The sequence below is a fragment of the Monodelphis domestica genome, chromosome 7, assembly GCF_027887165.1.
Source record: "Monodelphis domestica isolate mMonDom1 chromosome 7, mMonDom1.pri, whole genome shotgun sequence".
Lineage (NCBI taxonomy): Eukaryota > Metazoa > Chordata > Mammalia > Didelphimorphia > Didelphidae > Monodelphis > Monodelphis domestica.
In genome coordinates this window covers 74,165,956-74,238,044 of record NC_077233.1, presented here as the reverse complement: position 1 = coordinate 74,238,044, position 72,089 = coordinate 74,165,956, and positions in this window count along the sequence as shown.

Below are 72,089 nucleotides of genomic sequence, written 5' to 3'. Positions count from 1 at the left end.
CTGGACACATTCCAGGATGATGGATGCATGCACACAGCTCCCCTTGCCAAGGTCTTGTTAAGGTATTTCTGAGAATTTTCTTTGTTATTTTACTTATATCATGATTATTGATTATTAATTTTCATACATAATTATTTAAGCAGTTAGTAATGGTGATTATTTCTAACAATTTTTCAGTAAAAGTTTGATTATCTAAGAGGATTACATGCAGAAACTATACTGTTATACAGAACCATAAACTGGTGAATATAAACTAAAGTTGTTTTATTAGAATAACATTTATAGTAATTATTGCATGGCATTTTCAGCACTAACATTTTATGATTCTTTGCGTTTTCCTTGTAAAATAAAAAAAAATTGTTTAATTGGTGTCAGGTATTGTGATTCTAGGAATACACATTTAAAAAGTGAAAGAGTAAATACCTCCTGCCTTTAGGGAGTTTATAGTCTAAGAGAGGAAGATTACATGTAAAGAAAAGTGGTGCCTAGGAAAGAGAATTTAGTCTGGGAATCAGATGTTAATCTGATTCATAGAGCAGCCAACTCTCAATCCCCTTCAAAAATGGATAGTATTATTAGATTATTCTGCCAAAATGTGGAGATAAAAATGTATAGGGGGTAGAGAGTTGGGGAGCCAGATAATGAGATATCTTGGGAGGATGAGAAACAATCTTTGATATGAAATATGTGAAGGATAATTTGTGCTTGGGACCTCTAGATATAAGTGAGGTGAGTTCATATTCACTTTAAGAAACACTCATTAGGACTGAAAATTCCTAGAGAAAGTTTGCCCTTTAAGAACATATTTATGCATAAAGTTTTTGTTAGAAAACATTTTTCCTTGCATTAGTAGATACCTTATAGCAAGAGTATCTTTTTATTATCAGATATTTGCTTTCAGCAGGAGGATGGAGTCATGGACCATGGGGATTCATGACAAGGTGAACAGATGAGCGGAATCTGCTAGGAAAATCAGTAGAGAGAGAAGTGTCATAGTTAAAATTCCCTCACATCAAGGAGAATGTATAAGAACCTTTTAAAAAATGGTAAAATTGAAATTCATGACCTAGTAACACTATAGGGCTGAAAGGTAGTATTTTTACCTATAATGGTATCAAAAGTATACAGATCACTGATTTTTTTTTTATTTCACTAAATGAAAGCACTGTAATGATCAGTCTGATGAAGGCTTTGAAAGCTTAAGCTTATAAACACAAAAGAAAATTCCTGGTCATTGTCTTCTCATTAGTTTCTGTAACATTTTTCAGAACTTGGTATCATAATACAGATATGACAAAGAAAAAAGAAGTGGAATTCTTTGCAGGAATTATGTTGTGATGTTTTAATCCCCCCCACCCCACCCCCTGTGGTCTCTGCTATAATATTCCATAAGCTAAGGAATCACTAGGAAAAGTTCATGAATACACACTTATTTTAAGCAAGGATTTCTATTAATCATTGGATGGATTGCATGATTTGTAGGGTTTCTTAGGCTTCATAGCTAGATAAAATATTTTTAAATTACTCTTTTCTATTTACTTTATTTAGAATACTTATGCCCTTATGCATTACTATATATATATATATGTGTATATATATATATATATATAATATACAGAGATATATTTTATATATCATGTTTTTAGTAGGGATATATATATGTATATATATATATATTACTGATATGCAAAACAAATACCTAATTAACAGGAACATCAACATTTGCCACCTCAGGGAAAAAATGAGATAATTACCATTTCAACAATGAAATTCATGATAATGTTGGTGATCAACTAAGTAACTCATTTACATAGTGCTTTACAGGATACAGAGGAGGAAGTGCATGAATTTTTTAGGATTACTCTACAGTAGAAGAAACTTAAAATCAGAGAACATCCCAAGTTTTTATGATTAACAAAAAAAAAATGGGTAAAGGTTTGAACTCATGTTTTCTGGATCCTTTCCCAGTACTTTCTCCATTATTCCTTGACATTTAGAACTTAAATGGATTGGAATTGATGTAATTAGCTTTTATCAGCACTTTTTTCCAGATTTCTATAAGAGGCTAATACAAGAGTGTCTATCCTATTGTTAAGAGTATCCATAATTTACTAAAATGGATTTCAAATCCATAAGCAAATAAAATCCCTCATTTGGAACTTTATTTCTAACAAAATATAAAGCCTGAATTAGACAGCTATTGTTTATGTCTGTCCATGAAATTCTGAGACATAAGAGGTGTTCCTTTTATATTTAAAACTATTAGAAATAATTGGATTAATATTTAAACCCAAAATAATGTTGGTATGGTATGGTTTTTCTTTACTATTTTCAAGAGACACACTGAAAAAGAAATGGATATTCATTCATTCATTTTGAAAAAATTTATTAACTCAGTATCTCAGAGTTGGGAAGGAATCCCAGAGGCCATCTAGTCCAAGTCATTCTTATGAAAAATTTCCTTGTGCAACCTATTAGACAAGTGTCCTTCTAACCTTTACATGAAGACCTCCAGCAAAAGTGTACCCAGTGCCTTGTAAATCAATCCAAATAATTCTAGTTGTTTGGAAGTTTTGTTTTGTTTTGTTTTGCTTTGCTTTTCCTTCTCATTATACCTATATTAATTTCTTCCCAGTGTCCATTTATTGCTCCTAATTCAGTGTTTCAGGATCAACTAGAATAAGTGAAATCTTTTTTATGTGATGACATTTCAAATACTCACCTGCCAGTTATCATATCTCTCAACTTGGTCTTTACATCCCAGGGTTCAGTATTGCTAATTTTTTCAACTGAGCATATAACATGAACTCTCACAGTTTTGCCGTCCACTTTGACCATTCTCTAAGATCTTTCCATTTTGTGAATAAACTGCCTAAAACGAGGTTTCAAATAAGTATAGTAAAGTGGAATCATCATATCCCTAATCCTAGATGTACTGCCTCTATTTTTGAAAATAAAGATAATATTAGCTATTTTGTCTACTTTATAACTCTGTTGATTAATATTAATCTTACAATCTCCTAAAATTTCTGGGAGTTTTTGTACAAATGTTGAATGCATTGTGCCCCCTCTCCATTTTTACATATAAAAATTCTTTTTGTAACCCTTACCTTTTATCAGAATGGGTACTAAATATTACTTCTAAAGCAGATATATGCTAAGGACTAGGCAATTAGGATTAAGTGATTTACCAGGATCACATAGCTAAGAATTGACTGATGACAGTTACAAACCTAGGATCTATTTTCTACTGTCCTGGCTATATATCCACAGTATTACTCAGATGTTCCTAAAGCTTATTTAAAAAAAATACAAATATTGAGGGAGTAATATGGCTCATTGGAAAAGTGTCTGTCCTGGTGTCAGGAAGACTTTCTTTAGAATCTGGCTTCAGGCTCTTCCTTGATGTGTGACCCTGGACAATTCACTCAATCCTAATTGCCTAATTCTTCCTTCTTCCTCTTCTGCCTTGATATTTGTATTTATTCTGGCAGAAGCTGAGGTTGGTTTTTTTTTAATAAAGTAAAAAATAAGACTTTAGATTCATTGCCATAGTCTTTCTGAATTAAGATTAGTACTTTAACCTGCCAAGAAATAATCCCAGCTCTCATTCATGCTGTTAGATATCTTGTTCAGTTATGTTTCATCTACATATATGATTTGCACATTTGATTTGAGAATCAAGAGTTTATAGATTTAGGAGTAGAAAGCCCCTAAGAAGACCTGAATACAGTTCTGTTTCTTCCTATATGAGGAAATGGAGTCCCAGGGAGACTAAGTAAACTGTCCAACAAGAAAACAATTCAGAAGTGGGAGAGGAATGTAAGTCCTCTGATCTGGCAGTACTCTGCATGAAACTAAGAGGACTCAGATTCATAGAACCAAGCAAGATAAGTAAGATATTCCTTTGGAAACATCCTTTTAACTCTGTCACAAATGAAGCAATCACAACTCCAGAGAAATTATGATGAAATATATGGTCCCCCTCCAGGTAGAAAGGTGATGGAATCAATGCAGAATGAAAGATCTTGTTTTTCTTTTTTTGTATATAACTAATGCAGGAATTTGTCTTGCTTGACTATAAATTTTGCGACTGATTTTGTTTTATTAGGGTTTTTTTCTTAACAGGTTATTGTGGGAGAAGTAGGAGGATGAGAGTTTGGGATTTAAAATAAAATAAAATGGAAATGCAAAAAGAAAAAAAAAATGAAACTTCCTTGAACTAAGTTGAAATGTTTAAGGTCTAAAAATTTATGAATTTCTTAATCTAATTATACCATCATATAGCTTTATATATCTCCATTTTTTATAAAGATAAGAAGAGATCCTAGTGAACCTTTTTAAAAAAAATCTAGTTCAAGCCTACATACATTATTTTCCTATTATTTAGTAAATCAGCCAAAAAAATTAAAAAACAAAACAAAACCCCTGGACCAGGTGATATACTAGTTCATTAAGAGAAAACCCATATTTTCTTATTATCTCCTTCATTGATTTGTATTCCAATTCTTTATTATTTTTCTTCTTTCCTTTGTAATTAAAAACTTTTATTCTTGGCATAAAAAATAGAAACAAAAAAAATTAGGCCCATTGACTTTTCAGTGCTGTCAAGTATCATCATGCAATCTCCCCTGAATTGAGACCTAAACTTATTCTTCCTTCCTTCCTTCCTTCCTTCCTTCCTTCCTTCCTTCCTTCCTTCCTTCCTTCCTTCCTTCCTTCCTTCCTTCCTTCCTTCCTTCCTTCCTTCCTTCCTTCCTTCCTTCCTTCCTTCCTTCCTTCCTTCCTTTCTTCCTTCCTTCCTTCCTTCTTTCCTTCCTTCCTTCCTTCCTTCCTTCCTTCCTTCCTTTCTTTCTTCCATCCTTCCTTCCTTCCTTTCTTTCTTCCTTTCTTCCTTCCTTCCTTCCTTTCTTCCTGTAATATTATTTATCTTAATTTGGGGGAGTACTGAAATTAAAATTTAAATGTATAATTGGGCTAATATAACCATTTTGGTGTTAACTTTGGAATTTATAATTTATATAATTTATATTATGAATAAAATTTAATAATATGAGTTCAGATAAGGTCTCATCCATTATTATATTTTAGATGTTAATGGACTGACTCCTTGCTAGCTTATCCCTTTCTTAAGTAATATTGCAGTCTTTTCCTGACCATAAAATGTCTTTATCAAACATCTACTGTGCTGAGATAATGCTACATCTTGAGCCAAAAGGAAAAGAGAATGATTCATGTCATTTAGAAGAAATGAAGTTAGGTGTTATCTCAGCAGGGATTATAACTCTGATGATTTCATTTAATCTTCTTGGTTACCAAAGTTTCAGTTGTCTATCTTCCCCTTTCCTGACCAAATAAGCTTTCTACTGAACCAATATCCTGTGTATTTCTTTCTTTTACTTAAGTTGCAGTCTGGATTGGGGGGAGGGAATTATTTGTCCTGTTTGTAAAATAGTCATACTATTTCCATTTTAAATCCAAGGAAGCTAGCACAAAGTAAGGAAGTGTCAAAGATAGGTCTGGAAATCAGATCATCTTACTATAAAAGCAACAATTTTACTTTGATTTTGCTATATGTGGAAAACATATGCTATATTACTGGAAAGGGCAAAATATCTCCATAACTTAATGAAAGTAATTGGCAAAAAAGAATATATATTTACCTGTATGTAACAAACTCAAATACTTTGTTCAAAATTGCCTTTGAATCAGTCCAATATGGTACAATAAAGAAGGGGAACAGAGAGACAGTAACCACATATTGAGGTCTGCCACTATAAGAAAAAAATATGGCAGGACTGGCCTATGCCAATAGGAATCAAAAGGAAGATGAATGTAGGATTTACAAAGGAAGTACAGTCTAGATGGTGAAAAAAATTCCTTTTTAAGGGAATAGATTCAGTTTTCTCTCTATAATAAATAAAACACCAAAGTTATTTTCTTAATGATAAATGAAATAGGAATTAGTTAATTTCTGCTTAATTCAATTTTCAAAAAGAATACTCTACTCAGATGTTGTAATTTGTCAATTACATTTTCAAAGTTAATAGTAGTTAGCATCCAAAAAGGATTCTGAAGTAGATTGAAGAAGTGTTCATATATGTATCATAAGTTGAAAAATATTATCATTGCTTTGTTCTTTTAGGGTTATTGAGAACTCATCAAGAGCAAAAAATATGAATACCAATTTTGCTAGTAGCAACACAAGAAAACACAAGAAAAAAATCCACCTTTGGAGGGACCATACATGTATTTTATACAATAAAATCATTATTATATGATACCTCTTAGGTCTCTATAAAAATCATCTCTATCACTGAAAAAATACATATCCAAGAAATTATCAGCAATTTGTAAAGTTCAGCCAGAAATTTGTTATAGGAAACAGAAATAAAATTCAATAACCTATGATTGGTTGCCCTTGTTTCCACCTTGGTAGATTTGAGAAAGGTCTTAAAAATTATATGACGTGACTCTCCAGTGTTGGTTATCAAATTATATCTTTTCTATTTACTTGTGAGGAATTTATACAATTCAACTGCTCAGTTTCAAAAAGTAATTTTTGGGGGGGACAAATGAGAAAATGGAAAATGAGAAAGAGGTCATTCATAGAATTATGCCATCTGCTATGCTCTCTCCTCCAATTATGCTAGATTGGCTTTGGTCGATTTAATATACATCCATTATTTTTTAGCTTTGGGTAGATTAAGTATGCATTTTCTTTCTAAACATTTTGCAAATGTAGAACCAGGCAATTATTTCTCACATTTTGTAAATACATGTAGTCTTTATAACTTCTATTTGCAAACAGAAAATGTGAGGTTGCATACAAAATTCTTTTTTGCCAGGGTTAGTATTTAAATTTGAACTATGCATTCTTTCTGACCTGATAATTTATGTACTCTTTCAATAGATGAAAACCATTTAGATTAATTAAATGAAGATAAATGGAATAAAATCTCTTTAATTCACTATAACATAATGCCTTTACTAAAATATGTGAAGGATCAATAGATTTCACAAGTATGGGAGAAGTCTCACTATGAGTACTCCATTCACCAATGGATATTGTTGAGACACACAAAGGTTAAATACTTTACTTAAGATAATGTTGGAAAAAAGTCACATTTGAGTGTCCATTTTTCTGACTCTACACCCAACATTTCACATGCCTCAATGTTCCTATTATACTTTTTAAAGTTACATTTGCTTCAAACATAATGCTATCCTGAACAATTTTGTCAACAAAACTTCTGCTTTTTTATTTATTCCCCAATTAATTAAAAAAACCCTTGGGATATGGAAAGAAATGATTTATATTTCTTTGACAGAAAACATGATTTTTAGAGGCTTTGCACATGTATGTGCAAAGTAGGTATGTGGAGATTAGCAGGTCTGTATAACATTCTCCTGAGAGGGCTGATTGGTTCAAGCTACAAAATAAAATATTGTGCTTATAATGGAACAACATTTGATGATCATATTAATATATAGCTGGCATCTGCAAAGTCTGATGTAGACAAAAAGGATAGAGTCTTTATTCTTAGTTTTTATGTAAAAAACATATTTTGTAATATAAGAACTAAATAGCAATGACAAGTAAGGAGCTAATTTGTGCCATTGCCATTGAAGAAGGGAAGCTTCTTTAAAACATGGAGATTGTTAGGGAAGCATTTTCAAAATATTGTGATTAATTTAATTTGTCTACATGAATAGGCTGAAGTTACAGCCAATTAAGACCCAATTCTTTAGCCTGGGGCTTAAGTCTAAAGAATCATTTAGACAGAAACTAATGAAATTATCCTTATCTGAATGCTCTAAAGGAGATAGGGAAGCAAATGTCAATTTCACTATTTCTACACAGGACAACAAGCTACAATACTCAACCCATAATCAAAGGAAACATTTAAAATAATCTGTGCAGCCTAATTAAAAGTTCAATTATAGAAACTTCAAGAATCTTCACTGATGAACTTTAATTTTTTTAATAAATGGAATTGTGCTATGTCAAAAGTATTATAAATATTAACCTTTTCAATGTCAATCCATTTAGTTTTTAAGTGTTTCACAAATAGTAATTCTCAATTCAGGGCTCTTTTCAAAAAGACTTGAAGTAGATGAGGATCTGCATACCATAAGACAAGCTATCAAAAACCTTTGGAGTAAAACCCTCTTTGGGTTTATTCAAAGAAAGAACCAAAACTCATTCCCAGTGTGGTACATACAAGAGTTCAGTCTGCTATGCAAGCAGAGTGTTATCATGGATGTTTGGACATTCTTCAAGCCATGACACAACAACTCCCATGTGAAAGATCCTAAAGATCATTTCCTTAATGTCTTTCTTTATATTTCTACTCATAAAACCAGATGACTGAATGATAAACAAGGAGATTTGCAACTGGCTTTAAAAAATAGCAGGTTATAAGGCAGAGAGACATTGTCCTTGAAATCCAAAAGCACAGGTGCAGATAACAACTCATCTTGGTTTCTACAATTCTAAAAGCAGGAAAATGATACCTGCACTAATTACCTTAAAAGATTTTTATAGGATTAATCACTTTTTAATCATTAAATCTCAATATTAATCTGAATCATTATTTTTATTTTTTCTGAAAATTCATTTGAGGGCTTTTTATCATGAACCACACACACACACACACACACACACACACACACACACACATATATATCTCAACATGGTACAAAGGAAAGATTATCAAAATCATAGTCACAGGACCTATATTGTAATCCCAGTCCTTTTGTTCTATGTGAACATGTTAATATAATTTTTCATCTCTGGACTTTGGTGTTATTATTTGTAAAATGAAAGAGTTGAGCTAGAAGAATTCTAAGGTCCCTCCCATGTCTTTATCTAAGACCTGAAGGTCCCATGAACCTAATAGCCTTCTTGCATTTTTTAAAAAACCTAATCACTGATAGAAGTCACGGAAAAAAATTTAGGGTAATAGCAGAAGTAGAGTATAAGAGGACTTTATAACAGTCAAAAGCCAAAAGAAGATTAAACAGAAGTTTGATTCATGAGGGACCAAACAAATATTTCATAAATCATGGCTTGTGGATTTGTAATAACTAGGAAATTTGTGGCTGTAATTCAGAACCATGACCTTGTCACCAAAAATTCTACAAATGAGGCTTAAGGAGTCCCAATTTACTTGTGAACATAGATTATATAAGGAAACACAAACCAAACATCACGTTAATAGGTTGTAAAAATGTATTTACCACAAGATGTTTAGCAATACCTGTTGCTACAATTAGGTATAAGAACTTGTTCACTTTCCTGGAGTGATAGATGCAAAATACATACAGTCCAAAATATCCTAGAGGGCATCAAAATTATCTAGTAGTAGTAGTCTCTCGGTAACTGAGGATGACGATTGTCTTTGTGCATTTTCATCTATGATAGATGAGTGTGCACAAAGACACTTGTGCATGAAGGAGATTTAAGTGGAAAAGTGGATGCACAGAGATAGTCCCGCTCTCTCGGCATTGGAAGCCTGGGTCCAGTGGCACGAAAAATCGTTACACCTGGAGACTTCCTCAGCTGCATTGGGTGGCCATGTCGTCCTTTGTGCTCCAACACGCCCTAAGCACTCTACAGTGCTTTGCTGCGTCGCCATCTCAGCCATTGAATCTTCTTGTTGGTTTCTTCCGCCTGTTCAGCCGAAGCAGTCTTCACATGCTGGGTGAGCAAAGCCCTGGTTCATCATGGGTCTACGACCCGCTGGCTACTCTCACAAGGTTTAGCCAGCCTGTCGAAGCCTTGCCCAGGGTGTGGCCGCTGCTGCATGCTAGCAGCTACTAGGAGCCACAAGTGAGAGCTGGGTGTCAGGTGGGAGACAGAGGCTGGAGAGCTGCCCTAGAAGGGCACGACAAGCCCTCCATAGCAGAGATACTAAATAAACTGTAAAATGGTATGTATTTAATAATTGTGCTTACTCACTGCTTATGCTTATAACATAAATTTACTTTTAATTATATTATTGTTATAGCTAAATTTTTTAGAACTATGTCATATAACTATTATGATAGTTAACATCCATGCTTTGTCCTTGTTTTTATTGGTAAGTGTTCTAATTTATCCCCATAATATATAATTATATCTCTTGATTTTAGATAAATATTACTTTCATGAAGGAAAGGATTCTTTAGGTCTTTGTTTTCTGGTGTTTATAACAGTAGTGGTATTGTATCTAATCATTTTTGTCATTCATTATCATATGATTTATATCATTCTTAATAAGGTCTAGGAGTATAGTGGCTAAAAATACTAAACTTATAATCAGGAATACTTGAGTTTAAATACTGCCTAATTCACTTCCAAGAAGTGTGACTTAAATCATTCAATCTCTTTCAGACTTAGTTTATTTACTTGTGAAATCAGGAATAAAAACACCTACTTCATAGAGTTTTGGCAAAGATAAAAAAAATGTTTTTCCACATTATATAAAAGTTTTTTATAAGTAATGTTGATAATTTAAATCTGCTATTTATTTGGTGAAACTGGCAATTTTATTTTGTTTTAATTTTACAAATATTTAATCTCATTTAGTTTGTCAATTCTGTCATATTTTGATTGGGAAAAGTTATTTCTAATAATTTATTTTCTTTTTTTTAAACTGTCTCATTTTGGCACCTGCTATTTTGTTTTATCTTAAAAAATAAAAGTATTTAGTGGTTATCTATCAAAAGCACCTAATTAATATATGAAATGAAAGTTTATTTTTCCTTGAATTTAAAAATATCTTTTAGGTTTTCTATTTGGTGTATTTTAAACTTATTTGTATTCTTCATTTTTTCTTGCTATTATTCATTTGTTAAACTGTACTATTTCTTTTTTGTGGATATAATGGCTTAGAGATGTAACATTTCTCTAACAATTTTTGTTACATTTCAAAATAATATGTTGTCTCATTTTTGTTACTATGTCTGATAAAATTATCTTTGTTTCTATAATTTGTTCTGTTTTTCTGAATTTGTTCACAAGGTTTCATCCCCTTAAATGTGGTTGATTTTTGTAAAGTCACTTAATTTAATTTAATTTAAATTCATTCATGCTCTTATTAAATAATTGTCAGAATTCAATATTATCTAAAAATATCCTCAAAAATTATATTCATATATCTTAATTTTTGTTATTATTGCTATTAGTCTCCTTGACTTCTTTAAAGGGGCCCATTATTCTCATTTCACAATTTTTCCCTAAAATTAACTTTTCATATACATTTATTTAAATATCTACATTTTATGCAATTTAAAAGTATTTACATTCTATGTCATTTTGCATATGTTAAAAATTAGATAAAATCATAATTTCAGTAGAATGTACTTCCTATTTTTATCCCTGTTAAGCCACTCTGTATTTTCTTTTGCTGTGTCTGATACTATAATTGCTATCATGAGCTTTTCTATTTTAGGCTAAGTGTGATAATCTTTCATCCAATGCCTTATTTTAACTAAATGTGATTTTTATGTGGTTTATTGTCAATGTTATATTACTGGTTTTTATGTTCTAATACATTCTGTAATCATCCATTTTATGACTATTATACATTCCCGTCCATCCTACGTTGTTATTCTTTTTCCTACTTTTTGTTCCCCTCTTCTCCCTATAGCATAAGGCTTTGATGGCAAACCTTTCAGAGATGGAATGCTGGGCTGGGACCCACCCCCACCCCTTCCCCCAGACCTAGTACCAGGCCCTCCCCCCAAGAAATCACATGCCATTCTTAATCCCACCAAATGCCCAGTGGATCTTGCCCCCACTTATACCACATAGGGGAAGGAGCAAGGACTCCCATTGGGGTGCTGAATAGAGGGGTGGGTAAAGTGAGGAATGTCCTCAGCATGTGAGAAATGTTCTCAGCAAGTGTAGAACAGTGGAGGAGAATATAGGGAAAAAAGAAAGAAAATGGTCTGAGACTTGGGGAAGACTCATGGTAAGTGGGCAGGACTGGATGATGATAAAGGAGACTTGGGAAATGGCCATGTTGATGAAGAATCCAGAATGAGTAGTGTCAGGAAAATATAGAGGTCAGAACCCATACAAGAGGAGAAGGTGGTCAATGGTATAATATGTCCTATAGAGGTCAATTAAGATGAGGATAAAGGATAAAGTATTAAATTTTTGTGACAAGATTGTTGGTATAACTTTGGAGTGGATAGTTTTAGTAAAGTGATGAAGATAGAAGACAGACTGCAGATGTATCATAAGAGACAGAGGAGAAAAATGGAAGTCAACATATTTCAATGGCTTTTGTAAGGTGAGACAAGGAAATCACTTTAAAAGACTGATATATATTAATTTAAGGTCGCCAAGGAATTCAGCTATGTAATTCCTAAATGAAACTCAAGTCAGTAGTCAACCTTTTATGGAGTTTTTAATTACAAACAGGAGGAAGAAAGGTATTAGAGAGACAGAGAAGGAGAGAGAGAGACAGAGAGAGAGAGAGACAGAGAGAGAGAGAGAGAGAGAGAGAGAGAGAGAGAGAGAGAGAGAGAGAGAGAGAGAGAGAGAGAGAAAGGGGAGAGAAGGGAATAGGGCTTAAATACCCCCTCTGTTTAGGCTGGGCCAAAAGGCCCAAGCCCTTAGATAGCTGAGGAAAAGAAAAGAGATCAGTTCCTATCACTCATGTGACCAAAATGGAGCAACAGTCTCAGGGGCCTCCACCTCCAGCTTCCTTCAGAGCAAGCTTCTCAGAGCACAACCTCTCAGAGCAAAAACTCTCCAACCTCCCTAGTTCTCAGACCCTGCTATCTTTAAGGAAACCATCTAAGTTCCCTCCCCTCAGTTCTCATATCTACCAATCACTGTTCATCAATATCCCTGTGCCAATGGAGGCTCTAGCTTAACCCAGGACCGCCCAGAGGTTTCTGGCTTTTGCACATGTCTGTTGAAGGTCATATTTTCAAATAATTAAATCTTGATCCTTTGCTGCAGCCCTTCCCAAATCCTGTTACTCTAAGTAGGGTAGAAATTGTATTTTCCAAGACCTGGTTCTGTCATTCCAAGTATCTCTATTGTATTAATTCTAAAATCAATCATGACTCAAAGAACTTCCTGTTCTATGCTTAAGCATAGGTCAAAGCCCTTTCCATTGTTCAGCAAAAGGTTTCTGTCCTAAAGTAATCTTAAGTAGGGAGGAGAAGGACCCTCCCATGCCAAAGGGGGGTTCACATTCCAATAGACTATCAGTAGGAAAATTTTCAAGTATGAAATTTCCCAATGGTGAAATTTCCAACATTTTTAAGTCTAAGAAATTTTAAGGTTTACAAAGGTATTTGACTGAAAAATAGAGGATATAGAATAATAACCAGTAAGGATGGTATAATCTATTGATTTTTTTAAGATAGGGAGACTTAGATATTTTGTACTCATCCAGGGAAAAAAGAGAAATTAGATAAGATAGGAGATAGCAGTGATTTCAATATGCTAGAGATGTCAAGAGAGACAGTATAAATCTGAGGTTTGTCCTTGGTGAAAAGTACTACCTTGTGCTCAGAGACTGGAATAAAAGAAGAAACAATGGAATTGCTAGGAATTATAAAAGGGTTTTGAGATCATGAAAGGAGAATAGAGTATTCATGATAGTTTGATTTTTGTTTCATAAATAACATGTGAGGAGCTTTGCAAAAAGGGGAATGGAGGGCATTCTGTGGTAACATAAAGAAAAAAGAGAATATTTGAAACAGACATGGTGATAACAAGAAAACTGACTCAATTGACAAAGAAGTAAATATATTACTTTGATCAGGGATCAATTAAAGCTAGCTTCTTTTGAGTTTTTAGCTATTCATCTCAACCACTCATATTTTTTTTTTTAAGGAAGACTGACCATTTGAGGGCAGACATTCTAGTACCTGAAATTCACTATGATATGGACAACTGACCTTTCATTATCATGTTTTAAGTGGGAAAGAATATATTGGTAGAAAGGTAAGGGAGTATTATTTTGTTGATTTTAAAGGTATGTGAAGATTAAATTTAACTCTCCCCTGATTGTGAAAATTAAATTAACTCCCCAGCCCATTTTTAGATTCAATCACCAAAGCTGTAAAAACCCCATTCACACTTGAGTGGGGGAGGTCTGTGACCCACGTATGCAGTAGTGGGTGATGAATCAGAATTAATCTGACTGTCCCTGTGCAGTCCTAAAGCAAAGCTTCAACTGTGACTGGTAGACTTAAAATTAGGGAAAGGCACAGGAAGTGACACAAAAGAAAAGGTCTTTAAAAGGGAGTGACAACTTCCTGAGTGCAATTCCACTTGGAGTTCTACTTGGAGTTGAACTTTCTGTGAAAGACAATTCCTCATTCTTTGGAGTTGTGAATGGAGAAGAATCTGATGAATGGACCTGAGACCCTGTTCCTGGTAAGACTGTTCTTAAATCTCTTCCTTTGGACTGTTATGTGGTGAGTGAAAGGGCTGACTCCTTTCCTGGATTTTCTGAAAAAAAAAAAACTAGCCTTGGAAGAGAACTACCTCTTGAGAGAGACTTCTCCATATCCTCAGCTTTGCAGCTAAGGACTAACTCTCCCTGCCCATGTTCAGCCAGGGACCAGGAGTAAATTATTTAGTGCTTAGGCTAGTTATCTTACCCTAACCACTCTCCGATTTTTTTTTTACTTCACATTTTCTATATTTTGTAAATAAATCTCTTTGGAATAAATTGAATTCCTGGTGACCCTATTTTAAATATAATCCAGTCCAAATTTTTTTTAAATATAATTATCCCTTTTTCCCCCCTTACAGGCACCTGTTTTTTTTTCCTTTAAAGATATCTTTATTTCACTTCTCTAATATAACGTGTCTGGGGCCTGCAAAGGTCAGAGGTTTTATGATTTCATCTGTGCTCTTTCTTATGTTCAGAATGAATAACTAAAATAACAATGTGCCTTAGTTAACAACATTTTTATGTTTAAAACTATTTTTATTTTATAATATTTTTATCTTTAAATGTTTGTATTGTTAATAAAATAAGAAATTCATGATAATTAAAAAACTAAATGGTGTTTTAAATTTTGGAATCATTTCACAAATATTGGCTCATTTAATGACCATATTGCTTTAAAAAATAAAACAATTATAAAAAGTATTACTAACCATAAAAAATGTTCAAAATCACTAATATGACAACTAAATAAATGCAAATTAAGTTTCAGCTCTCAAGCTTAAAATAACAAAGATGGGAAAAGATATTTAAAAATAGTTGTAAGAAGGAATGTAGTAAGATGCAATTTCCAAATGATGACTTGTAAAATAATGATTTTATCAGTTCTACATATAATTTGGAATTACAAAGGAAATACTTACTAACTTATTTATATCATTTGTCCCAAAGCTTCCACAACTGAGAGTATAATTCAAGGGGCTTTTTACACAGCATGAAAAGATACATAAATTCAAAAGTGTTCATATCAACATCATTTGTGATAATAATAATAATAAAAACTAGAAACAACATATGCATCTTGTAACTAATGAATGTCTGAACAAATTAGAGTATATGAATGAAACTGATAATTATTTTGCCATAAGTAATGAAAAATATGAGGGCTTTAGTGATATATTTTAAAACATTCATGAAGTTATACTGTGTTTGAGAGAAACAGAGTGCTAAAAACAGTATAAGTAATGCCTATGGTGATGTAATTAATTTTTATTATACACAAATGTCATGAAAATCAATTAGTCCTATAATACTCAAATAATGTTTGATTTAATGATGTTCTCCTTCTTGTGTATATGGATTCTGTGGGCCTTGAAAGTTAAATAATTTGTAAATATACTTATGCAGAAGAATTTTATCTTTACCTTCTGGCTGTCATTTAACAAGACTTGGGACACTGGGAAAGATTACTAAATTAAAATGGGCAAGATAAAATTATAACCTTTAAAAGGCTAAGGTCTTATAAGTGTTCTAATCATCTAGTAGTTAATTTGTTTCGGGGAGACAATTCAAAGAAAATGCTATGTCAAATAATTAACATAAATTGCTATTCATTATGTTTGTATTAAAATTGTACTTGTCTGTAAACTGATTTTTCATTGAATTAGTTGACTTTTTGTGATGCAAACATATATGGTCAAATTCCAAGTATAATTAATTTTCCAAGTTTTAGGCTCTTTTGCTATGTTTATTTCATTGACCTATTTTCTCTTCCAACATGCAACTTTTCTAAAATTAATTCATGTATATTCTAAAATATGAGGTATGCAATAGTATTTTTTTATTTAAAAAATAGGTAAACAATAGATGACCTAATTTTTACTTTAAAATACTTATTTTGTAGGCTTAATTAAGAGAGATGGAAATAATATTTAGGGATACATATATATGTACATAGTGGTTATGTTAAGTTATTGTGATCTTTGGTGTATATTGAGAAACCAAAATTATAGTTCTAATATTAAATATCTATTCATGGTGACCACCGAAGGATATAAATATGGAATTCTCATTAAGAAGACAGTCATGTTATATTTTAGGCCATGAAGGAGCCCAATTCCTTTACTTTTATCTCAACACTAATCTATTAGGACCATCATATTGAATAATGCCACAAAAAATTCAAAGAGAAGATTCCTTAAGGCATATCCAAAAGTCAAAACCATTAAAAGATTAGTCCTTATAGTGAAGCTATAAATAGGTCAGCTAAAAATACATGGAAAACTCTGGGCATCTCTATAAAAAGAGCAACCAAAAGTGTTGCTAGGGACTGGAGAAATACTTGGGAGCATAGAGACTACACAGAGCTGCAGAGACTACATAAACTATATATTCCTGAGAAGGAATATACCAATGGAGGTCAGGAATGTGGGATACTGGGACAAAAGTAACCACACCCTGTGCCAGGAAATCCTGAGGGATGAAAAGACCAACAAAATTTCTGAGTGGGAAGTACCAGGGACCATAAGTAGATGAACACAAATGAGAAACAAAAGATGACACAACTGTAAAAGGGGAAAGAAAAACCCTAGGTAGTATACAACCAATAAAACCCAGGGTTTTGATCATGAAGTCTCAGGGGAAGATATATACTATGAAGTGTCCTGAGTAAATTGTTCTAAAGAATAGGAGATTATACAGTATCATGACCAGGCAAAGTGGGCTCAGGAGCCCTGACCAGAGATTAAAGCTTGGGTACAGACACATGGAATAAAATCAAACAGAAGAGACCCAGGAAAGCAAGGTCAGGGAGGAAAAAAGATTACAACTGCATCCAAGATTATTAAGGTAGCAGAACTTGTCCCTTGTTTGAAGTGCTGATTTATGAAATAAAAATGAAAAAGAATAGATTCAAGAAACTATCATTTTTAAATTTTAACTAACTTTATTTTTTATTTTTTTGAAATTTCAATAACAAATTTCTATATTGATCTTCTGAAGTTATATAATCCAAATTGTCTCTCTGTCTCATTCCCTCACCCCTCCCAGAGCTGGCAAGCAATTAAATCTGGGTTACATATGTATTGTCATGCAAAACATATTTCCATATTATTCATTTTTGTAAGTGAATAATCTTATAAGACCCAAACCTAAAACTTATAACCAAAAAATCAAGTGATAAATCATATGCTTCCATCTTTGTTCTTACTCACACAGTTCTTTCTCTGGAAGTGGATAACATTCCTTTTCATAAGTCCTTCAGAATTGTTCTGGATCATTGCATTGGTGCTAGTAGTGTAACATTGAAATGAATATCGAATAACTCCAAGAATTATATTTTATGAGATTTATTAGTAATGACTTGAAGTAGAAAAAATTCAAGAACAAAAGTAAAAGCCTGAGTAAAGCCATGTGAGCAAAATTCTCCTGCCTGGCCAATCCCCACAGCCATGTTTCCAGGATAAGAGAGTGAGGATAAAGCTACCTACACAATTTATAACTTCCCTACATTCCTAATATAATGTAGACACATAACTGGGATGTTGGGAAAGAGAGTCCTTGGGGAGAGAATTCTAATTAAAAAGTAGCAAAGTTTAGGGGGCAGCTGGGTAGCTCAGTGGATTGAGAACCAGAGCTAGAGATGGGAGGTTTTAGGTTCAAATCCGGCCTCAGCCACTTCATAGCTGTGTGACCCTGGGCAAGTCACTTGACCCCCATTGCCTAGCCCTTACCACTCTTATGCCTTGGAGCCAATACACAGTATTGACTCCAAGACAGAAGGTAAGGGTTTAAAAAGAAAAGTAGCAAAGTTTATCACAATCGATTATTCCACAATAATGCAATATTGCTGTTACTGTGTACAATGTTTTCCTGGATCTGCTTATTTCATTCTGCATCAGTTCATGTAGTTCTTTCCATCTCTTTTTTAAATTATCCTGTTCATCATTCCTTATAGCACAGTAGTATTCTACCACCATCATATATCATAATTTATTCAGTCATTCCCCAATTGAGGGACATTCGTTTACTTTCCAATTCTTTGCCACCACAAAGAGAACAGCTAAAAATATTTTTCTACATACAGAACCTTTACTTTTTTAAATCTCTTTGGGATATAGACCTCGTAGTGGCACTACTTAATCATAGGCTAGCCATTCTTTTATAACCTTTTGGGAATAATTCCAAATTGCCTCTCAGAATGATTTGATCAGTTCACAATTCTACCAGCAATGAATTAGTGTCTTTTTTGGCCATATCCCATCCAAAATTTATCATTTTCCTTTACTGTCATATTGGTCAATCTGATAGGTGTGAGGTTGGTAGCTAAGAATTGTTTTAATTTGCATTTCTCTAATAAAGGGTGATATAGAACATTTTAATATGATTATTGATACTTTTAATATCAAGAAACCACAATTGATAAATAAATCAATCCAGGAACTCATGTGACATAAGTCTAACAAATAACTTAATATCATTTATATGTAAAACTCAGAAATAAATAACAGAAATTCCACAAGCCATATTACCTTATGTAAGTTTAAAAATTATAAATTAAATGCAAAATCTAAATAAAAATAAGAAAAAAATGAGAGATCCAGAGTGGGGTCCATTATCTGTGATGAATATTTTTTTAAGGTTTGCATGGCTTCACTTAATAAAATTATTTTATTTTATAAACATGTATTTTCATATCTTTTAAAATCATTCTAGAAAGGGATTCATAATTTTTTTCCAAATTACTCAAATGTTCCTTTACATTAAAAAAATATGAATTGCTACTGTGGAGGAAATAATTATGAGAATAAATTCAGGAGATTGCTAAACATTATATAAAAATAATCCTTGAAAATTATATCATGGGCAAAAGAGGTCAATGGCTCCATACTAACAGTAAATACTATAATTGAATTAAAAGAGTGAAAAAAGAATGGTAGATATCTCCTATCAAGAGTCATTCATCCTGGAAACATATGTGGAAAAAATATAATCTGAAAATCATTATACTTACTTAAAACTAATCTTTTTTTAAAAATAAAAACTCTTACCTTCTGTCTTGGAGTTAATAGTGGGTATTGGCACCAAAGCAGAAGAGTGGTGGTAAGGGCTAGCTGAAGGGCATTAAGTGACTTGCCCAGCGTCACACAGATGGGAAGTGTCTGAGGCCAGATTTGAACCTAGGACCTCCCATCTCTAGGCCTGGCTTTCAATCCACTGAGCTACCCAGCTGCCCCCAAAAACTTTAATCTTAAAGAAGTCAAAACCCCATATTCTAAGAAAATAAGACTGAAAATTGTATTAACCTATGAAAAACAAAGGGGAAAAGTACATAAATATAGAATTCATTGTCCACTACCGAAAAGAAATCCCCAAATAAAACTCTAGGAATATCATAGATAAAATCCATGGTTTCTAGGTTAAAGTAAAAATACTGTAAGAAGAATAAAATAAAAATTTTCATCAATTAAGAAGGCACAGTTAGCATCACAATAGATATGATAGTTACAACTGTGAAATTGGGAAACCTGGAAAACAGTTTTTTAAAAGGTAGAAATAAAGATTGAGCACAAAAAACCTCCTCAACAAAGCTAAGTGTTATCTTATAGAGAGGAAAATGGGCCTTCAAGTCTTTTCTGAAAAAATACTAGAGTTGAAAAGATAGGTTAAAATGGAAATACAGGAATTAAGAATAAGCATAAAAAGTATTTCAAAGGGACTATATGGAGGGATAAAATGTCACCTCAGAAAATTAATGTGTTCCAAAGTCATAGAAGGAATAATTGAAGCAAAAGACATAGGATCAATTTTATTGTGTTTTAATGATCTTGTGAGAAAAAATAAAGAAATGCGGAAAAGACATACATTTGAGAATAATGGTGGAAAGCAAGCAGAAGTTATCTGGAAAAACAGGAATATATAAAAAGGTAACCACAGAAACATTCAGGAAGAGGTGGGAGGAAATTTATTTTCCTGCAAACTTGAGAAAAAAAAAGGATTGAATACACATTTACAGACCCCCTCCTCTCACTCTTAGCCAAAACACACACACTATACATCTAACTCCACTATTCATCCGCATACATACAAATATTGATACATAAATGAATTAAATATAATAAACAATCAGCAAAGGAGAGGTAATAGGGTATTAAGAAGGAGGGGAGATTCAGAGATAGTATTCTTTTTTTAAAGCCCTTAACTTCCATCTTGGAGTCAATACTGTGCATTGGCTCCAAGGCAGAAGAGTGGTAAGGGCTAGGCAATGGGGGTTAAGTGACTTGCCCAGGGTCACACAGCTGAGAAATGTCTGAGGCCAGATTTGAACCTAAAACCTCCCATCTCTAGCTCTGGCTCTCAATCCACTAAGCTACCCAGCTGCCCCCCAGAGATACTATTCTTAAAAAAAACAAACAAATTCTCTCTTAAGAGTGTGGATGTGGGAGAAGGTCTAAAAGGAAAAGTAAATAAATATTATAACTCCTGACAAGGTAATAGGTGATAAGAGGAACAGTGTATTAGAAACAGATTCATAACATTTCAATTGATATTGTTGAACATATTCCTTCACTACACTCTCAATGTTATAAAATGGGAATCAGAAGGGAAAACATGGAAAAAAGCAAAAGGTCCTTATGGTAGGAAATATGTAATTATACATAATTTATTATTAATGAGATGAACTCATTAATAAGTTGGTGTAGAGTAGAATAAAGGAAAAGCAGAATCAAACCCATATATTATTTGCAAGAAACATACTTGAAACATAAAGATATAAATCCAATTAAAATACAAGACTGGAAAAAATTATTACTTAAAGGTGCATCAAGAAAGTAAGATAAAAATAATCATGCCAAATAAGATAACAGCCAAAACATAATTTAAAAAAAAAAGCAAGGAAATCACACTATGTTTGAAGACAGGATACACAGTGAATTATTATAAAATATATGAACATAAGTACATATGTGTATAACAAGGTACAATATTTGCATGTGTGATTAAGTGTATATCTGTACATGTGTTTACTATATGTATGTGTTGTTTATAGATGTGTACATATATGGTCATACTTACATTCACTTAGTAAAAAGAGAATAAAGTAACAGAAATACTTAAATATTGAGGAAAGCTAATAGAATTATACAGGAGCAGGGGTGGTGGTGGCAAATACCATTGTTTTTATTGGGGATCTTTATGTATTTTTCTTAGAATTTGAAAAATACAAACAAATTAGAAATGAATCAGTAATCTTAATAGAATTTTGAAAAACAATATCCAATAACTTAGGGCATTACTCAATAGGAATGGAAATGGAAAAATAATTCCATTTGAATAAGACATCTTAAATGTCTTATTCATGAATGAATGAATGAATGAACAAATGAATGAATGAATGAATAAGACACAAAAATTTACACTGTAGTGAAGTATAAAACCTTACCAATGAAGTAAGGTAGAAAGGAATTGATTAATCTCAGAGGGAAAAAAAGATCTCTGTACAGAAACAATGAGGAGACAATATGTAAAATACTTCTAATACAATGAACAGTGATTATGAAAAGATAAACACACATTTTAAAAATTAATTAGTTTGTTGCTTATATTGAAATTCCCAGATATATCCCTACTTTCCTCCCTTTTCCACACTAGAGAAGGCTTCATTATATATGTGTGTGTGTGTGTGTGTGTGTGTGTGTGTGTAATGTATATATCGTGTGTATTTCTATTTATCAGTTCTTTCTCTGAAAGTAAATATTCACAAGTTATTCTTCAAATATTATATCCCTTGATGTATATAATGTTCTCCTGGGTCTACTCATATTAAAAATGAAAAGGGAGAATTTATAACTAATGAAGGAAAATAATGAAATTCAATTATTTTGCCAATTTTATGTTGAAAAGCCACATAAATGAAATCATTGAAAATCTACAGAAATGTGAATTGCCCAGGATAGCAAAAAACCCTTAATTTAATTTAAGTTTAAATAACACAATTGCAGAAAAATTCATTTAAAAAGGCAAAAAATTAATCCTCCAAAAAGAGAACAGTGAATTCCAATGCAATAGAAATTCTTTTTGAAATAAGAGAGGATGGAACCCTACCAAATACTTCCAATTATATGAATAGCTTTGTATATCTAAATCATAGTAGAAAAATAACAGAAAGAAAAACTTCAGACAAAATCAATATAAGAATCAATATAAAACTTTGAAATAAAATATTAGCGACAACCCTAAAGTTGCATATCCTCAAAAACTGCCTTGCAAAGAGGCGATATTCATACCTGGAATGCAAACTTGGTTCAATATTAAGAAAACTAGAAGCATAGTAGGCCAAATTAATAAAAGTCATATAAGATTATCAATATTTGAAGAATTTTGATAATGTTATATAAATTTCTATTAAAAACACTAAAAGTATAGGAAGAAATTTTTCCAACATGGCAAAAAGTATCTAAAACTGAGTCAACAATATGATATGATGATAATTATTAACAACATTATTTAATATAGTATTAGAAATGATTACTATAACAATAAAATGAGAAAACTATTTCAGAAAAAAAAACATAGTCAAAGAGAAAATAAAATGTTCATTCTTGGAAGACAATATCTTGGAATTCGTAAATAACCAGAGGGAATTTTTTAAATTGCATTCTAATTTTATGAAAGTAATAGGTTATGAAATAGACCACATCAAATTACCAAAAATTCTGCATTACTTTTTTTCATTTAAATTTTACAAAACCAAATAAAACAAGCATTTAGTTATACAACGAGAAAGAAGATTGTACCTGACTGAAATAACAAGTCTCTCATAATTTTAACTTACTTTTCTTCCTATCTACATAATAAATCTCTTTCCCAAGTTTCTCAGTCCTTCCCAAGTCTCCCCATGTCATAGAAGTTATCTTCAAGGAGACTGACATTTTCATACAAATTCAGTCTTTCATGTTTTCCCTCTTCAGTTCACTTTCTAGATATAACATTCACCATTTATTCTTCTAGTATTAATTCTCTAGATGTGTATAATGTTCTCTTAGTTCTATTCATTTCACTGTTCATTATCCTATGTAGTTCTTTCCAGATTTTTTAAAATTACCCCATTCATTACTTCTTATGGCACAGTAGTATTCCATCAAATCATATACAATTTGTTCTGTCATTCTGCATTACAAAATTCACAAATAAGAGAGAAAAAGTTAAAATATATTAAAATAACTATCAAATGATTAAATATTAAATGTTCACCTGCTGAGACCCATACAGAAAGTAAGTGAATATAAACCATATTTAATAGAACTAAATAATTACAAATATTAATTTCTAATTGGTCAATTTCAATGTAATATCAATTATAGAAACATCTAAATTAATTTATTTATTCAGTACAATATTAATTAATTTACCTAAATTACTTTAGAGGATTAGAAACAATAATAAAGTTCATTTGGAAGAATAAAATCCCAAAGGTAAGAAAATTGAGAAGAAATGGTGTCAATATATCTCAAACTATACTACAATGAAGAATCATCAAAGTATTTGGCATTTAAAAAAATTAAAAAGTCAATTAATGAAGCATGTTAAATAATGATTCTATTAATCATGCATATTATCATCCTATTAGTATTTATATTTTAGAGAATTTTCAGAGAGATAGGCATGTATATTTATATTCAAGTAAACTATCTTAGTCCATATAATTTGATTTAAATTGGTGGAGAACTTAACTACTTTGGTTTCTTTCTTATCTGAATCATTTATATTGTCAAGAAATACTTAAGGAGGAAACAGCTGGGTGGCTCAGTGGATTGAGAACCAGACCCAGAGATGGGAGGTCCTGGTTTCAAATCTGGCCTGACACTTCCTAGCTGTGTGACCCTGGGCAAGTCACTTGACCCCCATTGCCTAGCCCTTGCCACTCTTCCACCTTAAAACCAATAAAGGGTATTGATTATGAGATGGAAGGTAAGGGTTTAAAAAAAAAGAAGTACTTAAGAAAATTCTAGTCTTACTAATAAAGAACACAGTTTTTATGTGTACCTGACCAAATTCAATTATCATATTAAACTTTCACATTTTTTTTACAAATTTAAATCTAGTGTGTCCTACAATTAAAACGTTTGATACTAACATAACAAATGATATTAAAATGATTTGGCATCTTTTTTTCTTATCCATTTTAAGATTTTCATTAGAAATTATTGCATCTATGTTTATGCATATTTGTTAACAGAATTATGTCCCAGTTACTAGATGGGGAGAAAAAAGTTTATTTTTGTGTATGAATACAATTCCCATTGCAAGTAATTTCTTCCTTTTCTATTTTAGTTCACAATAAATCTGGATTACATTCATAAGCTCTGAGAGGAATTATAAGGTTGAGAAGAAGAAAGAAAGGGTATTTTTTGTTTAGTTGTGAGTTCGGTTGTTTGGTTGTTTTTTGTTTTGTTTTTTTTTTTTGCTTCAAGTCTTTCTTCTCTGAAATCTATTTTTTACATAGTTACCTAAAAGACTTATAAAATATGTCTAATCATTCGTTTCACACCTCTGAACAGTCAACTTCAATGGTTCACTATTACCTCTAAGCTTAATTATGAACTCCTATGCTTGGGAGTTACAGTCCTTATTGACCTGACTCCAACCAACCTATGCTTTTTAAAAAATTACAAGCCCTTCACTCCATGATTCAGGCCATGACCTTAGCAGATTGACTTAGCTTTTCCTCCCGAGTAGCATTCAATCTTCACTCTTTTTGCATTTCCATTGGCTATCCTTGGTATCTGGAATGCATTTCCTCCTTATCTTGCTATTAGATTCCTAATTTCCTTGAAAAACTCAGCTTAAATTTTGGTTTTTATATAAAGCTTTTCTGGATCTTGCCCTCTTCTAGCTAGTGTCTCTTTCTTCAAATTATACCTTTTTTTGGGAAGGCAGTATATATTTTATATACTTGTATGCATACATATTTTTTCTCCTGACAATGCAAAATTCTGTGGGAAGAGGAATTATTGCATTTTTTCTTTGTGCTGCCTCCACCTAGTATTCAAAAAGCACCAAAAAGACATCACTCTGATGTTTTCTGACTTATGCATAAATTAGATTTAAGTGAGGCAAAGTAGCACCAAGTCATCTGCCTCACTCTCTCTTCCAATTATGCAACTCTTGTGGCAAGACAAATGTCATGGTGGCTGATGGTAGCTCATGATGCAGTGGATGACCTTGACTTTCAGTGTCTAACCAAGCTCTATGCTCTCCACAATGCCTGATTCTACCACTATCATGGACCTTAAAATAAATTATTCTAATCTGTCTCTTCTCTTGGGGAAAATCTTTATATGCCTTGGGTAGATATCTCTCAACTACTGACAGATTTGAGGCCTGCCCTTACCTTCAATCTTGTTTAGCCTGTCTGAAAAGACAAATGTGTTGGGCTATGGCCACTGTGCATGTCACATTTTCTTGGAGCCACATGTGAGAGATAGGTAGCAGTTAAACACCAAAGGAAGAAAGTGGCCCTAAAAAGGGACTGCCAAGCCCTCCTCATGCTGGAGTTACTAGTATCTGAACACCCTGAACACCCCAGCACTTAGCATATAGACTAAAACAAAGTGTGTACTTGATAAATCATTGTTTATTAAACAAGTATGAATCTGGATCTAAGCTACTCTAGTTTAACTTTATCTCATAAGCGAAATACCATGAGCACGAGATACAATGCTCCTGACAGCTGACCTATTAGATGGAATTTTCTGCTGGGTTAGAGTTATGAAATAAGCACACACATCAAATATCCATTTGGATGAATGTATTTTTTTAATGTAACTTTCTATCTTAGAATCGATACTAAGTATAGATTCCAAGGCAGAAGAGTGATAAGGAATAGTTAACTCTGCTTAAGTGACTTCCCTATGGTCTCATAGCTAGAGAATAGTTGAGGCCATATTTGAACCCAGGACTTCTCCTCTCTACTGGCTCTCTATCAGCTGAGTCATCTAACTGCTTCTGACTAAATAAATTTCAATAATTACTAGAATCAAGGAAAATTACAATAGTTAGAGTTAATTCTTTAGGCAACTGAATGCCAAGACTGCTTTTTTGGATGTCTTGGTATTATCAGCAAGTAAAGAATATTGGAAAAATAAGAGAATAAGTAAAAGAAATGACTTTAAAAATTGGGGAGACTGACTAAATTAAAGAACTTAATACTGTTTGTGAAAATTTGAAGATTGTTTGATGAGTACAATATTTTGAGTGTGTTTTCTTTCCTTTTAATTTTTTCTTTTCTCTTTTTTGTTTGTCAAAAAGGAAAAGGGAAGAGAGCTGATGTTTGCAAAATGATGGCAACTCATGAAGAAAAAAGAGAGACAGAGAAAGAGACATACCTCAGCAAAGAAGGAAGATTAATCTCCAAAAGTCTAAAGACATGGACTATTTGTCCTTGTCCTCCAGGAAGTTAAATTGAGCACTGATCTTTTAAATCTTGGTATACAGCATTCTATGCCTGATGCTCCCCCTTTCCTCCTCCTAATGCTTTCAATTATTCTTGAAATTTCCCTTCAAACTGGGCATGATTCAATTTAAATTCCTTCCCCACATGTCTTCCTATAATTAATTTAGACTCTACTGCTTATCATGAGGAGAATTATAGCTTTTAATTCTGGATTTTCATGTGTTTTTTTTATTACCATTCTTAATTGTACTCCAGGGGATATTCCTCATTACTAATAGGCTTTTTTTAAATGAATGAACACTAAAAATTTTAGTCAGGTTAAGATGAATTTCTCTAAAATTTTTTCTACTTATTTTCTTATGACTTAAAAAGCATTACCTTGCCATCTGACAATGCTTTCTAAATTTTGATAATTTACTTTTCTTTAAATCACCATTTTTAAAAGTCACATTTTGATGAGATATGAACTTTGCAAACCTTAAAGTACTATGTAAAAACTAGCTACAACTATAACTATTGTTCTAAAAAGTGTTGTTATGATTGTGGCCACTCTTAAAAACTTATTTTTTTTTTGTTTTCTTATAACACAGAGTCTGAAAACTTTTTGTGGTTGAGATGTAGATTATAAACTTTCTTTTCTTTTCCTTCCTTCCTTCTTTCTTTTTTCTTTCTTCATTACTTTCCTTTTTCTTCCTTCCTTTCTTCCTTCTTTTCTTCCATTCTTTCTTTTTTGGTCAGGGTGCCAACTCCCCTTTTCCTTGACATTCTTCTTTTGTGTAGCAACATGGACCCTGCAGGTTGACAAGGTTTTCAGTTACAATATCGATTTCTTTCTCCCTGAAGGTGATGAGAACCTTTTAAAAACATTCATTTTCTATCTTTACTATTAAGATGGTTTGCTGCCAGATGAAGATAGGTTCATTTTTATTGCATTCTGAGCAAATATTTGTAATAAAGAAGTAGAATATTCAAGGGCGAGAAGGCAAAAATGGAGACCAATTACCTGAAACTTAGCCTAAAACTCTTTTTTGCTGACCATAGAAAAGGTGTTCCGAAATTTAATGTAAAAGAGAGTGTAAGTATATAAGTATATAACAAGGAAAGTTCTTTGAGGATTTAGAGGGAGGGAGATCACTCTACAGATATGGTAAAAGCATTCATAGACAACATCATGGAAAACGTAGAACCTGGACTGGGCATAAGGAAGGGTAAGGTTTAAACTGGCAGAAAGTAGAAAGGGACTTTTTCTGGGATATAGAACTATATGATTAAATAAACAGAGATGGAAGAGCCTAAAATATGTTCTATAGTTGTCAAGTTTAGCAGAAGTACTCAGTGTTTGAAATGAAGTTTGAAATCAGGTTTTGAAGGGCCTTCCTTTGAAGACAGAATACTTTTATACTATATTCAGAAAACTGAAGAATAACAGAAGTTTATTTTTGTTTGTTTTCTTTTGCAAGAGACTAGAAAGTTTAAAATGGCACTTTGAAGATTAATCTGTCAGTCATGGGGATATATTGGGGAGAGGAATTAGAAGCCATTGCAGCAGCTTAAAAAGCGATAATAAGTTAAATAGGGTAGGGTCAGCAAATTACAAAGTAAAGAGCAATTTTTCTGTTATTTTTTAATACACCATTGACAGGATTTGACAAAGATTGGGTGTGAGTGACAAATAAGTAAAGCAGTCTATAATTTTGAGACGTTTTTTGGCTGAGAGACTGAGAGAATAAAGGTGGGTTATATTTGGTTACTCTTTGCAAATATCCTGGATTATTTCCATTCCCTGATAATGCTTCTGCCTATCCTACTTTCCTTAACACCAATTCATCTCATCTTCCTAATGCATAAGATATGCTATGTTATTCTATTCAAGAACTATTTCTAAATGTTAAGAAGTTTTTGACCTATGATGATTTATCCCTTTGTGCCTTCTATCTTCTTCCAAATCCTTGCATTTTCACTTGCTATTTATCTTGCCTAGAATGTTCTCCATTGCCTCTTTTGTGGCTTCCTTGGCATCCTTCAAGGCCTAGATAAAATTTTACTTTTGACAAGAAGTCTTTTCTAATTGCCCTTAATTCTACTGACCTCTTTATTTTCTTGGTTTCAATTTTTCAGCACTTATCCCAACTATATATCTTCATGATTCTCTCTCCTTTCCTTGAAAACTTTGAGATCATTGAGAACAGGGACTGTCTCTCCCCTTTGACCTTCATGCTCATGCTCAGAGTTTAGCATTCTGTCTGTTACATGGAAGGTACTTAGTAAAATGTTATTAACTGACTGATTTATTAGGGCCCCAAGAATATTCAGTCACTGGAATGTAGCTCACTGACAGAGCATAGGTGTTCAACTATCAGAGCAGGGAAAATGGAGTGAGAGGATCAGAAATAAAAGGAATAAAAGGAAAAAAAAATTGTTTTCTTCCTTTGTCTTTGTCTTTTGCTCTTTTTTTCTTCATTAAGACCTACTTTCCTATTGTTGATAAAAGAATTGACTAGAAAATGTATTTATTCAACATAATTTTCTCCTTTAATATAGGTTTTAATTTCACTTTTTTTCAAGTCACAATATGAGGATAGGAGTATCTTTGTGGGCATATGTTTTTTTTTCTTCTCTCTTTTTACAAAGATTGCTGAAATATCTCTAAATGGATTTGGGGTCAGAGAATCAGGGATCAAAGGTTGATTTTACACTTTTTATAGGTATATTTATGAGTGATCTCTATGCCATTTGGTTTATATTTTTTTTTATCAGGGCATGAAGGTATGGACATATTTCTGTATATGTATCTTTCATTCTTTACCTCCCTTCACTTTCTTTCCTTTTTAAAATAATTTTAAAATGAAAAATGATGTTAAACAAAACCAAACCAGTAAGTTTAAACGAATCAGTAGGCCATTTATCTCATATCCACTGTATGAAATTATCAGATAGTGGGGAGAATTCCAAAGGAAATACTAAGGGTATCTTTATACCTTATAAGTGTTCTCAAGGGATTAAAAACACTGCATATGAAAAACAAATATGCATGAGAAACATACTATATCTTTTTCAGACTTCAATCAAATGAAATACAATTTTGTATGTCAAAACAAAGAAACTAATACTCAAAAGTCCCCATTTCTATATGAATCATACAAATGGATTTTAGGCAATCTTTGTTCATTTCCAATTTTATATAATCCACCACTCTTCCATATATGTATGCATATAGTTTTTTAAAAAAATGATTGCAGTCCAAATATTATATGTGAAAGAGTGTTTTAAAAATTGTTTCTACTAATGAATCATTTTACCAGTAGTGTCTATTACCCCAAAGGTTTTTTAAGTGTGACATTAGGATCTCTCCCTCCAAAACAAGTGTTCTTTCTACTGAAGCATAGATGTTCAAGTGGCAACATTAGAAGCACAATCTCATCACCTGTCATCCCTATAGGATCACTGATACAAACAACAGCTCTACCCTTTATTCACTAATGCTAAACTCTAGTCTGACACATGATCCATCAGATGAAATAAAAAACTTCTCTACACTTTTATAAGTAAGACACAACTAGAGATACGATCAAGGGAATTTTCTTTCTCTATTGACCTCCATTGCTTTTTTCAGATGACCTTTTTATGTGAAATGCATATTCCTTAAAACTATATTAGATTGTTTTTGAAAGTAATAAAGGAGAATTTTCCTGTCTGGGTCAAAAACCTAAATCTAGTACTGGAAAAGACCATAAAAATATGATCTGTATTAACTCTTTGATTTTTCAAATGAAGAAGATGAGATCCAGAGTGGTTATATGACTTAGGATTCAAGTAGTAGCATTAGAGTTTGAACTCAAGCTGCATACAAATTTATATTCTTTCCATCATACCATATTGGGAAAGAGGGACCTTATTCATTAGTAAGTAACTTCTTTAGTCTGAGAATATGATTAGATAGTATCAAAAACAAGTCAAGAATTGTTCTGACCTGGTCAGGGTGTTAGAGTTGAGTGGGTCTTTGATAGAAACTAATCCTAGATTACCTTAAGTAAACTAATCAAACAAAACAACTACTTGACTTTCCTTGGGGCACAACAACTGAAGAAGATGGGATCTTCCCAATATCAGATTAAAATGATAGAAGTTCAGAAATTGCTATCTAAAATGCATATGTCATCCTTTCCTGCTAGTGTACCTCCTCATATCATAGATTTATTAAGTAAAGCAAACAACATTTTACTTTATTTTTAAATTTGCAGAATAGTATATTTCAGCAGATGGTTAGTTCTAGTAAATTGTAGGTTCACACTGTGCTATGCTTTTATGAGATCCAGCTGTTAACTGATAATATTTCACTGCTGAATCTATCATGTGTGATATAATTGCTCATTATGGGCCTTATAACACCAGCAACATAGTTATTTTCAACTCCAAGCAAATTAAAATCTTATCAGCATTTTTAAAACTACAGTTGTCTCCTTACATTTAATTATTTTAAAGTCTTATTTTGTTCTGTTTATTTTTCGCCTAAGTTCTTTGTGAAAGATAAGAATTCAGCAGGAAGAATTAGTCATTTTTCATACCTAACCTGCAGTAATGCCAAGCTATTCATTCATTTATACTTGGCATATAAATGTGAAAAGAAATTATATCAGTTTCTTTATTGAAGTCAGCAAATATCTCACATCTCCTCATGAATACTATGATTAATATGCACATTTATCCATTGGTCTATTTGTCTCTCACTATAATGTTTCCAGGGATGGGGGTGGTGAAGCAAGTGTTTCTACAAATGGTTTAACATTTTGTTCATTTCATGGTCACAACAGCAACACAGAGTCACTTACCATCTACTTCTCCACAACAGCAGTACTGACCTTGATGCTTTTGCTAGAACCCATCCTAGGTATTGGAAACATCTTGGCCTCCATCTTTTTTGCCTCAGACTTAAATTTGTTTGAAGGTATCCTTTCTAGTATGGACTTTTCCCTAGCATTCAACAGAAAAGAAGGCCTAGCAGATGACCTCAAACATCATCTACATTCTTACATTTACCAAAAAGTGGTCACATTGATTTTCTCCTTTATCCTCCTCTTGTGTGATGGGAACTTTCAGCATTTTTAGATATAAATTGTTCTATTCTGGTTTGTATTTACATATTAGGGAACATTCTCATTACCAACCTCCCAGCTGACTAAATTTAAAAAGCTATGTGGTACAAAACTGAACTTCCCATATTGTGTTTCCCAATCATTTTCACACTGATAATAATCTGAGGACCTCTTTATGATTCTATATATATATGCTTCCCTGTTATATGTTTTTCTTTAGTATGAAAGTAAAGGAGGGAAGGAGAGGAAAATAAATATTTGATAATATGAAATATAAAAACTAGAAATGAAAATAAAATGTAATTGAAGAGATTTGTTAATTGCTAATTGTTGGACTCTGTTTATATAATAAAAATTAGGATATAATCTACATTAATTGGTCAGTTCATTGCCATGACAATTTAATGACCAACTAATTAGTTTCATCAAATTAGATAAAATCAAAGAAAATAAATCAAATGTCTCAACTCAGTGAGCAACACTTTTCACTACACTGTAGTATATACAATGTACTATATATAGTACACTATATTATGTTTTAAAATCACAAGAAACTCAAGAGAAATTTTTGGAAAATAAAGTATAGTTAATGGTTACCTATGAAATTAATAGATCCAAAACTAAACTAGAAAGTAAAAAACAAAAAAAAATGTGCCACTGATCATAATATGGAAATGTAAGTTCATGAGACAGAGTAAGTAAGAAAGTGGAATAATCAAAATAATAGTTCAGTGTTAAAGAAAACTGATGATCCCAGGAAGGTCTTTCTTTGGGGGAATGAGTTTAGGGAGAAATGAAATGTGGATCATTAATTATTAAGTTTAAAACAGATTATATTCCAAATTAATCTCCACATTGAAAGATTAAAACAAAGGTTGCATCATGATTAACAAACTGGGAGAATGGAAAAGCATTCTTGTCTTTGACAAAATTAGAGACATTGGACAAAACTCAGACACATTGAAATTGGTAAAGGTTAGGAATTATGGAAAGATGAATTCTGTTTTGGTTATAATGAGTTCAAAATATCTCTAGGGCATTCAGATTGAAATGTCCAGTAGATAACTGATAAAATAAAATTAAAGGTCTGGGTATGGCCTAGTGCTAATCATATTGATCTAAAAGTCATCAGTATAGAGATAATAAACTTATGAAAACTGATGGAATCATTAAGAAAGAAGTGGATCCAATGAATATAACATAACGTTCATTGAGAAATGACACCATATTAATTTCTGGGAATGTAATGAAAGGCATCTGGTAGAAGATGGCACATGAATTAAGCCTTGAAAAGAATTGTAAAAGATAAAGCAAAGATAAATGCATTTTAGGGTTAGGAAATAATCTCTGTGAACATACAGAGTTATATGAAGGGATAGTACTCCAGAAAAACTGGAATCTAGAATGCATGAAGCAGCATGATGAGAAATAAGGCTTGAAAAGTAAATTGTTAGTGTAATATAGCAATGTCACACTTGAACAGGAACTTATCCTTATGAAAAATAGATTGATTGATTTTAGAAATCTATAAATTATGATTATCTATGTTGCATTTCATTTTTCTTATTTTTATTTTTGGTAAACATTTTTCTATTACATTTTAATTTGGCTTGGGCTGAGTTCAGGAGTCATGTGTGCCACATGTATGTCACATGTTTGACATTTCTATTTAAGTGTATGGTGTTAAAGAGGCCATATTTGTCAGTTATATACTCAAGATTATTTTAGGAGTCACAATATAAAAAAATAAAATGTATATACTATCTTTCTAACTTTTCATCTAGACCATTTTATCCTGGCTCATTCATATGGATTTACTTCTTCATTTGCAAATTTTATTGAATGAATTCTTTTTGCTTAATAAATTGACAATTTACTAGTTTATGAACCATTCATAAATCCATTATTTCCCTTCACATAATCTCTTGTTTTCCATTTCTTTAGTAATTAGCAATCCTAAACAAATGGTTACCAGTCCATATATTGAATTATAAGCTACTATAATGCTGCAATCATAATGCTGAGAAAGATATTTTCAACTAATAGCATGTTTCAGAACCATTTCTAATCACACTGAAGGGGTTGTGATTTTGAAATGACTCCAAGTTTTTTTTTTTTTCCTGTATAAGCAGCTCCGAAAAGGAGCATGGAGGCAAGGATAGATCACAAGAAGGGAGTAAAGCCTGAATACAGTAATAGATATTGAGAAGACTTGAAACATTCATCTTGTTCAATTATGTTTCAGATAGATAATGGAAGATGCCAGAAAATGTATGAAAGATATTTCTCCTATATCCCCAGGACTCAAACAGCATAATTAAACCCAAAGAATTTATGTCAAATGGGACCAGAACAGAAAAAGGTAAATATAACATTTGAATTTATCTTTGTTGATCATTCCAAAAGAAATTCAGGAAAAACATAATAAATATGAAATTCAGTAAATGGGCTCAATGGATAATTTCTCATTTGGCTGAGCAAATTGTGGTATATGTTGGTGATGGAATACTATTGTGCTAAAAGGAATAATAAAGTGGAGGAGTTCCATGGAGACTGGAACAACCTCCAGGAAGTGATGCAGAGCGAGAGGAGCAGAACCAGGAGAACATTGTACACAGAGACTAATACACTGTGGTATAATCGAACGTAATGGACGTCTCCATTAATGGCAGTGTAATGTCCCTGAACAATTTGCAGGGATCCAGGAGAAAAAAACACTATTCATAAGCAAAGGACAAACTATGGGAGTGGAAACATGGAGGAAAAGCAACTGCCTGAATACAGCGGTTGAGGGGACATGACAGATAATTTCTCATTTCATTCTCATCTTTGAAGATACTCTGGTAAAGTTTCCACATGGGTATCCAATGATTAAGTCTGATTGAAGGAATTATGTAGATGTGTTTAAATCTAAGTATAAATTGAGGGAAATTTGAGCTTATGAATTTAAAGATAAAAATTTGAATAAAAACATAGACAAGGACCAAGTTAAATATTGTTGCTTTTGGTAACAAAAGAAAAGAAATAAAGTCAGAATGTATATGCCCTATAGTAAAGTAAGTGGATAAAAACATAGGAAATGGAAAGTCAGTCTAACAAATGGAAAATGATGAGCCATTATGGCAATGTATGCTTGTTTCCTTCCATAAAGTCAATAAAATTTCACCCACACTTCTATATAATAGAAAAACAAGAAAACTATAAAATCATTGTCTCTTCATATAAAAAGTCTCTATAATGGAAAATTCTTTCCATATTTCATAAACAAACAAGTCACAGAACACCAGAGAATATTAAAATATAATACAAATTCTAGGAAAACCACTATTTATATTCTGTACATTGTCCTGGGCTCATCACTTAAGCCCAAACACATTGGTTTTATATCCCCTCTGCACTCTAAGAGTTGTCATTAATCAAATAACAAAATTAGACAAAAATAATTAATATTTTTATTGAATACCTAAATATGTATTTGTGTGAGAGACAGACTGTAAAGTACTAGCCTCATAGTTAAGAAGAGTGAGATTCAAATTCCCACATCTAACATAGTTTGTCTTAGTAACCCCAGGAAACTAATTTATCCTTTTAATTGTTGTTATTTTGTCATTTCAGTCATGACTAACACCATGTGATCTCATTTGGGGTTTTCTTGGCAATGATACTGGAGTGATTTGTCATTCATTTCTCTTAATATACTCAATATTCTAGACCAGCAATGGCAAAGTACTGGCATGTGTGCTCAGCCAGCAAAGGTAGTAGGGGGAAAGGAGCTGCTCTATTCCCCCTTTTCCCAGTGCCTGAGGACATTTTTGCCTGCCCCACAAATCTGTCCAGCTGCCCAAAGCAAGCACTTCCACCCTCCACTCACTGGGGTAATGTGGGGTTGTGGGCATTGCAGGTAACTTAAAGTTGTAGTTTGGGCATTGAATTTGAAAACCTTCACCAATGCTGTTCTATACCAATGGTGTCATGCCTATAGAATATTTGGTGATAATAAAATTATCCAAACTAAATTTAGCTTTTTATGAACAAATACATTTAACTTAAGACAGGGAATAAAATATCCTCTAGGTAATTTATAGAAACATGATATTCAAATCTAAATATCATTTAAAAAGAAATATTAATAAGTTGGTGTGAGACCAAAAGAGGGCAAAAAGGTGGAAATGCTTGTTAATATATAAAATATTGAAATAATTAGATATGTTCCACCTGGCAATGAAATGACATATTTAGTACCTTCACATAACTAGAGTAAATGAACAAATAAACAAAAATGAATAGAGTTCTTCTATGTACATCCAAAGGAAAAAATAGTCAGTGGATGAATATTAAAGGGAAAAAACCAGATTTTTATTCAACATAAGGAAGAACTTTCTCATACTTAGAAGTGTTCAAAATACACTAGGAGTGGTTTTTCAATTACCAGAATTTTAAGAAAAATCTTAATGCCTATCTATGGAAGATGATTTTTGAAAATTCCTCTACCTACCAGGATTTTATTAATTTTATATAATTTGTTAAAAGTTATGAGAGTGTAATAATTACCCTTATTAAACTTCTCTTTTTATTTAAAAACAATTTCAAAAACTACTTTTTTCACTCCAAAAATATAGTTTACAAAAATGAATATTACATTGCAAAATTAATAAAGAAAACACATTTATCCTCTCATAGGCTTCCAAGAGAAAAGAGAAACAAGACTCAGTGCTAAGAGATTGCCTTAAACCTTTAAATCTAAATATCTATTTAGAAAATACATTTGGATTTCTAAAACACAGTCTTAATATGTTCTATGCCAATCTCCATCTATCTCTGTCTTTCTCATATGTGGATTTAGGTCTAGATATATAGAGAAAAATAGAGATAGACACATATATTTGTATTCATGTATATGAATATAGATATATATATATATACATATATAACTATAAGGCAATATAATGTCAACCACATATATTATGTTCACATGAATATATCTATCTATGTATCTACCTATTTATACACATTTGCTGAACATAAATATGTTCACCAATGAATGTTGATGTCCCTTGCCAGTACCTTTAAGCTTTGACATAGTTTCAGTTTTCCTATTTTGAATACAAGGTTTAAGTTGTAAGAGAAATGGAATCAGAATTAATAAGTACTTAATGATGGATATTGTGAGAAGATCACTAAAAGCAGATTAAGGGAGAACTAAAGAGACAAAATATCGTGATCATAGGACTTTGTAAGCCATGCCTCGTATTGCTGATTTATGATTTCGTCCTTTTCTGTCTAAATCATAATTCTAGTTACTATCTGGATTTGATTATTTTTGCAGGATTGTTTAATTATTAAACCAGAATATGGTAGATATAAATTATTCCTCAGTGATGGTGAACCTTTTAGAGATGAATTGTTGGATTTCACCCTACCTACCCCCAGACCAAATGCTGTGCCACACCTCCCTCTCCCTATCCCCCTTACCCAAGACAGGAGGAGAAAGTGCTCCCATTGGGTTTTTAGGAAGAGGGGTGGGTGATGAGAGGCACATGTGAAGAGGGGGAAGAGAGTGGTCTAAGTGCTCTCCTCCCCTCCAACTATGTGTCATGTTGTTAGCTTTGCTTCTCTCAACCCTGGTCTCTTTCCAAACCTACCATAATAATCACCTTCACCACAGACTAAACAGACTGCCATCTGTGCCACACCCTCATGCAGCATGTTGGCTCCTCCTCCTCTCCCCAGCATCTTACACCAGACAGGGGATGGAGGAATCATTCCCATTTTGGCTGCTGGGCAGAGGAGGGCAGGTGAAGTGAGGAACATCCCCAGCTCATTGAGAGAGGGGAGTGGAGCAGCTTTCCCTGAGTCTCCCTGACTTTCCAGTAATTGATTCTGGTTGACTGCAGGTGCTCCCACAGAGAGGGATATGGGTGCCCTTTTTGACTGTAGTATGTGCTATAGGTTTGCTATCGGTGCTCTAGGCCAATGATTGACATAGTACTTTTGAGGGTTCAGGATATTAGGTGAACAAGGTGCCCTGTGGCCTTCTCAGCCATGCAGAGAAAGTAGTACATCCTAGAACTTACCCCAGATGCCTGAATCACTACCTTGAATAACTGCTTAGTTGCATTTCCCTATGGACAAGGTAGTAGTATGGAAAGTAAGAGATCAGATAAACCTTCATATTAAAATTGATTATGGGAAAACAAATCTGGGAATCATGGTGGAAACATTTGATGTCAAAATGAAAATAATGGCCATGTTATATGTTCTCTTTATTTAGGCTTTTTAATCTTATGTATCTCCTCCTAATCTGTTATACTGCTTTCTTTACTATGGTGTCTAAATGAGTCATAAAGAGAGTTCCTAGGAATAAAAGAAAAAAAAAAGCTATCAGAGATAATGTCTAAAAATCCTTAGGGAATCTTAAACACCATTAAGCCTTAAAAAAGGTAGTATTACATGACCTATTCTTCATAGAAACTGTCATGGCTTTAGTGATCTGCTACTCCCTTTCTAATGGTATATGCCCAGGCTTGGAACCTGGCTTAGTAGGTGTGCAGCGTGGTTGGTCAATACTCCTTTGTGTATGATTTTGCTTCCAGTCCCCCCTTATCCTGTGAAAATTGACTTTCCCTGCCTACCTTTCAAGGTGTTCATTAGGAGAGCCCCTTCACTCTGTCTTGTTGTTGGTTTTTGACTCTTGTCATTCTGAGGCACTTTTTAAAGATTGGTTCATAAAGACTGTCAGAGAGGTGTCAGCTTTTGCTACTACTAAGAAGCCATCTTGACACTACCCCTTCTCCACATGAAGGTCATGTTTTGTAAAAATTAAAATTAATCTGAAATAATAAAGATATTATATTTTAGGAGATTTATTAATAATCATTAGAAATAAAGGAATACAAAATAAAACCACGTGCCCATGGCTAATTATACATTATGGAGCTCCTTTATTTGACAGGTCAGGAAACTAACTTAGAAAAATGAAATGATTTGATCAATGTCAAATTAGTGTCTGAACCAGCTCTGTATGTTGTATATAACTTATGGACCATTAAGTCAAAAGTTGTTGATTTGCAGATTAACCAGACCAACTTGTTCCAAACACAAAGATCGATAGAGTTTTCAGAAATAATTAAATATTGATGCAGCTGATTGTCTCACTGGATAGAATGCCAGACCTGGAGATGTGAGGTCCTAGGTTCAAATATGATGTCAGACACTTCCTAGTTATGTGACTCTGCCCAAATCATTTAGTCACAATTGTCTAGTCCTTACTGTTCTTCTGTCTTGGAATTGATACTAAGTATTTATTCTAAGGCAGAAGGAAAGAGTTTAAAAAAATAAAAAATCAATCCACTTTGAAAAAGGACTATTGGGGGCAGCTGGGTAGCTGGCAAAAATGTTGGTGTGACCTGCCATTTCATTCTGCAAGTCATTTTATAGATGTGGAAGTAAGGCAAATAGAGCTGTGATTTCTCCATGTTCACACAGTTAGTAAATGTCTTAGGGCAGATTTGAACTCAAAAAGCTGAATTTTCTTGACTCTAAGAATAGAATTCTATCCACAATGCCCTGTACCTGATTTAATGGCACAACAACCATATTTCAATAGAGCCATCTCCACACATAGGCTGGATCAGATCAAGAGAAACTACTAGACATTAAAGCCATCAATAAGTTAAGGGTGGGATAGCTATCCTAAGCGTGTGGATACTACCCCTCGATAAATGGATGAATGAGAACAGTTTGTTCCATTGGCCATGTAGGAAGCTGTTGTAGACACTGAAAACTTTGACTGACATTGAAAATGACAAAGTTATCCACTACATGCTGGACCAGTTGTTACCAGTTATCCTGATTTTGGTTCTGCCATTGGACTTTAATGAGAATAGAGAGTAAGGCTCTTGACTTTGTGTAACTTTGCCTCACTTAAATTCAATTCATGTTGACATGATGACATAACTGTGATATCATTGGACCTTTTAGGATACACAACAACAATAAACTTATTAATTGGTCAACTGGGTGCCACAGAGGTTAGACTGCTGGGCCTAGACTCAGGAAGAATTATGTTTCTTAGTTTAAATATGACCTCAGATCCTTATTAGCTATGTGACCCTGGGCATCATTTAATTCTGTTTCCCTCAGTTCCTCATCTGTAAAATGAGCTAGAGAAAGAAATAGCAAACCATCTCAGGGTGTGTGCCAAGAAAGCCCCAAATCAGGTCACAAACAGTCTGACATCACTAGAAAACAACTGAACAACAACAAACACTTATTAATGGAAGAGACCTTGTCTTATTTATTCATATCTTCCCCATTTTGACACCATGCGTAGCACATTAGCAGTATATCCTAATTCAAATTGATTGATAAGATGTCCATGACTGACTTCAAATAAGAAGAGGTCCCCATTTATGTCCTAAATTTCCTACTTTCATAGCTTTGCAAACAGGAGTAAATCACTTAAACTCTTTTTTATCTCATGTTCTGTTCATTTTTTACTGGGAATAATAATAATATATAATACTTCAGTAACTCATTGTCAATTGTTTTTGTATATATAATATTTGGCACCAATTAAAATGTTTAACACATAATGAATACTTATGAAAATTTAATAAAGGATTATTTAAAAACATTAATAAGGTAATAAATTTTCAGTGTTTTGTAAACAGTAAGACATTTTCAACATGACAATGACCATACTCCCTCAAGATATTTCAATGACTCTCTGTTCCAATCAGCATTTAAAGCTATGTTAAATTGACTTGACAATCTATCTCTAACCTATGTATTCAGATTTAAATTATATACCCTCATGTACTATACTTCATAGCAAACTTGCCTACTTGCAACTGATTATATACAGCATCCTTCCTGTTATCTATGGACCTTTGTACAGATTGGTCTTTGTGGAAATCTCCTCTATTATTGCATCTGTCTCTTAGAATTTATAATTCCCTTTTGGTGAATGGTTTTCCTTTGTTTGATTGACAAGGCACTTGCTGGTCTTCACAGTTTTTAATGCTTTTTTTTTTCTTTCCTCCCCACAAAATTATTTTAGTATCTTTTACCCAGAAGAAAACAAGTACTTTAAGGTCAGAAATGCTTAATTTTCATTTTTATATTATAGCACTTATTCCAGGATTTTGCATGCAGAAGGTTTTTTAAAATATATGCATAATGAATAGAAATTATAATAATCAGATAATCTGTGATTGTTTTTCATAATTGTTCTATTATGACTTTTAAATGCAATTAGCCCTTTTTTTTAACTTAAATCCAAAAATTATAAAATACTTTCAATTCAGGTAAGATAGAGAGAAGACTTAGAGACACATGATATTCCTATGACTATTTTAATTGCACATTATTTCTTTTGTTTTTAAATTGTGTTATTTATTTCATTAAATATTTCCCAATTACTTATATAAAATTAATAATCCCTTTTAAAAAATGAACTCTGAATTTTATCCTTACCTCTTGCCTATTCCTCCTCTTTTAGAAGGCATATAGGAATAGATGGTGCAGTAGGATTTGAAGCTTTCTTGTTCTCTTAAAAACCCACCTAAACTATCAAAAATAACCACAGGATCAATACTAAATGCAGCAGAGACAGATAAAAGCCAGGAGCAAAGCTGAGCAACCAAGGGCAGGGAACAAGGACAAGCAAGCCAACTAAGGAGGAAGGTTGCTGACTTCCCTGTCTTTGGTTCCACCAAATAACTTAAACACTCCAGAACAAACAAAGAATATCACCAAGCTACTGACTTTGAGGGCAGGACTAGAGCAAACAATATGGAAAGAACAAGGCAGGCAATGGAGGCAGGACCAGAAGCTTTATCTTATCTGATGAACCTGTTTTGGAACATAACAGAAATCATCAGACTGAAGTCACTGGGAGAAGCTATGTCATCTGTATCTTCTGCTCCTAAGAACCACATTCACAGATATTTGGAGGTTGACAGAAAAGATACAACAGGGTTTGCTGGTGCCAATCCATGAGGGCAAAACCTTTGACCTCACTGCTGACCAGAGAAGGTCATTGGGGACCCGGCAGGTGGATTAGACATTGCTCTATCTCAGGCTATGATATCAGGAGTAGAAGACTGAGAAATGAGCACACACTGATGAGTATGGTTTCTGAGGGGCTGAGGGCCTCCTATCTGTGGCCACCAGTTGGAGCAGGGGTCACCCACATGGTTGCTGCCAAGGAAGGAAGTGAACTGTTAGCTTTCAGTGGAAGAATTTGCAAAGGGGCTCTGATTGGAGCACTTGAGGTCTATCATCGACTGGAGGTTGAGCAGAGAATAAATATTATTTCTGACCCTGAATTGTAGAAATTGGAATAACTAAATAAGGCCCAGAAAATAACGAACACCAAAAAATCCTGAAACATGAGGTACTATCCCTCAGCACCCCAAGAACCTTGGATCCCAGCCACTATTTTTAATGACTAAGAAAAGGATAAAGAACCCAATTATTGATAACTATTATTTGGACAAAAAAAAACTTGGGTTCAAACTCAGAGAATAGTCTCTAGTGGTAGTCTCTCGGTGATCGAGTATGACTATTGTCTTTGTGCAGTTTCATCTACAGTGGCTTTGGAGTACAAAGGCTGAGGCGCAAAGTTTGTGGCACATGGGGCATGGGACTCCAGTTGTTACGGGAGGTGTGGTTGTGGCCTGGTGTCGGCGTTCATGCGCAGAAGCAAGACGTCGACATCGTTCATCTTCAAAGGTGGTGGTGCATTGGTTAATGTGGGTTCACCAGCTGCTTCTGTCAGAGGCAGCGAGTTCTAGTTGCTTTGGTGTGATGCCAGCCCACTTCAAGTTGGACTTTAGCTGATCCTTGAATCTTTTCTTTGGTCAGCCTTGTTTTCTGAGTCCAGCTGACAGTTCACCATAGAATACCTGTCTTGGTATTCGCTGTGGGTCCATGCGGATGACGTGTCCAGACCATCCATCGTAGCTAGGTTTTGAGGACCATTACTTCGATGCTGGCGGAGTTGGCTCTGTCGAGGACTTCCTGATTGGTGATTCAGTCCTGCCATCGGATCCTCATGATTGACCAGAGGGAACAATTCCAGTTGGTGGAATTGCTCCAGCTGTTTCATGTGCTTCCGGTACAGTGTCCATGTCTCACAACCATACAGGAGATGGCTGAGGATCACTGTGTTATACACTTTGAGCTTCATCGCAGTGCTTACACCTCTGTGTTGGAGGACTTTGCAGCTTAGCCGCCCAAGTGCCTGGCTGTCCGGTTGGATCCTGGCATTAATCTCGTGGTCTAGGGACCCGTCGTTGGCGATGGTGCTGCCCAGGTACTTGAAAGTGTTGATGTTAGAAAGCTGCGAGCCATTGATTGTAATGCATGGCTAGTTCGTTGGCCTCCCTAGTGCAAGTTGGAACAGCACCTCTGTTTTGCTGAGGCTGATACTCAGGCCAAACAGTTTTGTTGCAGTGGAGAACCTGTCCACAATGGTTTAGAGATGATTTTCTTGGTGGGTCATGAGAGCTCAGTCATCTGCAAAGAGAGCTTCCAGGATGAGTCTCTCTAATGTCTTTGTTTTTGCAGTCAGGCGGCGAAGGTCAAATAGTGAGCCATCCAGTTGGTATTTGATATAGACGCCCAGGTCTAGATCCATCACAGCATGTCGTAATACTTGGGTGAAAAATAGGTTGAATAGTACCGGAGTGAGGACACAGCCTTGTTTCACGCCATTGGAGATGTTGATGTGATGGGAAGTCTCTCCACCAGATAGGACTTCCCCTGTCATGTCGACATGAAAGAGTTGGATCAGTTTGACGAATTTTGCTGGGCAGCTGAGCTTGCTAAAGATCACCCACAATGTGTCCCTGTTCACTGTGTCGAATGCCTTCAAGACTGTCTATGGGCCATTAAAACCCACCACCACTCCCTTGCTATTCTCTGACAGTGACACTCTCATAAAAGATAAAAAAGGCATCAGCAACAATTTGAAAGAATACTTCAGTCAGCTTCTCAACTGACCCTCTTCAGTCGACCAAAGCACCCTTGACCAGATCCCCCAAAACCACACCATTGATCAACTTGATGTCCCTCCTTCAATAGAGGAAGTCCAAAAAGCCATTAAACAAATGAGTGCAGGCAAGGCACCCTGTAAAGATGGGATCCCAACCGAGGTGTACAAGGCCTTAAATGGAAAGGCGCTCCAAGCATTCCACATAGTGCTGACCAGCATATGGGAAGAGGAAGACATGCCCCCAGAACTCAGAGATGCCTCCATCGTAGCCCTATACAAGAACAAAGGCTCACGAGCAGCCTGTGACAACTACAGAGGCATCTCTCTACTCTCTACTGCTGTAAAGATCCTCACCCATGTTATACTCAACAGACTCCTGTCATCTGTTTCAGAGCAGAACCTGCCTGAATCACAATGTGGCTTCTGACCAGATCGTAGCACCATCAACATGGTCTTGATGGTGAGGCAAATGCAGGAAAAATGCCTTGAGCAGAACCTGAGTCTCTACATTGTCTTCATAGACCTGACAAAGAACTCAGAGAATAGTAAAATAAAAACATCTACTTCTGAAATAACAAAGAAAAAAATGCATAAACTAAAAAAGAGCTTTTGGAAGAATTTTAAAAAGACCTCAAAAAACAAAAGAGAGAAGTTGAGTAAATTTAGGGAAAATAAATAAGGTCAATGTAAGAAAATTAAGAAAGAAGAATCACACAAATTGAAAAAGAGATCCAGAATCCTATAGAAAAAGATGATTTATTAAGAACTAAACTTGGAAAATGGGAAGCTAATGACTTCCTATGATAACAAAACATAATAAAGCAAAATCAAAAAAATGAAAAAAGAGAATATGAAACATTTTATCATAAAAGAATTGAAATGGAAAACAGATGGAAAGATAATTTAAAAATACTCAAAGTCCCAGGAAATTATTTTTTTAAATAGATACTCTACTACCAGAAATCAGGGGAAACTGCCTAGACAATGTTGAATCAGAAGGTAAAATAGAAATTGAAAGAATCCACCAATCACCATCTCAAAGACATGCAAGAATAAAAATATACAGAACCATCATTGTCAGGTTCCCAGATCAATGAGAACAAGCAATAAAATAAGTAGAAGAAAAAAATAATATTGTAGAGCAACAGTCAGAATAACACAAGACTTCACACCTTGAACATTAATGAATGGCATGGAAACATATTATTTTGAAGACCAGGGGGATTAGGTTTACAACCAAGAATAATATCCAGGAAAGCTTAACATTATTATTATTATTATTGTTGTTGTTGTTATTGTTATTTTTCAAGGTAAAAAGTGGATATTTAATAGACTAAAGGAAGTTCAAATATTTTGGAGAGGAAACCCAGAACTTGGGAAAAACTGATCATTAAGAAATATACAAAGGTAATAAAAAACTAATGATAAGCTATTCGTAAAAGATGACATCATTTGATTCTTATATTGGAAAATGTTATCTATAACCCTCAAAAATAACATTACCTGGGTATTTTGAAAGTGCACATATTTAGAAAACTTGAAGAAGATTAAACATAGCGGTATGAGCAAAAATAATAATAAAATAGAACAATAAGAGGGGAAAAGGTATTTAATATAAAAGAGGAATGAATAGAAAGGTAGTACTAGAACAACATTTTTTATCTGGTCTGGGTTAAAGAGAACAAAATTCACAACTAGAAGACTAAAAGTCTTCTTAACATGTAGAGAAACCAAAGTGAAAGGGGAAAAGATAAGGAAGAGATTAAAAGTCTTATTCAGGGATCAAGAGACCAAAAGAAATAAGGGTAGAGTAAGAGTAAAAAGCTAGAATAAAAAGAATAAAAGAAATGAGAACTAATGGATTAGAACTAGAAAGGATATTTAGAAGGGAGAACATATCAGGCAATAGCGGAAAAGATGAGGGGATAAAGGAGGGACTCAGGACAAGATAAAGAGGAATTTTTAGAATAGAATTCATCAAGAAATTCAAGGGTATATTAGGGGGATAAGGAAGGGACTTTTGGAAAGGGAGAAAGGAAAAACTAAAAGGTAAGGAGGAAGGGACCGGGGAGGTTCCTTTAGAATGGAAGGCCTATTTGGTACTTAGAGGGTGAGGTAATAAATAAGGGAAGGTGTCTAAGAAATGGTGCAAATTACAGAGGTAGTTGACAGAAGAAATTGGGTGTCTAAGGTGGAATAAAGAAAAAAAAGAGAGGAAAAGAAGGACAAATAGGAGGAAAAACAGAATGGAGGGAAATGCACCAGTAATTATGACTTCGAATTTGAATGGGATAGATTCAACCAACAAAAGAAAATGGATAGCAGAATGCATCAAAAACTGAAACCTAACTTTATATTGTTTAAATTAAACACACTTAAAAATGAAAGATACATAGTGTAGAAAAAAAGTATATTGTATTCTAATACAATATACTATGCTCAGCTTGTACAAAGAAAGCAAGAGTACAATCATGATCCATGACAAAATTAAAGCTAAAATAGATGAAATCCAAGAAAATTAATTGGGAAACTATATTATATAGAAAGGTACCATAGATAATGAAACCTTATCAATATTAAAGCAATATGCATGGAATGTTATAGCATGAAATTTTTTAAAGGAAATACTAAATAAGGTACAGGTAGAAATAGGTAACAAAACAATAGTAGAGGGGGACTTTAATTTTCCCCTCTCAGAACTAGATAAATCAAAGAAAAAATAAATAAATAATAAGAAAGTCAATGAGGTGAATAAAATCCTTGAGAAGCTAAATATGATAGTATCTGAAAAGAATTGAATGGGAATAGAAAAAAGCATACATTGGTTCCAGCAATCCATGATACTTTTATAAAAATGGCTCTATTGTGAAATATTAAATTAAATGTGCAAAAGTAGACATAGTAAATGCACCCTTTTTAGGTCACAGTGCAATAAAGTTATATATAATAACGGATGATGGGAACAAAAAATAAAAACTAAATAACATAATATTAAAGAATGACTGGGCTAAAGAACAAATAATTGGAAAGGGAAATAATTCAGTAAAGAAAATGATAATGAACCAACATATCAAAACTCTGGGAAACAACAAAACTAGAAATTAGAATAAAATTTATATCTCTGAATGCTTATATTAATAAATTAGACAAAGATCAATGAATTGGGAAAGCAATGGAAAAAAAAAACACACCTAAAAGAACAACAAATTTCAAGTATCCAACTAAACAACAGATTAGAGATCCAAAAAATTAAAGATTAAATCAATTAAATTAAATGTAAATTAACCATTGGATTAATAAATAAATTGAGAAGTTGGTTTTAAGAAAAAAATCAACAAAATAGATAAGCTATTGCTTAATATGACAAAAACAAGAGAGAAGAAATGTAAATCACTAATCTTAAATATGAAATGGATAAATATACCACCAATAAAGAGGAAATTTTAAAAATTGAGTTATTTTGTTTAATTATATGCAAAAAAATTAACAATGTAAAAGAAATGGAAGAATACTTTAAAAAATAAACTGCCTATGGTATCAGAGGAAAAAATAGAATATCTAAATAAAACAATTTTAGAAAAATAAATTGAACTAACAATGAATGCATTTCCAAAGAACAACTTGTCATTAGCAATATATATAAGTGAATTGTATCAAATATGTAATCAACTAATTCTAATATTAAACAAATTATTTGACATAACAAGTAAAAGAGTTTTACCAAAGTCCTATTACAAAACAGGTGCTGACACCTGAAAGAAGAGCAAACACAGGGAGAGAAAATTACAGATCAATTTCATTAATTTTTATTGGATACAGAAATCCTAAATAAAATACTGCCTGGTGGGCTACAACAGTATATCACAATTATATCATATGATAAACAAAAATAATGTATGGTAAGAATGCTGGAGAGGTTTAATATAAGGAAAACTATTAACATAATTCATTATATCCATAAGAAATATTATAAAATCATTATATCAATTGATGAAGAAGAAAGCCTTTGAGAAATATATGGATTTTTATCTTAAAATAACACCTAGCACCTACCTAAAACCATCAGCAATCATTATTTTAATGAAGATAAGCTAGAAGCCTTCCCATTAAGATGAAGAGTGAAATAAGGCTACCCATTATCACTGATATTATTTTACATAATATTAGAATTGCTAGTAATAGCAAAGGAAGAGAAAATAAATTGAAGGAATAAGAAAGGTTGAAGAGGTAATAAAACTATTTTTACAGATTACATGATGTGATATATTTAAAATCCTGGAAATTCAACCAAATAGTTAGTAGAAAATATGAATAATCTTAGCAAGTTATCAGGACATTAAATAAACCTACATGAATCATCAACATTTTAATATATTACAAATAAAGTCTTCCAAGAAGAGATAGATAGAGATATTTAAAATAACCACAGATAGAATAATTTACCTAGGAGTCTTCTTGCCAAAAACAAACCAGGAACAACACAAAAATATAAAACATTTTACATGAATAAAATCAGATCTTAATAATTGGAGAAATATTCATTTTTCATGGATGGACAATGTCAAAATATTCAAAATTACAATCCTATCTAAAATAATGTATCTATTCAATGCCCTTCCAATTAAAATTACAAAAAAAAAAGAGAAAAATAATAACAATTCATTTGGAAGAAAAAAATCAAGAATAGCCAAAGAATTAATGAAAAAATGTAAAAAGTGCAGTAGTATTATCTGGGATTGGCTAAGAAAAAGAAAGGTAAATCAGTGGCACAGAAGAGACATGCAACAAACAGCAATACAAAATTTTAATAGCCTCATACTTGACAAAATCATAGATTAAAGTTTTGGGGATAAGAGAATTCATAAAAACTTGAGACTAGAAAGTAGTTTGGTAGAAACTAGGTATAGACCAATATCTTATACCATTAACTAAGATAAGATCAAAATAGATACATGTCATAAAATGAGACATAAATAAATTAGAACAGGGGACATATTACCTCTCAGATTTATGTGTATGAATAGAAAAGAAAAAGTAGAAATACTTTTGTTTCATACCTACTAATATTGCTATCTATTTTACATAAGAAGTCATGAAAAACTTGATTCCATATTAGCCATGTTTCAAAATAAAACACATAAAATAAAGCAATTCAAAAATAAACAAAGTTTTAAAAAGTATGATTCAGTCTATATTCAGAACTTATTGCTTATCTCTCAGGAAGTGGACAGCATCTTTCAACATAAATCCTTTAGAATTGTCTTGGATCATTTTCGATCAGAGTAGCTAAGTCCTTCATAGAGATCATCCTTACAATGTTTCTGTTACTGGATTGAATACTATTTAAAAGACCTACATTACGTTTACACATTGATAAAAAGCTTTCTCACCCTGCAGTGTAACAAAATGAATTTGATTAATTCATGTTTAAATTATTATTCATAAGACACTAAAACTTTATTTTTTAACTTTTTTAGCAAATTACTGCATGAGAAGTTTATAAAGCCATAATTAATCATTATAACAAAGTATTTTTAATCAAGAAATACTTGTTAAGCAACAAAGAAATGAATTTTAAAAGTTTTTTTGTTTGTTTGTTCAAATAAATGGTTTAGATGAATCATGAGAGAGATATCAACTAGCTCAGTCAAAGACAATTTCTCTGGGATTGATACTCAATTACTTCTCATTTTAAAACTCCTTCCTAATCAATGCTTTCAATTACCTTTAAACAAAATTGCCTTATGTTTTATATTAAAAATTGAAGTGAACTAACAGAATTTTTATTTGACTTATTTTAATAGACCTATGTGATAATTTTAGAGATAATTTCTTGTCTGATGAACATGGCAAACCTACTATGAAGCTAGAGTATGTCTTGATATTTTCTTTGCAATTTGAAACCCTGTGAATTATACGCCCCTTCACAAAGCCCTTGAGCTCTTCCATGGTAATCAAAGGGTACAGCTTCTTCTTTTTAGAATGCTAGTGATTCACAAGAATTTCCTCCTTACCAACTTTGTGATGAACTTTTTCTGGAAAGGTTAGAGAAACAAGGGCAGACTAGGGAAGCAAGAAAATTTAATATGATCCAGGACAGGAAAAGTCTACTTTTCTGATAATGTTCTTAATGCATTATCCACTAGGGTGGCTTACCCCAATATACAGATATGGTGATATTCATGAAAGATATGCCTTTTTATTAACATTTCATTCACCATTTACTTTCAAGCAAAAGCAAACACTAAAATTTGTGTCTAAATATGGCAAATTGTGAGTGGTTGCCAGAGTAAAGGATAATAAAGATACTACTACTAATAATACATTTACAAAACTTTTCCAAGTTTACAAATCTGGGACTAGAGAGTCATACAGAGTACTAGAGAGCTTTCACATCATTGATCATACGGACTGTTTCTCTGAACACAACCAATGACTGAATTATTGATTTTGTTTACAATATTATGTTACTGAATGATAATGAACTTTACCCTTGCATGCTCAGATCTTCTCCAGAGGGGCGACTGTCTTGTTACCTTTTCCGACACTGAGACTGAAGCTTTTTGTTGTTGCTTTGTTGTGTTCTGTATATTTTTGTAGGGACAAGACTTTATACTTATCCTTGATGAACTTCATCTTACTTAGATTTAATCCAGTATTCTAGAAGTAGAAAATCTATATGTCTTTTGGCTCTAATCCAACATGTTAACTAGCTTTCTGTGATTTCAAAATTTCATGTATCTTTTCTATTCAACTTAAACAAGTAATTGATAACAATGATAAACAAGATAGGACCAAGTACAGAGTCCTGAAACAATTCATTAGAGACCCCTTTTCATGTTAATAGTGTTCAATTTCTGGTTCTTTGCAACCACAAATGTTTTCATCTTATTTTGGTATTCTGCATATTTTTCTGTAAAAAAAAAGTAAGGGTTAAGGAGGTTCCCCTAAGTCCTGTAAGACAACCTTCCCATTTCCCCCATTAAAATTGTTTCTATTTGTGCCCTCATAATTTGGTGGTATAATGGATACAACTCTGCATTTGAAATCAAGAAGATCTGAGTACAAATCCTGCCTTAGCTTTCTAATAGCTGTATGAATCTTTACAAACAAATTAACATAATTGGGCCTCTGTTTCCCCATCTGCAAAATAAGGTCATTGGACCCCATGACCAGCACATTCCATTAGGCTTTAAATACATTACATGGTGATCAACTTCTTTTACTGAATTTCAGTCCATGGAATCCAATCTCTATCTCTGAACTTTTTGAAATTTTACCTCCTAAAATCTAGATTCTATATCAGAACAAATTCAATTTTGTCTCTTTCTTTCTATCACCAGCATAAGATGAAAGGATTATAGTGAACAGTTAATTATAAGGTACATACTTTTTTAACCCCAGAAGGTAGTTCCTTTTTAAGACAATTCTTACCTTCTGACTTAGAATTAATACTACATATTGATTCTGAATATCAGTAAGGGCAAGACACCTGAAGTTAAATGACTTGTCCAGGTTCATATAAAAAGTAAGAATTTGAGATATGATTTGAACCCAGGTCCTGGCTCTGTATCCACTGTATTAATTAGCTGCTCGAGAAGCTAATTTTTTTATGTTAGTAAAATCAGATTTAGTACAGAATTTTTCTTCATTGCTTCCTGAAAGAATTCCTGAATTGATTAATTTTAAAGTGTCTCTTTGTTTACCTTAATCTCTTAGGAAGGTAGGATGGACTTTACATGACTCATATATTCATAAACCTTATTGTTTATGAAAGCCATACAGTGTTTAAACTAGGATTGTAACCTAGATATCATTTAACCCTTCTCATTTTCTTTCCATCATCCCTAGTTGCCTCCTGATTATTCTGTAGTAATGTTACTTAAATCACTTTTCAGTTTATGCTTAGTAGATTTAAGTAAGAAACTGTCAAAATGAGAGACTTATAAAGGTACAATAAAGGAGATCAGTGTTACCACAAAATTCTGCTGGGAAAACTGGAAAACAGAAGGGAAAAAACTAGGCACAGATCAACACCTCATGCTGTATACCAAAGTAAAATCAAAATAGGCACATAATTTATAAATAAAGCACTTATACAATATTGGTGGATGATAACTTTGACTGTTAAATTAAAATGTTTTTGCATTTAAAAATATGAATGCAACCAAGAGTAAAAAGGAAATGATAAATTTTGAAAAAAACATTTTATAGTGTTTCTGACAAGGACTTCATATCTTAAACATAGAGAGAAATGATTTAAATTTATCAGAACATAAAACATTCCTAAATAAAAAAGATCAAATGATATAAATGGTATTCTTAGATAAAGAAATAAAAATTATCTCATCATATAAAAATGCTCAAAATTACTATTAATTAGAGAAATTCATATTAAAACAATTCTGAGGTACAACCCCATATCTCTCAGAATGACTAATATGACAAAAAAGAAAATGATAAATGTTGGAGGGGATGTGGAAAATTTGGTACACTAATACACTGTTGGTGGAGCTATGAACTGATATGACCATTCTGGAGAGCATTTTTGAAGCATACCCAAAGGGGCATCAAACTGTGCATAACCTTTGACTCAGCAATACCACTTAATAGGTTGTATCCCAAAGATATCAAAACTAGAGAAAAAGACCTACTTGTACAAATATATCCATAGCAGCATTTATGTGGGGGCAAAAAACTGGAAACTGAGGAGATACCCATCAATTTGAAAATGTTTGAATAGATTGTGGCATATTATTGTATGAATACTATTGCACCATAAGAAATGAAAAGTAAAATGATTCCCCCAAACTTGGAAAGGCATATATGAAGTGATGCAAAGTGAAATGAGCAGAGCCAGGAGAATGTTGGACACAGTAACAACAAAGTATGATGATCAATTGTGAATTATTTGAGTATTATCAACAATTCAAGAATTCAGGACAACTCCAAATGACTCAAACAAGATTAAAAAGGTCATCCCCTGTTATAAAAGTAATTAACAAAGTCTTAATGTAGATCAAAGCCGACCATTCTTCACTTCATTTCTTCCATTAATTTTTCTCTGGGGTAAGTGATATGTATCTTCTTTCACAAAATGTTGAACCTGGAAATATGTATTGTATTTTAACACATGTAAATCTATATTGAATTAACTGCTGTTTTAGGGAGGAAGAGAGGGTGAGGAAGTAGGTAGAAGACATGAATCACAAAATGTCAGAAAATTATTATTGAAAATTGTACCAACATTTTATCTAAAAGAAATAGAAATTGAGAAAATATTGGTATCAAAAGATTCTTAATTCAATAACTGAGAGTACAATCATGTTCTTGTAACAAAACTTTAATATCCTATTTATGCCACAGGACAAAGAAACTTTAAAGTAAGAGAACCTGGGTTTAAAAACCATCTCTGGGTTTTTTCTTTTAACTTTATATGTTATCTCATTCTTTCTACCTTTCTGATCTATGATGAATCAATTAATATTCCAGGGCTTCAGTATTTTTATAATATAAAATAAAGAAGATCTGCTACATCTCTGCTTCAATCTATTCCAATTCTACATCTATAGTTTTATGATTAAATACTTCTTCCTAGTCCTCAGTTTATTCAAAGGTAGAACAAGAGGGTTGGTCTTTATAAGGGAAGTTTAAGCTTTTTCAGTGTCATGGAATCCTTCTCAATGATTTTGCATAACTGAAAAAAATGCTAAATTTCAATTAAAGGGTTAGTTAACAAAATGGTCTGTTTGTTTTTGTTTTTTGTTTTTTGTTTTTTTAGTTCATAGACCCTCAAGATCAATACATTGCATGTTCATATGTGTACCCTGGGTAAAAACAAAAACAAAAACAACTCAATTACATTATATCTTAGAACACTTTCTTCTCTAAATCTTATGATCCTATAATCCAAATATCAGGAAGGATGAATTTTATAAGTGTCTAGTGCAGAGATGTCCATTGTCAAGTCTCCTTCTCTGAAGGCTAAAATAATTAGATTTCCTTTTCCCCCATCAGATTAAAATCAGTGGTGTGTAAAATTGCCAGTATAAAATTCAGGTCTGGTTATTATGTCCTCCATTCAGAAAAAAGACAAAGGACTTATCTGCACCATAATGAAAGGCCTCCTGATTAAACAGGGTCTTGACAAAAAGATTGATCCTGGCCATCATTATTGTCAGGAAAATGCATGATTATCAGGGTGTGCTTTCTAAGGTTCTTGGGTTTGGATTTAAAGTAATTTGATCACTTAGAAGACATGGTTATGACATTCACTAACACATCTTTTGTGAAGTATTGTCAATAAAAAAGGTAACAGTTACAACTAAAACGTAGCATTTGATGATGACAACTAGTAATTTATTTGATATCTTAAGGTTGGTAAAGCACTTTACATGTGTTATCTCACTTGATCCACTCAACAATGCTATGAGTTATTATTATCTGTATTTTGCAGGTGAGGAGCCTGGAACTGAAAATCACACAGGTGGCTCAAGGCCATAATGGTAGTATCTGAGGCAGGATTGGAACTATGGTCCTCTTGCCTCTAGGTCCAACTGTTACAAGGGAATCACTTTAAAAGACTGATATATATATTAATTTAAGGTCGCCAAGGAATCAGCAATGTAATTCCTAAATGAAAACTTAAATCAGCCGTCAATCTTTTATGGAGTTTAATTACAATAGGAGGAAGTAATTAGAGATAGAGAGAGAGAAAAGGGAGAGAAGGAAATAGGGCTTAAATACCCCTTCTGTTTAGGCTGGGCCAAAAGGCCCAAGCCCTTAGATAGCTGGGGCAAAGAAAAGAGATCAGTCCCTATTACTCACATGACCAAAATGGAGAAACAGTCTCAGAGGCCCCCACCTTCAGCTTCCTTCAGCGCAAGCTTCTCAGAGCCCACACGAACCACACCGACCAACTACTCCAACCCCCCTCGAGTCTTCAGACCCCCTATCTTTTAGGAAACCCTCCAAGTTGCCTCCCCTCAGTCCTCACATCTACCAATCACTCTTCATCAATTTCCCTGTGCCAATGGAGGCTCTAGCTTAACCCAGGACCGCCCAGAGGTTTCTGGCTTTTGCACATGTCTGTTGAAGGTCATATTTTCAAATGATTAAATCTTTGCTCCTTTGCTACAGCCCTTTCTAAATCCTGTTAACCTGAGTAGGGTAGAGATTGGAATAATTAAATTTTGATCTAGGCTGCAGCCCTTACTCAATCCTGTTAAGACTGAATAGGGTGGAGATTGATTCCAAGTATCTCCATTGTATCAATTCTAAAATCAATCATGACTCAAAGAAATTCCTGTTCTATTCTTAAGCATAGGTCAAAGTCCTTTCCATTGTTCAGCAAAAGGTTTCTGTCCTAAAGTAATCTTAAGAAGGGAAGAGAAGGAACCTCCCATGCCAATGGGGTTCCCATTCCAATAGACTATCAGTAAGAAATTTTCCAAGTATGAAATATCCCAATGGTGAAATTTCCAACATTTATAAGTCTAAGGAAATTTGAGGTTTACACAACATCATATACACTGCAACATATAATTACATATGTGCTAGAAAGGGAGATAGCACATACAAACAAACAAAAAAGACAACTAGCAAAAAGGTTAACTCTAAGCATAGTAAAGAGGAGTGAATACTGAGAACAAAAGCAGTCAGATTTATATCTGATACTAGCAACATACTGGTAGAAAGGCAGGAATTGCATAGAGAGTATAGAGGCTCACATTCTAGATTCAGGAAAAGGGTACCTACAAAGATTCTGGTTAGTGTGGAGAGGAAATAGACCAGTTTGAGGAATATCTTCTTGTAGGAAGAAGAGAATTTCTATTATCTCTTTCATCATTATCATTCAGGTCAGGTTGGAAACAAAAATGTCTCCACTAATCTGGATTAAAATTATTTCCTGTTAACTATGTTAAGACTTTGGTATATTGGAGAATTTGATTTTGATTCCTGAAAATTTCCTAGAACATCTTACTTAAAGGATGATTTGTTATCATTTATAAAAGAAATTTGTGAGCACTAAGAAAGACCTAGAATGACATCATCAAGATGAGGTCTTACCAGAATTATCTATTTTCCTTTTTTTATGACAGTTACTAGATTTGGAGATAAATACTATAGCCATAAAATGAAATCTGTTTCAGCAAAGTTCTTGACAATATATTTCATGCTATTATTGTGGATAAAATGGAGAAACTGAGCTATTGGATAGCAAATCTGGATAGATGACCATAACTAAAGAAGTTTCTTTACTATTTATTTATAATCAATGGTTTTGACAAATATAAAGATGACAAATATAAAATTTATAGCTGACATGAAGCTGAGAGTGGTAGAAAATATGTTTATAGTCAAGGAATAAAATTATTTTGTCAGGCTCAAATGATGAGCTGGATCTAAGAAATTACTATTTATTAGGGACAAATGCACAGTAATACACAGTTCAAATAATCTCCATCATATATCAATAGAAGAAGTGTTTAGAAATTTTATGTAAAAATATGATTTTATTTGACAATGTCAATATTTTAGTTAATTGGAGATTTTATTGATGGAGGTAAAGTCTCTTTCTTATTATAGTCAATCCATATTCTTCATTGTTTTTGTTCTCTCATATGTCCTTTCCAGAGAATTTATCTGATAGACTAGTAGGTCTTCTCCAGGCATTTGCACATTTCTTGGGAACCATTGGAAAATTCAATTGCTACATGAATGGCCAAAATTTGATAATCTTGCATATCTTTCATGATATTCCTGCAAGCTCAAGTCTCCACCACAAGTGAGTCTAGTCTACATTGAAAACGCAATAAGGGAGGAGAAAAATCTGTTATTCTCTGCAGCTGGTAGTCTAAATCAAAGGTTGGTCTGGAGTTAGGAAGTCTTCAGTTCAGGCCAAAGCTTCAGACACTTAGAAGCTATTTGATTCTTGACAAATCACTTAGCCATTGTTTACCTCAGTTTCCATAAGTATAAAACAGTGACTCTAGTAGCACCTACCGCACAGGGCTATTGCAAGTATAAATTGAGATAATTAACAAAAAGGTGGCATTATTATAGTGGAATATGGAAAGTTAATAAACTTCATTATTCTGTATTCGGATTCTCTTAATGAAGTATAAAATTACATTAATATTTTGAGTTATCTTATATTATTGACTTGAACTGATCTTGCTCTTAACTTAAGTCATTTAGATTTTTATAGATAAGTAACTATATAATCACATATTCCACTTTCATGTATTTATAAAGCTTCCTTTTTGGAATTTAGAAAGGATAAATGATTCCCATTTAATTAAAAAAGGGAACTTCATATATCTTGACATTTATCCCTAATGATTCCATCTTATTAGGTATGTTTCAGTTTTGCACTATAGCAAAATGTGAGTACTGTCTGGCATTTAATGTGAAAATGTGATAACCCTTCTGCCCTTAGAAAATAATGACATTAAAACTTTAAGTAAATTGAAAATCTGAGTAACATTCCATCTATGCTTTTGCATAAGCCACTGATAAAACACTTAAAATGTAAGGGTAAAAGCATAGATTCCAAGAATTCTTTCTTAGACACATGTACACTGAACAAGTCATTCAACCACCTCCCAATTTTTTAACTATTAATTTAGCTAACATTTGTATTTCTATCTTGTCTCTGTACACAGGTAGAGAGACTTAGGAAATAATTTTCTGAAACAGTGGAAACATCTACCTATGCTTTATTAAAACATTGGTCACATTTAAGAATTATGAAATAACTACTGCATAGGTTTAAAATTTTTGACATTTTCCAGAGAACTCTGTTATACTGCGAACTCTTCACATTTAAGGGAATGATTATCAAGTTCATGGCAATATTCAAAAAATGGGTATGCATTTACTTTAGCAGATATGTTGTATAATCTCTGTCTCTTGTCATTACATTTCCATATATAGGAATTATATTAGACTCATCTAGATGGTCCAAATCACAAAATATGCAGCCAGTCATACTAATTATGACAGTTACAACAAGGTTGTAATTGGAGTTGTCACTACTAATGTAAACCACATAAAAGATCCCTGGGGAAAGGCCCAAATGCCTTACCAGATTTAATGATGATCCACCTACTGAACACCAACCCATTAGTGTTTATGCCATATGTGTCTCCTCGGGAATAATGGACACCCAGGAATCAGAATGTGGGCTGATCTCTGAAATGAAACTACAAGCACTTCTGGGCTTTGAATATTCTTGATTTTGTTATGCTCTTTGCTTGAATGAACTGCAGCTATGTAAAGAAAAAGTACTATGACTGCCTCATTATTTTGAAATTTGAAAAGAGCCTTGCAGAGACAATCTTTTCTTTTCCTCTTTCTGCCTCACTTTTGACAATGTTTCTTCTTTTTAATAACTCACCTAGAGAGTGGAAAAGGGAGAAAAAAATGAGGTCTTACTCTTTGTACCTTGAGTAGCAAAATAGTTGCTGTATATTTGCAGCTGTAGCTTTAGAATGAACAGTTAAGCTGAATTCTGGGCATAACAGCATTATTAGAACTAGTAGTGTGAGTTCTCTAGCAATTAAAATATGATACACCAAATCCAAGAATGATCAGTCTGATAAGGATTATACTTGGAAGAGCTGTAGCCATTTTTGTACAGTGAATTGACTACTGGGCCTGAGGCCATAAAAATTTAAGTTTCTCTTTAAAACCAGATATTTATTAGTTGCATGACCCAAGGCAAGGCACTTAATCTCATTTTGCCTCAATTTTCTCATCTGTAAAATGGGAATTTTAATGATAACATCTATTTCACGAAAGTGTTATAAGGATCAAATTAGATAATATGTGTATAACTCTTTGAAAAACTTTTAAGTGGAATTTTAAAAATAAATTATTATTTGACCTCACCATAGTGATCCTACCAGTTCCAATGTCCTCCTTTCGCTTTAAATTCCATCTTCTCCTTCAAGAAAACCTTAGAAGCCAGCAGGCACTAAGGCCTAGTGCCCTTAGTCATTGATTCATAATATAATCCATTGGAGACTATAGGTATAGCAATTGATTTGACACACACTACCACCCCTACTTCTATAAACTCTAACTCCTATTACTCTTCCTATCCTTTTATGACTTAGTTATAAGCTATCCAGGAGTAAAGAATGCCCTTCATTCCCTCTCTTCTCTCATTCACATCTTCCTCTATCCTATCACATCCTTGTCCCATTCCAGGTTTTCCCAGCTCTTGAAGTATGCCTTTTAGAATTCTCATTCCATAATGGAAAAATTCTTTTGTTTCTAGTCCCCTCCCTCTTACATTCATTCCATTTACTTTCTTTCCTTAAGACCTGTCTTCCCTCACTTGCACCTTAGCTATCATTCAGCTCTGACATATTACTCTTACAAGGGAGTTGGTGTATGTGAATCCCATAGCCTCTTCTAGACACTGCCCTCCAATGAATGTACCTCTATTACTTTGAAGTTCACTACACTAAAAATAACACACCGTTCAGAGATTATAATAGCATTTGTCTGGAGAGTTCAGGCTATTTTTCTTTTTCTCAAGAGTTTGCACATGTTCCTCACCATCTTCATTTCCTTCCTTCAGGCTTGCACACTTCAAAAAAGAGGAAAAGGTATGACAAAGAAAGTTATTCCCCTCCAGAGAAAAACCTGTTGGAGTCAGAATTTCAGTGAAAGCATATGATTTTTCAATTGTGTATTTTGGATTATGCTTGGGGGATTTGGGTTTTATTAGATACTCACAAAAATAAATAATATGGAATATTTTTAAATTGGGAGAAATTTTGAATTATGAAAAATAAATAAATATTAGATCTAAGACAAAAAATATAGAGGTATATGATCCCCCAAATAACTTACTATCCAGTCTCTTTAACCTCAAAACCCATCACCTATCCATATTTCCACTGCACCTCAATAATGCACAAGGAAGATAACCCAGATCATACCAATGGCTCAATAAATTTATATATATATTTATATATATATATTTTTTTTTTACTAGAGAGGAATTTAATAAGTTTAGATCAGGAAAGTAACAGGGTAGAGGGAAGAGGGATTTCCCTATACTTTGTCACAGATTGGGTTTGAGTTTCTCTCAGCTTTTGAGCTGAGGACAGATCTCTCTGCTCATGGAGGGTTTCTTTTATTCCTGTCTGTGCTATATCTGGGCTAACTTTCTTCAGTTCAAAGTCTTAGCAGTAGAAAGCAAGAGGGAAAAGAGAATATAACCTTCAGGGCTGCCTGGGCCTATATCTTCAGGCTACTGCCTTAAAGACCTGTCTTAACATTCACTTCACTTCCCTTAAATCCTTTTGTTCAATGACAGGATCCCAGGAATCCAGTTAGAGCAAGCAGTTGGGAAATATCCAGGAATAAAGATAATTCTATCCAGATACAGGGAGAGAGTTCTCCTTCCAGTTCAAGGGCCAGGAGAGACCCCTCTAGAGTAAATGTCACTCTCCAAGTCTCCCCTCCCCCCACCAACTGTCATCATTGTCAATATCTTCACTCCAACATTCCAATTGCTGTCTGTTCCAACTCAGTAGAAGAAGGGCCAAAGCTTGATTCAGTTTTCCTTTCCACATGATTATGAAAAATATATTCAATAAGGTAATTCTGTTCCCCAAAATACAACTCCAATCAGAGTAAAAGCCTTGCATAAGATGTTTACCTTTATCACCAGTTTTAATTGTACTCCTCAAAGCCAGTATTTTAAAGTTAGTCTACAAAAATATATCCTAGAATAAAAGGATTTTAGATTTTGAAACCAGCTCTCAAACATGTCCAAAAAATGATTATTCAGGCCAACTCCAAAGTGAAATGTTGGACTTTTCATCTCTGTTCATTAAATAAATAAGATAAATATAAAGTTCCCATTTCAGTTAGCATCATGAAAAATATAGTTTTTTATGTATATATCAATAGGTAAACTGATTAAGAGATAACCATTTGGTCAAACTGATTCAATATAGCTTTATAGAGCTGTAACTAATAGGTAAATAGGTCTGTATAGAAATACCCCAAAGTATATTACTTGTTAATATACAATTTCCTGAGATCATGGGCAAGAATTTTTTTAAACCCTTACCTTCCATCTTGAAGTAATATGTATTGACTCCAAGGCATAAGAGTGGTAAGGGCTAGGCAATGAGGGTCAAGTGACTTGCCCAGGGTCACACAGCTTGGAAGTGTCTGAATCCAGATTCGAATCTAGGACCTCCCAACTCTAGGACTGGCTCTCAATCCACTGAGCTATGAAGCTGCCCCTGCAAGAACAAGTTTTTGAAACTACATTGAATTATATTTAATTAACTTGTTTAATGTAATACATAAAGTCCAAAGCTGTCATGAATTCAAATGTACAAATTAATTATTCTAAATAGGTGCTCACTCTTGGATGCTTAATAAGTTGGGAAAGAGTTTATCAATTGAAAATCAAAGGTACAGAAGGTACAATCAGTTGGCTAAACATTTGGCATTGTTAAACAAATATATTATTACTTTAAAAACTGTCTCTAGGGAAATTTGTAATGAATTTTCTTCAATTGGCTTTTAGCTATTGGCATAGGAGAATAATCATTGTAAAGAAACTCTGTAGATAGTATTACAAAACATTTACACAATTCGGTTTGTTTATTTATCTATTATCGAAGATAATTTTACTTTTTTCATTTTGCAAGAAAATAACTTATATTGACTAATTTTCATTGAATAATTAAAAAGAAAAGCATAGATTAAATCTTGTTCACTTAAGCAAAGGAATCTACAGTAGATAATGTAAAACTCAAGATAGGAGGTTCAATCTTTCATTTTAGACAAAAAAATATACAAAATTTGGAGGTCTATTCACTATTCCATGCAAAAATGTTATTTAATCACATTTTTCTTTTTTATTTCACATGCATTTTTTAGCCTAGCAAATCTTTTTCATCATTATAAACTGATACAGGAAATTTTTCCTTTCCAGAATTCCATGAATGTGTCACCATGATGTCTTTGTGAATTTGACTGTCTTAAATATGACAGTGGCATGGAAATATGAAATTCAAAAATCAATTTTTTCTTTTGAATTTTTAGTATATTTTGACAGCTTCAAAAGTATAGCTAGACATTAATGAAAAGTATTTAGAGTGGTAAAAACACCTGTAAGAACAATATATAAAACCTGATCCCCATAAAAATTATGTTCTCAGCCATATATAAACATTTTTTATCACTATCAATAGTGCCAGGTAGCTCACTCTTCAGTCTTTTATCATCAAAAGAAATCTTTTATAATGCTGCTGAATCATTGATTTTTAGAGCTCAAAGATAACCTAGGTTATCTAGTTTAACCTCTTTATTTTACAGATGAGCAAAGAGAAACAAAGCGAAGAAAAATTATTTGCTTGAGATCACATAGATTTTTAGTCGTAGAGATACAAAGCACTTTTTACTCACAAACTAGTGTCTTTTCCATTGTTCCAAGGAAGTAATAAAATAGAGAATATTATTGAGAAACAGAAGGGAACATAGGGATCATCTCGACTAATGTTGTCATTTTATCTATGATAAAATTGAAACCCAAAAAAGAACCAAATGATAAAATGACAGAAAAATGTATGAAACTCTAGAGTTCCTTTCCCTTTTTTGTTTATTTTTATAGTTGTCTGTCTATTCATTCAATTAATCAATTATTTTTTTATTATTGTTGTTGCTATTATTGGTATTATTCCAAAGCTACTGATGTTTCTTTTATATCATGTTTTTCCCTTATACTGCATAAGAATTTAGTTCCAAAGCTAGTAATGACCTCAGAGACCATAAAAGCCAATTCCAATGTTTTTACAGATAAGGAAACAGAGTCCCAAGTAGATTAAATTACTTGGCAAAGGGAACACAGATAGTAAACATCAGAATCAGGACCTGAACCTATATCTGCTGACTCTTGAGCCATGGCTATGTCCATTGTAATGCACAGCATGCTAATCATGCAATGTATCCTGTTTTTAACACTGCTTTGTGGACTGATGTCTATACTCTTATGAAAGATGAAACTTTCTTATGAAAGATGAAAAATTTTTGGAAGGTGAAATGTCTACAATGGCCATTTTACTCAGAGCCCACAATTTTCTTTTTCACTACTTTTCTTTCTGTCCTCAAAAAAAGTACAAAATATGTATTTTCTGCATATTTTTATGTTGCTCAACAGGGCAGCTAATTCATTAAACTTCATTCAAAACCAAAGTAATTGGGAGTGAATCCTTAACTGAATTAGTGAAAGGCCTGAATATAGAATTTAGATAAATGCATGTAAAAATAATTGCATAGTATAACTAAAAGTACTATTGCCTAATAGAGGGCCTTAGATCTTCTTTAATGAATCTATTCATTTATAGAGTGATTTAAAATTACACTATCAATAATGTTTATGTAAATTACACTTTTAAAGTACTTAGACATTCTCTCTCTCTCTCTCTCTCTCTCTATATATATATATATATATATATTTTTTTTTTTTTAACTTCTTGCTGAAATGCTATCAGCCATCAAGGTCCAAAGCTTGTTCCTTAATGAATTTTAACCCTCATTACCCCAAAACACTACAATTTGGAACTCCTTCCAGAAGTGATTTCTTATAGTCCTTAATTCTGAAACATTTTGCATATCTTTAGAATGGTCTTTTGAAAGGAAGCAAAGATTAAGAGAAAAAAAAAAAAAGCTTAGTATAATCCCCACCTCTGTCCTATATTAACAGTGGTATTTTAGAGCAATACAAGGATATTCCAGAATCAGTCTGAATTGGCTCCGAGCTGGTTGTTAAGTTTTCAGTGTAAATATTTTTACTTATGGAAATTGGCAAATCGTTACAAATAAAGTCTTTTTTTTTTTTGCTAGCTTCTAGACATAGGAAACCAATGGAGAAAATGTGAACAATGAAAATTAAACTTGAGACTATTTCATGAGTAGATTATTTTCCCCCAAGAGTGCTGAATGTTAAATATTTACCACTAAAAACATGTTTTATGATTAGTTGCTAATCACTCATTCCTGAATCTGGAGGTGAATGAATGAATCTAGATTGGATATAAGATGAACAAATGATTATGATAACATGGATCATCAGAGGCAGTCTTTAGAAATCATATTTCCATTACTTTCAAATAGAAGGTACACTCTGGACAGTATAAACCCAGTTCAGGAGAAAAAAACAAATAAATAAATGCCTCAGTCAATAAGGTTAAGAAGACATTAAAAAAGAAGAGTTATTCTTTTGGTCTCACGAGTACTCTGAAAATGTCTTAAAATTATTTTTATCTTTTGGTTAAAGAAATATCCCCCAAGTGGGTCTCAAATTAATAAACCTGGGTGCAAAGTTATCCCTAACTGTTTTATTTCTGCACTATGTGTATGTATATGCATACATGCATTCTATACTGAATAACATTCTCTGGAAGCTGTATTTTAGTTTTAAAATATTAATTTATTTATTTGTGATTTAAGAAAATCTACCTAGCCAACAGACTCAAGAGAGATGGGTCAAAGCAAATAACTACAAAGCTAGGGAGTAGAATTGCTTATATATATATTTATATATATATATATGTATATACATATATATATGTATGTATATATATATTTCTTCCCTCCCCACCGTATGTCATTTATGTCATCACTCAGTCCCCTCCCCTAGACATCTCTGATTGGAGAACATTTGCAGAGAAAATGAACTCAGTTCTCAATCACAGGAAAAGTAACATCTTCAGGATTCCAAGAAGTCCCTTTTCTCTCTGTCTTGGGACTTTCAGATTGGGTTCACAGTATATGCTTCCCAAAATGGCAGCTGCCTATTTTATTTTTATAACCTAATCAAGTTCTTGATTATTGATAAATAGGAAGCAGGTCTCCACCTGTTCCATAAATATATACACAAAAGGCAGGAAGACCCAACCCAGTTTCCTAGCCAGGGAAAGAGACAGTTTTATAATTTTCAAATTAAACTGTTCTTGGGGACCCAAGGGAAAATCATTTCTCAAAAAATATTCTGATTAAATATTAATTTTCCATAACATTCAATTCTTGGCATTGGTGATATTAGCTTTCTCAACTTCACACATTTACAGGATTTTATTAATAACCTCATTCATTTTTGTGTTGGGAACCAAACATATTAATAGCTCAGTATAGTAGAGAAAAAATAAGGGATATGATCCCCACAAGTTTGTGGAACACAACTGTTAATCTACTAAGTTCCTCACTGGTCTTATTTACCCTACTGTTGTAAATAGCACCCTGTGAATTTATTGCATATTGTCCTTGTTTTTCTTTAAAACTCAAGTTATGAGTTGCAATTTACCTCGATTGTATAACACAAATCATTTAGATTCTAAGACCAAGTGGATAAAATCAGTGAAGTGGCTTAATGAGAAAATACAGGTATTTGGATAGTTATTTTGTGGTCATAGGAACCTACCCCACTGTTTCACATAGTTTCAATCTGTCAACATTCATATTTTTGACATTTGTGCTGTTTTTTAAGACAAATATCCTAAGGAATTTGAAATTTGAAGTTTGGTTGTATTCACTTACACATATATTTATGTATATGTATGTATGTGGGGTGTATGGGGTGCTCAGGGAGGGGTAATATCTTTGGTATGGAGGGCTTGTCATGCCCTCCTAGGGCAGCTCTCCAGCCTCTGACCCCCACCTGACACCCAGCTCTCACTTGTGGCTCCTAGTAGCTGTTAGCATGCAGCAGCGGCCACACCCCGGGCAATGGCTTCGACAGGCCGGCTAAATCTTGTAAGGGTAGCCATCGGGTCGTCGACCCCTGGTGAACCAGGGCTTTGCTCAACCAGCATGTGAAGACTGCTTCTGCGGAACACATGGAAGAAACCAATAAGAAGGTTCAACGGCTGAGAGGGCGATGCAGCAAAGCACTGTGGAGTGCTTAGGGCATGTTGGAGCACAAAGGACAACATGGCCATCCAATGCAGCTGAGGAAGTCTCCAGGTGTAACGACTTTTTATGCCACTGGACCCAGGCTTCCAATGCCGAGAAAGTGGGACTGTCTCTGTGCATCGACTTTTCCACTTAAATCTCCTTCACGCACAAGTGTCTTTGTGCACACTCATCTATCCATGGATGAAAACGCACAAAGACAATCATCATCCTTGGTTACCAAGAGACTACCACCTTACTATGTACATATGTGTATATATTCATAAATACTCTTTTTTCATCCCAGAGGATTTTTATCTGCTTGAGGTACAATATTCACTTTTAGTAATCTTTTCATTATCTTTCTGGATTACCCAACACTGTCACTTTTACAAGGCAATGCTGAATAAATATGGTCAACTGTATGAATAAACTTAGTTGCAAATTTTTAACTTTCCATATTATTTACGTTAATAATATATTTATCAAGCTTTTTGTTTAAGACAAGTTTTCTCTACTTTTATTTTATTTCATTGGGCGTCATGGGCCCCTTTGGCAACCAGGTGAAACTTAGAGTCTCCTTCTGAGAATGACATGTTTAAAGGAATATAACAAAATATATAAAATTTCAAAAGAAACAAATCATATTGAAATATAATTTTTAATTAGTCTATAGACCCAAGGATAAGGGCCACTGACAACTTTAAAGATTATTAAAAATAATCTGCCCCCTCCTAGGTGGCCCAGGAAAATTAAGAAACTATGGTTGGTTCCTAAGATGTGATGTTTGAGAGCTAGTGGGTGGAGAAAAGAGCTTATAAAGTCAGACCAGGGACCTGTTTGAGGTACTTCTGGCTGGAGCTTGGAGCCTGAACAAAACTCTTTTTGGTGGTGAACTTCAATCCATCATGGCAGCCAATAAAATAGTGAGCTAAGTAACTCTCTACCTCTTTCCTAACTTTCCCTCTCTTTAATATTACAATTTTGATATAATAAAGTTATTAAAGCTACTAGAAGACTCATAATTTAATTTATTTTTTAAACCCTTACCTTCCATTCTGGAATAAATACTGTGTATTGGTTCCAAGGCTGAAGAGTGGTAAGGACTAGGCAATGTGGGTTAAGTGACTTGCCCAAGGCCACACAGCTGGGAAGTATCTGAGGCCAGATTTGAACCTCAGACCTCCTGTCTCTAGAACTGGCTCTCAATCCACTGAGCTACCCAGCTGTCCCCTTTAATATTAATGATTACATGAAGAGTCAAGGCATAACTTCTTAGCTAAATAAAAGAAAGACAAACCTTTAAAGCATAAATGTTATTTTAGTAATCTACTATGAATTATTTTGTAGTATTTCTCCCATTATATGTTTATAGAGGGACATTGTGCTATAATATAATGAAAACTATACTCTGAGTCAGTGATAATGTCCTGTATATGTTACACTGAGGTCTGTAGTCAACTTAAGATAATTTAATATCTTAATACCCTAGGTAATATCCTAAGGATCTCTATGGCAGAATATGGATTATTAACCTGGGGTAATAAAACTGATTTAAAAGAAAATAATTTATAACAATATTTTAATAGTTTTCTTTGTAACCAGATTTATCTTATTTTGTGCATTTAAAAATATTATTCTAAGAAAGGTCCATAGACTTCACCAGACTGACAAAGTGATTCATGATAAAAAAAAATCAAATTTAATTTAAAAATAAATTAAGAAACACTGGTTTAGAGCATAAAAGGTAGAAGGAATTTCCTCTTTGAAAATTCTCTATAAGAATAAAACCACTACAACTTTTTAAAATGTATAATACATTCTTGTTTACAAAGTACTAACATAGTCATGAACTATTTATCTTAACATCTATATGTATACAGGTGTTGGTATATATATATATATATATATATATATATATATATATATATGTTCTCGTATATATTTGGGGAAGGAAAACATTTTGAATTTCCTCAAATATCCAGTTGAAAATAATAACTAAACCAATCTGAATATTAACTACCTGCTATGTCACCACATTATGTTGGACACTAAGGATATGAAAACAAAAAACAAAAGTACTGACATACATCTATAGAGTACTTTAGTTAATAAATCTATAAACATGTATTAAATGCTGATTGAAAGATAATAGATAGATAACTGGAGATTATTCATTTATACATATAGGCATACATAATATATTTATAGCATTATATTATATGCATAATATATTTATTTGGAGATAATCAACAGAGGGAAGACACTAGCATTGTTAAGGAGTTGGCAAAGGATACTTGTAGATGGTGTGATTTTGTTTAGTACCTAAAAGAATTCAGGAAAACTGAAAGTGAAGAGGATGCAGAACATTCCAGGCATGAGGAATAGCCAAGGAAAATGCCCATGATGGCAGAGTACATGGGGGAAGGAGTGATGTATAAGATATAAGAAAACTGGAGATGTGGCTGAGGCAGGTTAGTAAATGCTTTGAACACCAGAAGAATGATTTTTGTATTTGATCCTGGAGAGAATAGAGAGTAAGTGGAGTTTATCCTGTAGGAGATTGAGATGGTTAAAACTGTGCTTTAGGACAATCACTTTGACAACTAAGTGGAAGATGGACAAGAGTGAGGAAAGACTTGAAACAGGCAGAACAACCAGCATATTGTTATAATAATCTAGGTATGATATGATAAGGGGCTGTCCCAGAATAGTAGTGGTTTCAGAGCAGAGGAAGGGGTTTCCACAAAAAAATTTCACAAAGATAAAATTGAAAGACCTTGAAAACATATCACATATAAAAGTAAGAGAGAGTGGAAGATGAGACCTTTGTTGCCAGTCTAAATTACTGGGAAGGATTACAATACCTTCAAAAGTAACAGGGAATGTAGGAAAAGAAGAGGGTATAGGGAAAAGATAGGCCATTACTTTTTGGACGTATTAAGAAATAGAAAGGCTCTACAGTTCAAGAAGTCTAATGTGAGGAGAACCGACTTTGTTAAATACCTACTAACTGCCAGGCATAACAACAAGCACTTTCTTATAAATATTATTTTACTTGACCCTCATGACAACTCTGGAAGTTGTGTTATTATCTTTATTTTACAGTTGAAAAAACTGAGGCAAATATAGGTGCTATTACTTGACCAGGGTCATACATAATCAATGTCTGAGGCCACATTTGAACTTATGTCTTCCTAACTCTTGGCCTAAAACTCTAGTCACTTTGCCCCCTAGTCAGTAAATGATGAAAGAATGGAGAGCAGCAGAAAGGTATTGAAATAAAATCCTTCCTCCAAAGGGAGATAGATTGTTTGGGAAAATCCTAGATGGATGGGAGATGAGAATCACCCACCTAGGGACCTTCCCAGGGGCAGCAAAGCAGAAACCCTTGGGCTTTTGAAACCAAGTATATTTTAATAATTTGCATAAAAGGGAAATGGTAGGAAGGGTCCTAAACTACAGATCTAAACTCAGATCCACCTTCTACTCGCCTCCCAAAAAGTACTCTTTGTTGCTTCTTTAGGCCCTGCCTATCCACTCCCTGCTCTTACCTAAAACCCCAAAATGATTTCTAACTATCTACTAATCTAACTACCCAGATTGCCTTTAAGAAGGCTAAGAAGACAGGATTCACAAGTAATCTGAATTCCTTCTAAAGCCTGGAGTTGGTTTCCTAGGTAATCCAGAGTCCCAGGTGACAAATCTTTAGGATTACTTTAGTCAAGTGATCTTTGGCCAGTAGCTCTCAGACAAGTAAATCTCAGTACTCCAGGGAAAAGGCAGATCCCCTACCCAGAAATATCCAAGTCTTTCCACAAAGGGTATACAAAGGAAAAAGCTACTCTTTACCAGCTCAGTCACAAGCTAGATCCATAGTGACAGTTAAAACCAGTCAAATCCCAAGATCCTCCTCTCCTTTGAGAATCTCCCCCTCCCCCAGGGCTTATATCCAAATCTCCTCCTTTCCTCTTAAAGACAATCTATGAAATTTACTCTATCCCTCACTTACATTCCTACAGTATTACTACCTAAGCAAAATTGAGTAAGTACATAACTGAATGTGTGGGAACTGATGATATCTTCAAACTAAGTAGCCTAAGGAGAAAAGATAAAAAGTCACAGGACACATCTTATGGAAAATTTACTTTTAGCAAGCAGCATGTGAAGGAAAATCCACAAAAGGAGATAGATGAGTGTTCAGATGGAGGAGAACCAAGAGGGAATATTGTCATGAAAACCAAAAGAGAAGATAATGAATAAAAAAAAAGAGTGACTGATAATGTCAGAGGCTGTAGAAATGCCAAGACATATGAGGAATGAGAAAAATCCATTTTATTTGACAATGAAGAGATCATTATTGACTTGGCGAAGATAGTTCTGATTGAGTAATGAGGTTAGAAGCTAGACTGTATAGTTAAGAGAGGTTGAGAAGAAATAAAGGCACTTAATGTAGATGTCCTTATCGAGTAGTTTAGTCACAAAAGGAAAGAGAGCTATGGGTTTATATATATATATATATATATATATATATATATATATATATATATATATATATCAGACATGGTTGAATCAAGTAAACATTTGGAAGGAGGTAGGAGACAGAGAGATTAAAGAAAAATGAGAGGGCTAAGATAATAAAGGGGCTGATTTGGATAAAATGAGATAGACATCACTTGGGTGTATATGGGGATTAACCTTGTCAAGAGGGAGCATCTCAATATAAATGAAACAGGAGTAAAGTAAGACAGCAGAAGACATTTGGGTGATATGAATAATGGAAGGCAGAAGAGGCAATGCTTGCAAATGATCTTGAACTTTTTAATAAAATGATGCAAGTTTCTCATCAAACAGGTTAAAGAAATGGGGAGGCAAATGAACTTTTAAGGGAGATAGTATTTGGAAAAGGTACTATGATGATAGTGAGTTAATTAGGGAAGGTAAAAAGGATTGCATTGTAGTAGAGGAGACATAGTTAATTTTTAGATGGTGAGAGTAATCCATAGCTAAGGCTCATCAGAACAAGATCAGCAATTTAATATAGGAGTAGATGTGTCAATAAAATAGAGTGAAGCTGAGCTAGTTCACCAAGGAAACTAGGAGTAGAAGGCCAACAACTCTAGCTAGTGCAAAGTAATGGCCTGAGGGGAAAGCAAACTGAGAAATTAAATAATGCAGTCACCATATAGAAAAAGAATAGGATTTGGGGTTACTGGGCAGAAGGAAAGATAAAAGACAATATATTTTTATCATAGAAAGGAATTTTAGATTTCCTGTACACAAAAGTGGTGCATTTGAAACTGATAGCAAGATCCAAGGTATGGATCCAGCATATGTATGGTTTAATTGAAGTGGAGGAATAATAGGTCATGTCAAATAAGAAAGTTTTGCAGGGTGTTTTACATTCTTGTTTTCCTTATTTGAACTTTACAACATCCACATGAAATAAATACTAAGGCCATTATCATCTCTTTTTGCATTTTGTGAAAATAAAACTCCCAGAGATTAATTATCTGGCTCAGTGTTACATAACTAAGTGGCAAAAGCAAGATTTGAACTTAGGACCCTACTGAGTAAAAGTAAAAATTAAAAAGAGTAAAAAAAGCAACATCATGTGACTACTCAGAAATGATGCTATCTGTGTTTGGATATTGTTATAGGGAGGGTTGTAAGGAAGGTTAAACAGAAGGTATCACTAACTAACTAACTAAACTAACTAACTAACTAACTTTATATATATATATATATATATATATATATATATATATATATATATATAAACAGTTTTATTAGCTAAAGGGAGAAAGAATTTGGAAGGGGAATCAGGGAGTGACTTATTTCTAACCCACCCAGATATTAAAATCTTAGCTTTTCTAAATAACCTTAACCTAACTAAATAAATAAGTAATAAAAGATATAAGGGTTAGTAAAGGCAACAAGTGCCCAGATTCTCACAACTCCAGAGTCCTTTGTTGAATCAAACTGTAATATCAAGATGAATAGTCCTCACAAGGTTCAGGAGGGGAGGAGGTTCACATTTACTCACCCTGTCCACCGGTGTGAAGGAGAACACTCACTCAATTTCTTCTTAAAGATGGTCCACGTCTCTGGCAGCTCCAAAGTTGGCTTCCTTCATGGAGACACTGCCACATAGCCTCTCTTTCTGCATCCCAGTTTGAAAGTGCCAGTTGCCAGTT